At 37.4% G+C, this 72,089-nt stretch overlaps 5 protein-coding genes across 5 annotated transcripts; 3 read left to right on the forward strand and 2 right to left on the reverse strand.

The window, feature by feature from the left end:
- Positions 1–29,245: 29,245 nt before the first annotated feature.
- On the forward strand, positions 29,246–36,372 carry LOC113310810 (myosin-2 heavy chain-like). The gene is made up of 18 exons (XM_026559599.1): positions 29,246–29,499; positions 30,560–30,772; positions 30,943–31,038; positions 31,183–31,235; positions 31,403–31,499; positions 31,803–31,876; positions 32,048–32,162; positions 32,670–32,780; positions 33,322–33,398; positions 33,618–33,684; positions 34,239–34,304; positions 34,502–34,609; positions 34,700–34,830; positions 35,104–35,170; positions 35,286–35,353; positions 35,452–35,545; positions 35,630–35,700; positions 35,801–36,372. The coding sequence occupies exons 1-18, from the start codon at positions 29,350–29,352 to the stop codon at positions 36,186–36,188; spliced, it is 2,046 nt and encodes a 681-aa protein (XP_026415384.1). The 5' UTR covers positions 29,246–29,349; the 3' UTR covers positions 36,189–36,372.
- Positions 36,373–39,970: 3,598 nt separating this feature from the next.
- On the forward strand, positions 39,971–41,595 carry LOC113313547 (probable membrane-associated kinase regulator 4). Its single transcript, XM_026562336.1, has one exon. The coding sequence runs from the start codon at positions 40,127–40,129 to the stop codon at positions 41,309–41,311; it is 1,185 nt and encodes a 394-aa protein (XP_026418121.1). The 5' UTR covers positions 39,971–40,126; the 3' UTR covers positions 41,312–41,595.
- Positions 41,596–45,111: 3,516 nt separating this feature from the next.
- On the reverse strand, positions 45,112–47,311 carry LOC113313667 (cilia- and flagella-associated protein 298-B-like). Its single transcript, XM_026562461.1, has 6 exons — positions 46,969–47,311; positions 46,398–46,465; positions 46,156–46,288; positions 45,773–45,879; positions 45,646–45,693; positions 45,112–45,497 (listed from the first exon to the last, which is right to left on the reverse strand). Exons 1-6 carry the CDS (start codon positions 47,138–47,140, stop codon positions 45,465–45,467), a joined length of 561 nt encoding a protein of 186 aa, XP_026418246.1. The 5' UTR covers positions 47,141–47,311; the 3' UTR covers positions 45,112–45,464.
- A 14,799-nt stretch (positions 47,312–62,110) lies between these two features.
- LOC113313354 (glutamyl-tRNA reductase 2-like) lies at positions 62,111–64,885 on the forward strand. Its single transcript, XM_026562114.1, has one exon. The coding sequence runs from the start codon at positions 63,150–63,152 to the stop codon at positions 64,797–64,799; it is 1,650 nt and encodes a 549-aa protein (XP_026417899.1). The 5' UTR covers positions 62,111–63,149; the 3' UTR covers positions 64,800–64,885.
- Positions 64,886–66,367: 1,482 nt separating this feature from the next.
- Positions 66,368–68,382, reverse strand: LOC113311061 (UDP-glycosyltransferase 92A1-like). The gene has a single exon (XM_026559909.1). It carries the CDS (start codon positions 68,170–68,172, stop codon positions 66,622–66,624), a length of 1,551 nt encoding a protein of 516 aa, XP_026415694.1. The 5' UTR covers positions 68,173–68,382; the 3' UTR covers positions 66,368–66,621.
- Between the last annotated feature and the right edge of the window lie 3,707 nt (positions 68,383–72,089).

Raw genomic sequence — 72,089 nt, forward strand, 5'->3', positions numbered from 1 at the left:
AACCCTATTATCCAACCAAACGGACCCTTCTTCTCCATCGGGTTCTTCCTCTCTTCTTCCCAAATTCTCTGCAACTCCATCACCTCCACCAGCTACACCTTCTTCTCGAACCACACCACTACCACCTTCCCCCGACAAACTCAGACCACCCTTGTCTCTTCCTTTCTCGTCTGTAGCATCGAGTCCTGATGCTACAAACTCGACAGTGAGAGAAGGTAGGGTTCACACAGAGCTAGAGTTCAGTTACAGTGGAGAGAAGACCAAATTGGAGCGTTGTTCGAGTTGACAGGAGCAAGTGGAAGCATGGGTCAGCGCTCAATTGCAGAGGAGACAACGAATTCAGAGGGTACGGTGAGTTTTCCCCAATTTCCCAAGAACCCTAATTTTATCAAATTTGGGGAAAATGCTTGTAAACCCCAATTGAATGTTTTGGGTATAAATAGAGATGAAGGGTGAATGTTAGAATCATCTCTGGGCTAGCCAGTGAACAATATTTGCAACCAATTTTCATTATCCAAATTCCTTTTTAGCTACAGTTGATTGTGTTCAATTTGTGTGTATGTTGTATCTTAATTTAGCTTATTTGATGAATGCTGTTGTTGTACTCATGTCTAGCATGAGCTAATTCACTGCAACTAAGGCTCTGATGAAGCCTAGTGCACTGTTAGATGATGCATGGTTAGGATATATTTCTTGATGCCTGTTTTGCTTGAGCAATGGGAAGTACTCAGTGCTCTGGCATGCCTGTGATTGATTGTGCTGTCAAAAGACAGTCAATGCTAGGGGCATATCAGTGAGCAAGCTGATTTTCCTCCCATTCTAGATGTATGCATAGGATTTTCAACTCAACCTAGATTGCATTGCTTTATTAGGGCACAAGGTGGATTCAATTGCCTTAGTAACTTCACACAGTTCTGCATCTTTTTCCTTTTCTGTCACTGTTGCTCAATACCTTTGCCTTAGGCTGCTGCCTTTGTTTCACTACCACTGTTACCTTGCCTTGCTCACTGCCATAGTGTTTTGCACCCATTGATAGCTTAGGATAACTTCTTGTATGATCCCACTCCCTGTGGACAAACCCCTACTCATCCATATACTATAAAACTTGGCCTTGTATACTTGCAAGTTTTGTGTGCAACCCCATTTTCACACCAACAAGAACATCCTCAACAATACCCATTGGGTAAACATTAGAACGATCGGCTAAATGCAATACAATTTCAGCGTCCTTAAGAGGACCAAGATCAAGTGAATTATACATAGATGCAGGCATAACATTTACGGATGCACCTAAGTCCAACATAGCTTTGTTAAATGTGGTGTTACCAATTGTGACGGGAATGTCAAAGCTACCGGGATCCTTGCACTTAAGTGGGAGTTAGATTGTCGAAGCATTCTCCCCCACACTTAGCACTTCATTACCTTTGAGCCTTTGCTTGTTGGTACACAAGTCCTTCAACACCTTTGCATACTTTGGAACTTGCTTGATTGCATATATGAGTGATATGTTCACATGGATCTTCTTGAGAACGTCTAAAATTTCCTTTTCTAGTTCCGCCTTTTTAGAATTTGCAAATCTGCGAGTAAAAGGTATATGAGGAACATAAGTAGAAATCGTATTTTTAGAGTTAGAAATAGGTACCTCAGAAGTTTGGGGAGAATCCTTATTTTTCTCCTCCAAAACAGGTTCCTTTGGTGTTTCCACCTTGCCCGAATCAGTAACTTCGGGTTGCACAAGTTGTGTACCACTCCTCAACGTAATTGCATTGACACCCTCTTTTGGTTGATAGGTTGAGAAGGGAGTTTCCCACCATTTTGTGCCTTCAACTGATTCAAATCAATAGCCATAAAACCAACTTGAGTTTGCAACTTCTTAACCGTGCTCTTCGTTCTTTGCATAAAGGATTTCAGCAACTCTTCCATATTTGACCCCTGATTTTGAGGTTATTGTTGTGGGAATTGTTGTTGCTGAAATTGTTGTTGTTGTGGTTGAAATCCACTCGGACGGTTGAAAGTAGGTTGTTGAACCGCTCCTTGCCTGTTGCCATAGATAAAATTGGGGTAATCTCTCCATCCCGGATTGTAAGTGTTGGAGTAGGGATCATACCGTCTTTGTTGATTTGGAAAGACCGCATTAGCTTGTTCATTGGGATCTTCATACCCTTGAAGAGACTTTGGTATCACCACAGCTGCAACTTGTTGCATCATCGTTGTCATATTACCCATTTGTTGACGAAGTTCCTCGACCTCGTTCACTTCATTTACTCTCCTAAGAAGCACATCCGAACCACGACTCAAGAATTGTTGGGAGTTCGATGCCATGTTTTCAATCAACTCTCTAGCTTGTGCCACCGTTTTGTTCACTAGTGCACCACCACCCGCAGCGTCAAGAAGATTCCTATCACTTGTTTGGAGTCCTTCATAGAAGTATTGGATTATCATTGCATCACTAAATTGGTGGTGAGGACAACTTTCCACCAATCTCTTGTATCGTTCCCAACATTCATATAAATATTCGCCCACATTTTACTTCATCCCACAAATCTCCTTGCGAATTTGAGTAGCCTTTGATGCTGGAAAATATCTCTCTAAAAAGAGTTTCTTCAACCCATTCCATGTTGTGACACTTCCGGAGGGCAAGTAATACAACCAATCCTTAGCACTATCCGCCAAAGAGAATCGGAACACTTTCAACATTGCACCATCCGCATCAGTATTCGCTGGAAGCATGGCCGTGACAATGGTGTGGAAGTCCATAAGATGCTTGTTTGGGTCTTCCTTCACCATGCCATGGAACTTGGGTAATTCTCTAAGCAACCCCGACTTGATCTCGAAAGTAGAGTTTGTTTGAATACACCATTGTTGTGTATCCAACTTATGAGAAGCCAAGTCCTTGAGTGTACTATTTGCATCACCCATTGCTTCTTCTTCTTCTTCTTCAAAAGGTGGTTCTTTTACGAATGGAACCTCTTGTTCCTCTTCTAGTTGTAACTATTTTTCCACTTCTAACTCTTGTTCTTCCGTCGTGTCTTGATTTGGTTGGAGTATTGTGCTTCTTCGAGTAGCTATCCCGCACCTTGGATAGTTCTAATCCTTAGAAGTCAGGGAATAGGTACCTGAAAAACAATTCTCACAAACAAGTAAGAAAAACGAAACAAGAAACAAAAAGAAAATATGGAAGCAGAAATGATGATAACAAACTGAAAACTTAATAACTAACCGTATGCCTCCCCGGCAACGGCGCCAAAATTTGATCGTTGTCGTATGCATCAAAAATAATTTCACTTTCCTAAAGTATATGATAAGAAAGAGTTCGTTTCCACAGAGAGGCAATTGTAGTTATTATGTATTCAATTTCTTAAAGTAACCAATTGGGGAGAATTCTGATTTTTATGTAAGAAATAAAAGTAAATCAAAAGCAAGGTAAATAGTAGTATGTAATCAATGAGAGAAAGATATTGGTCAAGGAGTTCATATTCTATCTTAAACATGTGCTTGCATACATGATTAGAATTACAATTTAATCTCTTTTATTATCAAAAGCCTAGAGAATCAAGAGAGCAAGATAATCTATTAATTTCCTAAGTTCATCAACATACACATTAGATCTGCGTATGTGAATTCTACCTAAAGAATAACCTAACGCCTTGCGCTAATTAAGTTCAATTCCCAGGAGCATTAAGTTTTGGAAATAGACTAGTCAATGTAATTGTCATGCATTGTGCATGACAATTCGAACAATGGTCAAACTCTACATATGATTACAAGAGTGTATTACTACAAACCGTAATCATAACATGCTCTTGTATTCGGGGTTATCGCTTGATGAAAAACCCTAAAATAGCTATGGACAAGGATGCAAGTTCAATTAATTGGCCACTTAACTAATCAAACATCAAAGTCCTATCACAATACATCAATCATGTGATTATTAAAACAATAGAGATTTGAACGATAATCGAGAGAGAAAACTAATGCATTAATCAAGCACAAGTTGTAGATATAGGACTACATCCTTACCCAATAATATTAAATTTATCTACTCATAGCTATGGAGTTCATCATAATCAATAATCAAATAAAGAAGATGAAAAATAAATATGAAAGCAAACCCTAGTTGCATAAACAAAAGCGGCTTTCTCCTTAGCTCCAAGAATAATACGTGATCCTAAAAATTTTAGAAGTCTTCTCTTTTATAGCTCCTCTTGTTCCAAAATTAGGTCAAAGTCTTCAAAGTCCATTAGATAAAAATCCACGTGGCCCAAAAGTGAGAAAAACCCATGTAGAAACCCTGCCAAATCATCGTCGGAAATGGCCGGAAAAGTCGCCGGAATAGTGTCTCAGGTGACCGGTAAATTCCGCCCGGTTACCGGTCAAACGGGTCAACTCGGTCAAAGTCAGACGAGTCAACTCGGTCAAAGTCAGACCGAGTCAGTGGCTGAGTCAAACAACTCAGCTGAGTCAGAGTCTAACTGACCTGACTTGTCAGGCCATAGTCTTGCACAAGCCAGAACTGTGTGTTGCACAATGATGGTGCATCACACAGCTCAGGCCAGCCATATCTTCTGCTGCACAATCATTGTGCATAATAGCTCCTTAGCCAGCCATCTTGGCTCTTCCATTCTCTCCAATTCAACATCAGCTGCTTCTTTACTTCCATTACCTGCACTGCCTGTCACCCACACATATAACCACCTCAGAATTGTAGCTTCAGTACCACCATTTGAGCTTCACTTCAGCTGCAATATTGCTATTTCAGTGACCACTACAACAACACATCCTTCATACTTGCAAACCTGCACAACCCATTAGCATCATCAGCAGCAGACCATTCATAACCTTCTCAGCCATCTCCTCAATCATTTTTAGTTTCTGTTCAACTGCAGCTTCAAGTCCCTGCTAGAACCACCACTAACACAGTATCATTCTACCGAAACTGCACAACACCAACTACTGTCATTCTCCCATTGCAGCATCATCTCACATTCCCATGCTCAGTTCCATGATTCATACTGCCTTCACTACATCATAATGCTTACAATCCATTATCTGCAGCACATACCACTCAGACCACCAACACCTGAATCTTCACCTGCAATTTGTACCTGTTCTAACATACATCTATCCCTTCTTAGCTCAACAGCACCACCAAGTAAACCTCATAACAACAGCAACTATAACTCATATCAACCCAATCTCCACTCTTGAAGCATCACTTCTATTTCAGCTTCTCCCTGACTTGTTCATCTACTGGCAATTGCAGATGCAACACTCATTCTGCAATTCCACCAATGCCTTCAGTTCAAGAGAAAATGTGCCCTATTGCTCCATCTCTTTCTGTTACAGTTCATACCAACACCTGCAATTGCATCAAACCAAAATCACTGTATTCTGCAACTCTTGTCAGTTCAAGTTTCACTGACCCACAACTGCAAATTATATTCTAGAATCACCAATTTCAGCTCAAGCCAACAACATCAGTTCTTTGCATTTCATTCCTGTACTGCTTCAATTGAGAAACCCCCAAATCAAACCTAACACCGCAGATTAATAACATCTCAAAAAAAATCTCTTCAGTTTCAGATTCCACTGCACTTCCACTTGCATATGTATCTTCTCAAAACCATCTGCTCAGCTGCAACAAACCCTAATTCCAACAGCATCAACCACCAGATTCAATTTCTTCTCATCAAGCCTCAAACTGAGCTTCATCATCGTCAATAACAACATCAACAACCCATCCTCGGCAACACAGTGTATTCGATCTCGACATAAACCCATCTCAGATAACCCATCAAAAACCCACTCTGCTACTGCAATTTCTGGATCAAACCCTACACAGATGTTCATCTTTACAAATAACCCTAACTGATTCTTCTCAGACCTTCGATTACAGCAGCGATAACAGTTTCTTCTCAATTAATTCTTTAGCCAACATCGAACAACATCTCGACCTCTCTTCCACAGCTCTGAAATTCGGTGCAGCCATTTTCTCTCGATTTTCAGTAGAGTGGAAATAAAAAGAAGATAAACTCTTCTCTGATTTTTAGGGTAAGAGAAGCTGACATGATAAACCACTCGGATAAATTGGCTAAGGGGGTACCCAGATGACTCTAGGCACCCTAAGTGTTGATACATGCCACCAAAGAATGAAAACTTATTTTTCTCCATTGTGCCTCCAATAGCATCTGCACGTGAGAAACGCCGCTTTTGCTCTTCTTTGAATTCTCCCACCAGCGGCAGCCGCCTCTTACATCTCAAATCTACTTCTTCTCTTTAATTACTTTTCATCACTAAAGTAGTCGTGCTTTTCAGGCAGATATTTGCATTACTAAAGCCGACATGCTTTTCAGATAGATATTAAGAAATAGAAGCAAATATGAGAAATAGTTTCGCCTCCAACAACATTTGCGCCTTTTTGCCTTGTTCTTCTTCTTTTGTTCCAAATGACTCCAAAGTACCTAAGTACTCAAAAACACAACATAAGATACATAATTTACAAGAAACTTAGCAAAGAAAGCATCAATACTAGATATAAAATTAGGTTTTTTAGACACCTATCATTAAGCATTAATAGGAAAAATCTCATATGTAAGACGTTTTATCCCTGTTTTTGGCACCAGCATGGCGAGTCTCCTATTGATGGTGACGAAGGATGCTATATGGATGTGGGGAGTGGAACAACAGTTAACACTTGACAAAATCAAAGAATGTTTAACAGACCCTCACGTGTTGCGACCACCAATCCCTGGAGAACCATTGTATCTATATGTGGCAAACACAGACAAGGCCATCGGGGCAGTGTTAGTGCAAGACATGGGAAACGACAATCTGTCTCCAATCTATTATATTAGCAGGGCGCTGAGAGAAGCAGAACTCCGGTACTTCCCAGCAGAAAAAGCATGCCTCCCACTGATTCTAGCAGCACAAAAACTAAGACACTACATGCTCGCTTACCAAATGTACGTAGTCGCCTCGGCAAACCCGATCGCGTACTTTTCCACAAAAACCATCCCATCAGGACGAATGACCCGATGTTCCGTGCAACTGCTAGAGTTTTCACTACAGCGTCCAAGCCACGAGGAATTCGTGGACAAGCTATCGCGGACCTCCTAGCGGCTTTCCCATGTATCCACACTCCACATTGACATGCCAGGGGAAGTAAATTTAGCGGAAGAAACAAAACCGTGGTTTTTGTTTTTCGATGGCTCTAATGGCGGAGCAGGAATTGTCTTAGTCTCCCCGACATATGAATTGATATCCAAGGCATTCAAGTTGGATTTCCCATGTACAAACAACACAGCCCGAATACGAAAGTTAAGAATATGGAAGCCAAAGGCGACTCACGCCTCCTCATACAACAAACTCTAGGTGAATTTAGTGTCAAAGAACCTGCTCTTGCTGCTTACAGAGATAAAGCTCAGAAACTCATAAAAGACTTCGATTCAGTATCACTTGCACACACAAGGAGAACTTCAAACAAGCACGTTGACGCTCTGGCCACCTTGGCATCCAGTCTACAAATGTTGTACTCCAACGAAGAAACCATCACTGTAACCCAGAACTCGATGCCATCAACCTAGTTTGAAGATGTCATTTTCGAAGATGAGAATGACTGGAGGCGTCCGATTCTACAACACTTTAAACAACAACCCGAAGACCGCCAATTACCATGGAAGATCTTGAGCAAATACAATATTATTGATGGAAGCCTTTACTTTGTCACTACAACGGGCATCTTATGCAAGTGCATCGGAAACGAACAAGCAAAGAAAATATTATCTGAAATTCACGAACGAACTTGTGGTTTCGGACTCGAAATCCCTTTGAAACGAAGAATCTAGCGAGCATGATTCTATTGGCCGACATGATACACCAAGCCCAAAAGGTACAAGACAACTGCACAATCTGTCAAGGAGCTCCATTACACGAAGAGGCTTGCTGCGTAACAGAAAAAGAAGACTGGCGAACCCCCTATATCAACTACTTAACAACAGGGACATTGCCAGACGATAGAAAGTTGGAAAAGAAGTTGGAAAAACGAGCTAAACGCTTCTTCATCATCGATGGTCAGCTTTTCCGAAGATGCTTTACCAAAAAACTCTCAAATGCATCGACAAGGATAATGCCACCAGAGTTATGAAAATAAGTCATGATGGGGAACACCAAGGGAAAGCGAGACTTTTCGTCCAAATCCATGATGCAGGATACTATTGGCCCACAATGGAGAGCGACATTACGGAATACGTCCAGAAATGCGAACAATGTCAAATCCACGACAACTTAATCCATGCACCACACACCATGCTCCAAAGTGTCTGCACCCCTTGGACTTTTCACAGTTGGAGACTAGATATCATCGTACCAATCAATCCGAAGTCCTAGAAACAATACGAGTACATTGTTACAACAACCGAGTGCTTCACCAAATGGATGAAAGCCATACCATTAAAAGGTACGACTGGGGAAATAATCTCAGCTTTCATCAAGGAGCATATCATCTGTCGTTTCGGGATCCCAATGTACATCATATCCTATAACGGTACACCTTTCGTGAATAGTCAAGTAACGGACCTCCTAGAATCTTTCTGAATCAGACACAAGACTTCGACGCCTTACTACCCTCAAGAAAATGGCCAGGACGAATCTACAAACAAAACGTTACTCTGAATTCTGAGCAGGAGTCTCTACGACAACAAGCGCCTGTGGGACGAAGAACGTCCTTTGGTATTAATGTCATATAGAATTGCTAAACACACATCCATAGGAGCATCCCCATACAACTTAGTTTACGGCGAAGACGCCATCATACCAGCAGAAGTAGTCATAGCTTCGTCCAAGATCTTATCATCAAGTGGGGTTGATCTGGATAGACATCGCATCCGATCACTCGATATTATAGATGAACGTCGAGACGCAGTCGAAAAACGCTCCCAACAATAACGTGATCGATTAGCAAGATCTTATAACCAGCTTGTCAAAGAAAGACATTTTGAAAAGGGAGACCTGATACTTGCTATAGCGCCACATGTGCAAAGAGAATATAATGAAGGGAAATTTGCCCCAAATTGGAATGGACCTTTCCGAATTCGCAAAGTAGGGGGTCTGGATTGGTACGTATGATCTCTGTACCTTGGTAGCTATTACTATAAAGGCGGAATTCAGAATAATAATAGATGAAAAACTTAGAAAACATAACACAACTAGTAATTCGAAGAAAATATCTTCTCTAGATTATGAACAAGAAAACGATTATAATTCTCTCTTTGTCACGCTAATAATCTTCTCTAACAGTTAATTAACCTTAAACTGTTTGCTAATCTTGCACAAGTATTGTTCCAAGCTTTCTTTAGGTTTTCTGTGCCTAGTATTCTGTGTCCTTAGCTATTAGCCAAAGCCCTCTGTTTATATCCTTCATCGTACTCAGTCAACCAAGGACCTCTATTAGGAATTTATTTTCTAAACTAAGAGTATTGCCTAAAACAAAACTCTCCCCTAACTAGGAATTCTGCCTAGAATAGGATTCTTCCCTCAACTTAGCTTGAGGTTAACTAAGTTCCCTAAAGGAGTACAGATACACCTATATCATGGGTCCCCCTTTTAAGAACTTGAACTCCCGTGAGAGTTAAAAATGAAGGTTAGGGAACTCGAGAGTCCCTTTTTCCTTGTTAAACCACTTGGACTTGCTAGGAACTTGATATTTGCATCAAATTAGAAAAGCTTCTTTCTCTCCTTGTCGCGTTTTAGTCACTCTTCACTTTAATATGCAGTCTTCCTTGAGTGGTTCCTCTCTATCAAACCATAAGTCTTATACTCGTGGTAAGATCATAGTGTCGTCGCCGTCATCATCGAGTAATGGTGGTTCAAACAACTTCAAGTATTCAGCACTTATAACCGAGTACATTCCTAGGTGGTAAATCCAGACGAAAAGCATTGTCACCAATCGGATCGAGAATACGAAACGGTCCATATCTCAATGGCTTCAACTTCTTACCTTCTCCCTTCAGTAGTTCCTTACCTAATTTAAACATACTAAGTCACCAACACCGAAATTACAAGGCACAAGATGCTTGTCATGCTTTGTTTTGTATTTGGATTGTGACTTTTTTAACTGTGCTTCAACAGCCGCATGAATCTGAGATATCTTCTCCAAGAATTTTTGTGTCTTTTGTCGTTCACTTCCTTCCTTTTCCGTCATTGAGGTGTCACTAGCATATACTAGATCGAAAGGAATAGGTGGTAAGTAATCATAGCACGTTTCGAAAGGAGATTTTCCCCAAGAACTGTGAACTGCTTTATTGAAAGCAAACTGTAGATATGGTAAACTCTCATCCCAAGTTTTAGGATGCTCATAATTATATCCCCTTAACATGTGAACCATAGTCATGTTGACCACTTCTGTTTTCCCGACTGTTTGTGGATGAAAAGCTCTACTCTTCTTCAACTTAGTGTCCATCATATTCCATAAAGAATCCCAAAAATGACTAAGGAACCGACTATCCCTATCAGAAATAATCGAAGTAGGTAACCCAAAATGCTTCCACACATGCTCAAAGAAGAGCTTTGATGCACCGGCTCCCATTACCGTCTTTGTACATGGAATTAATGCAATCATCTTGCTGAATTGGTCAACCACAACGAACAAGTAATCATAACCAGACTTGGTCTTTGGTAACCCACCAAGAAAATCCATAGAGATACTCTCCCAAGGCCTTGATAGTACTGGTAATAGTAGATATATATAACCCTCGTTTTTGTTGGAAGGTTTAGATGTGCTACCCAACTTACACGCTCGAACCAACTTAACCACATCATCTTGCATCTTTGGCCAAAATACATAACGCCTGAGGTTAAGTAGAGTTTTATTCATTCCAAAATGTCCAGCAACTCGGGAAGTGTGTGCCTCTCTCAACCACTGTAAACGATCTCCATCTTCTGGTATGCAAAGTAACTGACCTTTGTATAATAATCCATCTCGGAGTTCATCCTCGCTTTTCAAACCACTTTTTACACCTTCTAACACATTCTTGAAGTGTTTACTGGATTTTATGACTCTGCATACTCTTGAGGAACAATTGGCTGAATTCTCATGGCCACCATTAATGCTCGAACTGGAGGTCGAGATAACATATCCGACAACTTGTTTGTTACCCCCTTCTTGAACCTAATGAGAATATTGAAAGTCATTAAGTAATACATCTACTTCATGTGCCGAGCTTGTTATAGTTTCGTCTGAGCGTGTAGATACTCCAATGGTTTGTGATCTGAATGTACCACTACTTCTTTACCTAAGAGGTACACTCTCCAATGCTTGATACTTTGATATAAAGCATAAAATTCTTTGTCAAAAGGTGCGTAGTTCTTAATAGCACCTGAGAACAATTCTGAATGGTACTTTACTGGTTTACCATCCTGTAACAACACTCCTCCCAATGCATAGTTAGAAGCGTCGGTCTCAACTTCAAAAGTACGTTGTAAGTTAGGCAATGCCAACACCGGTGCTTCTGAAATCTTCCTTTTTAGTAACTGAAAAGCGTCTTCATCGGTTTGCTGTCATTCAAAACTTTGCCTTAGCTCCTGTCAAACCATGTAATGGTCCTGCAATATTCAAAAAATGTCGGATAAACTTACGCAAGTAGGTGCAAGCCCATAAGAAACTCCTGATTTCAGTTACGGTACTAGGTCTAGGCCACTTAGTGATCACTTCAACCTTCCTTGGATCAATCTTTATTTTTCCACCACCAACAATGAATCCAAGGTACACCAACTCCTCCTTTCCAAACTCACACTTCTCTACGTTCAACTTCAGCTGACCTTCATGTAACACTTTAAACACCTTCTCAACGTGAACAAGATGCTCTTACCAAGTTCTGTTGTATATTGGGATATCATCCAAGTAAACAATCACAAAATCTTTTATAAAAGGTCGTAAAAAATCATTCATCAAACGCATAAACGTCACTGGAGCGTTACACAAACCAAAAGCCATCACCAACCATTCGAACGAGCCTTGTTTGGTTTTGAAAGCAATCTTCCAGGTATCATCTTCTCGAACTCTCATCTGGTGGTATCCGATTTTGAAATCTAACTTTGTAAAGACTCGAGCTTTTTCCAACTGATCCATCATGTCGTCTATCCTAGGTAGAGGGTAACGATTCTTGACAATGATATTGTTTAATGCTCTATAATCAATACACATACACCAGCCTCCATATATCTTTGGTACCAACAATACCGCTGATCCACAAGGTGAAGCACTTGGCACTATCATTCCTAATTCTAGGAGTTCCTGGACTTGTTTCTTGATCTCATCAGATTCCTCGACGGTCGTGCGATAAAGACCTACATTAGGTAAAGAACTCTCCCCGGTCAACATGATTTCATGCTCCACACTCCTATTTGGATGTAACCCTGTGACATTAGAAAATAAATCCTTGAATTTCAACTTCAACCTTTTTAGGTCGCCTTCTTGTTGAGCAGTCAAGGCAGCTAAACATACTCTACTCGTCTCCTCTTCAAGAGAACGGATCACTAAGAGAATGAACTTTGTGCTAGCATTCACCAACCACTTATCCTGAGTGGCTGTGATTAAGCTTGCTCCCTCAAGAGGAGAATCTATAACCCGAATCACAAAACTTTCCCATCTTTGGTAAAGGTATACTTTGGTTCCCTCCTGTGTAGAGTTGCATCTCTATCCCATAGGTGAGGACTACCTAGTACTACCTGGCAGACATCCAAAGGAACTACGTCGCATGTAACTTCGTCAATATATGACTCATCTAGAGCAAATTTGAACGTGCACTGCTGTGAAACTTGTAAGCCTCATTCCTTTTGAAGTCATCCTAAAGGGGTATGGTTTTGGATGTTTGATAGTCTTCAATCCTAACTTCTGCACCAAAGAATTTGAAAGTAAGTTCTTCTAACTTCCCCGGTCAATAACTGATGAGTGCCAAATAATGTATATATTTATCCCTTTTTGTTGGCCTTTAACACATCTTTTGCGCAGTAATTCTACATTTTATCCCATATTCTGTATTTTCATTGTTTTCAAGAATAAATATTTTTCTTACTTAATTTTGCATTTTTAGGTAATAAATAAAGTCTGGATAACTTGCGGAGCGGAAAAGAGCTGAAGAGTGGTGAAAAGCCGGAAGAAATTACGCAAGGAAGCCGCAAAGAATGGAGCGCACGTCCAAAAAGCGAGGAATGGGCTCAAGAAGGAAGAATTGTTCTTGAAGAAGATATGGGCTTGGCATACCCAAGGCCCAAAACCCTTACCCAAACCCATTTTCTATAACCAAAACCGCCTCCATCTTCAGCCGTCGGATTGGATCCATCTCATCATCCTACGGTCGCTCATTCATAGATCATCAAAATCTGAAGTCTCTGCCAAACACCACAGCGCCTAAATTCCAAGCCTTCATATTAGATTGTAGTTGAATCCAACGATCGCTTCTAGGCCTGTGCATCAAATCCCGATGATTCCGATCAACACTACAACACCTAACCTAATCTTGCACCGTTAACTTCGTTGTATTTTACATCCAACGGTCGCTACATGCTCTGTTCCATCTCACCGTTAGATCTACCTACCAGGTTCGCATCCAGCGGATTCATCTCGCTGGAAATCAAAAATTGATGAACTCGCCTCACACCAAAACAACCCTAGGATATATTAGCCAAAAATTGAAGAAACCCTAATCTTTTCTTCTATCCTCCTTCTCTTTCCTCCCTCACCCGTACCACCACCTTCCTGCCGCACCAGTTCCATCACCACCACCTTCTCCATCAACAACTCCACCTTCTCTACCACCAACTCCTCTGTCTCAATCATCATCATCCCCTACTCTCTAGCCATCTATTACATCAGCCCATCACGCCCCTTTTCTCGCTGGAACCCTAGGCGTGAAGAGTTGATGAAATAGATGAGGCTATAGATCACAATTGGAGGCGGAGAAGGACCGAGAGAGAAGAAAAGAAGCATGGGCTCGGATTGTCCAATCGAATTAGGTAAAATAGAAAACCTAATTTCACTGTTTTTTTGGATTTTTGGGAATTTTGGATGAACCCTAATTTAGGGTATAAATACTGGGGTTTGTAGAACGTGTGGGGGGTGTGCTTGGACTAGCCAAGTCTCCAATTAGGTTTAATTTCAGTTCTAGTTTCTTCAATTTCTATCTCAGTAAAATTAGGGTTTAGTTTAATTTTAATTCTCAATTGTTTTTTGTTATTTCTGTTTGCTTTAAGTTTCAATGAAGTTCTTTTAGAATCAATTTAATTTTCAGAAATGTTTAATTTTAATTTCATGTTATATGTTAGGTCAGTTTAATTTTAATTGTTTTGATTTTGTGCAAATGTTATGTTAGTATCCTGTTTAGGTTTAATTCCATGTTTGAATCACTGTTATGTTTAGTGTTTAGTGTTTAGTTATGTTGTAATTTCTTTTTGATGTTGTTTTAATTCACTGTTTAGGGTAATGAGTCATGTTTAGTGCATGTTTAGGCTTAGTTTTGTGTTTAATCATGTTTTGTTCACTGTTAGTGGTAGAAGTTTAGCTTTGAGGCATTGTATTGATTGAGCAGTGGGGAGAAACTAGTGCTCACTAGTGACTGTGAGCAAACTGGTTTTCTTCCCACTCTAATTGTATGCCTAGGATCTTGCCATGTCATTTTTCTGCCCTGTTCTTTCTTCACTCTTTGCCTTAGGCTAATTGCCTTTGTGTCACTTTCACTTTGTTCCATTTTGTTTTGTTTTTGTTCACTGTTTTGTTACTCATTATCTTGTTCACACTGTTTTGTTCACTGCCACTCCAATTCTCCTCCATTTCAACTACTTGCATTGTTGTGCTGCTGCTGTACACTTGCCCTTTGCACTGCTGCTATCAGCTGGTGCTCCTAGGCCTGCTACCTGGTGCTGCCAGTTCTCCCTTGCTGCTGCCTCCTGCATCTGAGTTTCTGCAGCTGTTGCTGCCACTCCACTTCTCTTGCCATGTGCTACAGCCACTGCTGCTGCTGCAACTAGGCTGCTTTTTCTTTTCTGTTTTCATTTCACTGTAAATAGCCTTGCATTGTAAATAGCATTGTCTTCTCTAGCTTCCTTTGCCTCATTAGAGCCATTGTCTTGGCTTGTTAGCTTACTGCCCTGCTTTGGCCATTGTCTCTTAATTGCATTTTGTTTTGCAAAGGACCAGCTCATTGTAAGGCCAAAGGCCCAAGCCACAGTTTAGGTTAAGGCAAAGACCCAAGTTCATTTTCAAGCCCAGTTCAATTCACATCAGAAACCAACTGAACCCAAGTTCAGCCCATCAAAACCACTGAAAGCCCAACTCATTCAAAGGGTATTCATAACCCATTAGCACTCAAAAGCCCATTGATTAGTCATAGCCCAATAGCAAAATTTAGAACCCAAAATAGCTAGAAACTACAAAACACACCCAGTCTCTGTGGATCGACCCGTACTTGCACGAGCTACAACCGATGACCGTGCACTTGCGGTATTACTGTAGGCCCGCGTTTTCACTTCGCTTTAATTTATACACATCTTCGCTTTAATTTAATTTTATACGCTTTCCCGGGGCCCACCAAGTTTTTGGCGCCGCTGCCGGGGATTGGTGCTGTGTTTTTTCGTGTGTTTTTCTTAGCTATTTTGCATTTCACTGCATAGCATTTGCATTTGCATCTGCTTCACTTCATTTGCTGTTGGACCTGCTGTTCTGAACCTGTTTTTCCTCTGCTGGGACGCCACCAAGGAAAAGAACCAAAGCCCAACTGGGTTTTTGCAACAATATCAGAGCAGCTGGGCTGTGCTTAAAAGGTAACCCATTTAAGAGAACCCGAATTGTGGGCTTCCAATTTTTTAATTGTGGGCTTGTAATATTAAAGCCAATTTTTGGGCTTCTCTTATTTTCTGTTGGGTTTGTAATAATTTATTTGTGGGCTTGTTTGTTTAATTTGTGGGTTTGTAATTAATTTTTGTGAGCTTGTTTAATTTGGACTTGTATTTTGTATTCTGGGTTTTTAAACCCAGCTGAGCTTGTAACCGATCACGCTAGGTTAACTCGTTAGTGGGCCGAGTACCCAAATTCTAGGCCGAGATTTTGGACTCAGTTTCACCAAATGTTTTCAAACCAGCTGAGCCAAAGCAAACACAAAACCAACAGTGGGCTTGCTCCCAATCAAAAAACCAAATTTTATTTTCTTTTAAAAAAAAAAAATAAAAAAATTAATTTACTTTACTAGCTCCCAATTTTAAAACCAAATTTCTACTTTGCTCCCATTTTTAAACCAAATTTTCTTTTTCAAATATATCCCATCAAAACCAAAATTTTCCCATAAAAAACCAAATTTTTGAAAACCCATTAAAACCAAATAGTGGGCTTTGTGTCTTTACAATATGGGCCAACCTCGTGCTCTCCATGAATACATGTATCCGTCAATAAAAATTCCATTATCATGTATTGTATTACCTCAAACCAATAACCCTTTTAAAATAAATGCAAGCATGATACAAATACTTCCTATATTTCGAGGGTTCGATTCTGAGAACCCCTATACTCATGTAAGAGAGTTTGAACAAATTTGTCGGACTATGCAACCTGATCATATGTCCGAAGACTCTCTGAAATTGCGTTTGTTTACATTTTCTCTAAAGGAAAGGGCCAAAACATGGTTTTACGGTTTGAGACCACAATCAATCAACACTTGGGACCAACTCACAGATCTATTTTTCAAAAAATTCTTTCCACATCATAGGACCATCGCTATTCATCAAAGTATCAATTGTTTTGTCCAATTGGATGAGGAAACTGTTTTTCACTATTTTGAACGTTTTAATGATTTGTTGAGCGAATGTCCGCACCATGGATTTGAGAAGTGGAGACTTGTCGTCATCCTCTATGAGGGACTAGACTTTAAATCTCGAACCATGGTTGAGTCTATGTGTAATGGTGAGTTTATTGATAAATCTGTGGATGATGCATGGAATTTTTTAGCCGAGATTGCAGAGAAAACCCATCAATGGGAATCCGTTAGGGAAACAGGAACAACACCACATGATATGAGTCACCCCCATGAATTAGAGTTTTATTCTTGTAATGGCTCCGACCTTAGGATTGAAAATTATCCTAGATTGCAAAATCCCTATCATGATGATGATGATGACTATGATGTTATGTTAGAAGAACATGTCTATACTGAAAATGTTATGGAACCTTTGGGTTCAAATACATTAGGCGTCTCTGCCCCGACCTTAATGCATGATGTGTCTTCTAGTATTCCATGTGATGTTTCCCCTGATGAGCCGATACACGAGGATAAATCTGTTAATGATGTTGATGACTCTGATTGTGATCTTGCTAATGTGATTGATGATTGTCAGCATGATGTGACATGTGTAGATGATTTAGGAGATTTTGATTTGATTGATAATGATGTGCCTATTCTTCTACCTAAGTCACAATCTGATGGCCTTCCACCCAACCTAGATTTGGTTTGTACCGATATTGTAAAACCAATTTTTCTGAAAATGCCTAATCTAGGTTTGGAACTGTGTGCTTCCCAAGTCCTCTTGGACTATTTTTCATCCAAATATAATACATTTGAGGAACCACAGTTGGAAATTGCATGTTTGCCCGTCCCTAGCACAGTTCACTTTGAGCTAGACCTTGTGCATGATGAACCCCCAAAACTGCGAGATTTTGTTTCCAAAATTTTACCCGTTGAAAAATCCAGGTTTGAGGGTAGCTCATTTGGTTTCACAGCTTCACGTGCTTTTCTTTCATGTGTGAAGTTGTTGAAACCGCTACACTTTGTCTTTTGGGTTGATCCTCAACTCTTTAGATTGTTGGTGTATGGTGAATTTTTTGTATATAATCCAGTAGATAAAATTTCTTAAAAACCCTTTTGTTCCTTTTGTATATATTTTGCTAATCCAATATGATCTCGGCTGAAATATGTTGGATTTTTTGCCTTGAATAACGGAGTTTTAATCGAGCTTTCGCCGTACAATCGGGTATTCTCTCTCCTTTTACTCTACTCAGCATGTTCCTCTTCATATATTGTTTTATAATTCTTTCCATATTTTGAAACATTGAGGACAATGTTTAGTTTAGGTTTGGGGGTATAGAGTAGATACCATGATAATTTGCCATAATTGAAAACGAACTCCTTCTTCTTTTTGAAAAAATTGAAAAATTCCAAAAAAAAAATTAAAAAATCAAAATAAAAAATTAAAAAATTAAAAAATTAAAAAAATCATAAAAATGGAGCTCATTTACCTTGAAATGTTGACTCTTGTGCAAATATGTAATTATTAGGAGTCTTAGTCTAGATATTTAGGCACCCTGATTCTAGCACAATTCACATTGTGATAAGAAATTTGCACGCGCACGATCTACCAATACATGTATGGCCTCGATCTTCAAGGTGTTTGATAGGAAGTTACGATTGCCAATCACTTTAGAATACTGAACGAAACTTGACTAGCTTGTTCTTTGGTTGGTTGGGATAGAAGGTGGAGGTTACATTAAGAAAGACAACCATCGAATTTAACTGGGTGCATCAAAAAGGGCTACCTCTTGCAAAGTGTCATGTAATTTTTTGTTTCTTTTTGTATATGTATCAAAAGTGTTTCCTTGTTAAAAAAAAAAAAAAAAAAATATCAGAAAAATACAAAAAAAAACGATGTATATATTCAGAAAAAAAAAAAAAAAATATCAGAAAAAACAAAAAAATCAAGTATTTATCAATTCCATCATCTCTTGTTCCAAAAATAAAAAGAATAGTCAATGTAAATAAGAGTCATGTAAATAGTCATTTTGTTGTTTCATTGTAATAAGCAAGGAGGGTGTATGCCATTGATGTACAACGCGAGTAATTGTGAAATACCTCCAACTCATTCACAATTCTCGTAAAGTCCGGACAGCTAGCTAGATTTCGACCTTGTTCTTAGCCTGAGAAACTATCTCTTGGTGATTAGTAGTCATAACTTCAGATCTTTCTTTACACATGTGTAGATACACTTTACACTCTTATCACATGTCTTTTTTGTTATCAGTGCTAGGATTGTGCCTTCGATAGCTAGATTGACATCTCCATTTTGCTGTGAGCTTAAACTGTTTTGCACATGTCACATTTGATGGAATCTGAGCTTATATTTTGACCTAGAACTTTGTAGGTACGTTCTAAGCAAACCTTCACGAGACTTCAACTCGTCCACTAGGGACACTTAGTGGTTTAAAAGGCTTAGTGCATACGCTAAATGCATTCGAGAGACCAGCGACAGTGGTATAGTTAGGATTTCCTTAGTTTTGTTTTACTTGAGGACAAGTAAAATTCAGGTTTGGGGGTATTTGATGAGTGCCAAATATGTATATATTTATCCCTTTTTGTTGGCATTTAACTCATCTTTTGTGCATTAATTCTACATTTTATCCCATATTCTGTATTTTCATTGTTTTCAAGAATAAATATTTTTCTTACTTAATTTTGCATTTTTAGGTAATAAATAAAGTCTGGATGACTTGCGGAGCGGAAAAGAGCTGAAGGTGAAAAGCCGGAAGAAATTACGCAAGGAAGCCGCAAAGAATGGAGCGCACGTCCAAAAGCTAGGAATGGGCTCAAGAAGGAAGAATTGTTCTTAAAGAAGATATGGGCTTGGCATACCCAAGGCCCAAAACCCTTACCCAAACCCATTTTCTATAACCAAAACCGCCTCCATCTTCAGCCGTCGGATTGGATCCATCTCATCATCCTACGGTCGCTCATTCATAGATCATCAAAATCTGAAGTCTCTGCCAAACACCACAGCGCCTAAATTCCAAGCCTTCATATTAGATTGTAGTTGAATCCAACGATCGCTTCTAGGCCTGTGCATCAAATCCCGATGATTCCGATCAACACTACAACACCTAACCTAATCTTGCACCGTTAACTTCGTTGTATTTTACATCCAACGGTCGCTACATGCTCTGTTCCATCTCACCGTTAGATCTACCTACCAGGTTCGCATCCAGCGGATTCATCTCGCTGGAAATCAAAATTGATGAACTCGCCTCACACCAAAACAACCCTAGGATATATTAGCCAAAAATTGAAGAACCCTAATCTTTTCTTCTATCCTCCTTCTCTTTCCTCCCTCACCCGTACCACCACCTTCCTGCCGCACCAGTTCCATCACCACCACCTTCTCCATCAACACTCCACCTTCTCTACCACCAACTCCTCTGTCTCAATCATCATCATCCCCTACTCTCTAGCCATCTATTACATCAGCCCATCACGCCCCTTTTCTCGCTGGAACCCTAGGCGTGAAGAGTTGATGAAATAGATGAGGCTATAGATCACAATTGGAGGCGGAGAAGGACCAGAGAGAAGAAAAGAAGCATGGGCTCGGATTGTCCAATCGAATTAGGTAAAATAGAAAACCTAATTTCACTGTTTTTTTGGATTTTTGGGAATTTTGGATGAACCCTAATTTAGGGTATAAATACTGGGGTTTGTAGAACGTGTGGGGGGTGTGCTTGGACTAGCCAAGTCTCCAATTAGGTTTAATTTCAGTTCTAGTTTCTTCTATTTCTATCTCAGTAAAATTAGGGTTTAGTTTAATTTAATTCTCAATTGTTTTTTGTTATTTCTGTTTGCTTTAAGTTTCAATGAAGTTCTTTCAGAATCAATTTAATTTTCAGAAATGTTTAATTTTAATTTCATGTTATATGTTAGGTCAGTTTAATTTTAATTGTTTTGATTTTGTGCAAATGTTATGTTAGTATCCTGTTTAGGTTTAATTCCATGTTTGAATCACTGTTATGTTTAGTGTTTAGTGTTTAGTTATGTTGTAATTTCTTTTGATGTTGTTTTAATTCACTGTTTAGGGTAAGAGTCATGTTTAGTGCATGTTTAGGCTTAGTTTTGTGTTTAATCATGTTTGTTCACTGTTAGTGGTAGAAGTTTAGCTTTGAGGCATTGTATTGATTGAGCAGTGGGGAGAAACTAGTGCTCACTAGTGACTGTGAGCAAACTGGTTTTCTTCCCACTCTAATTGTATGCCTAGGATCTTGCCATGTCATTTTGTGCCCTGTTCTTTCTTCACTCTTTGTCTTAGGCTAATTGCCTTGTGTCACTTTCACTTTGTTCCATTTTGTTTTGTTTTTGTTCACTGTTTTGTTACTCATTATCTTGTTCACACTGTTTTGTTCACTGCCACTCCAATTCTCCTCCATTTCAACTACTTGCATTGTTGTGCTGCTGCTGTACACTTGGCCTTTGCACTGCTGCTATCAGCTGGTGCTCCTAGGCCTGCTACCTGGTGCTGCCAGTTCTCCCTTGCTGCTGCCTCCTGCATCTGAGTTTCTGCAGCTGTTGCTGCCACTCCACTTCTCTTGCAATGTGCTACAGCCACTGCTGCTGCTGCAACTGGGCTGCTTTTTCTTTTCTGTTTTCATTTCACTGTAAATAGCATTGCATTGTAAATAGCATTGTCTTCTCTAGCTTCCTTTGCCTCATTAGAGCCATTGTCTTGGCTTGTTAGCTTACTGCCCTGCTTTGGCCATTGTCTCTTAATTGCATTCTGTTTTGCAAAGGACCAGCTCATTGTAAGGCCAAAGGCCCAAGCCACAGTTTAGATTAAGGCAAAGACCCAAGTTCATTTTCAAGCCCAGTTCAATTCACATCAGAAACCAACTGAACCCAATTTCAGCCCATCAAAACCACTGAAAGCCCAACTCATTCAAAGGGTATTCATAACCCATTAGCACTCAAAAGCCCATTGATTATTCATAGCCCAATAGCAAAATTTAGAACCCAAAATAGCTAGAAACTACAAAACACACCCAGTCTCTGTGGATCGACCCGTACTTGCACGAGCTACAACCGATGACCGTGCACTTGCGGTATTACTGTAGGCCCGCGTTTTCACTTCGCTTTAATTTATACACATCTTCGCTTTAATTTAATTTTATACGCTTTCCCGGGGCCCACCAAGTTTTTGGCGCCGCTGCCGGGGATTGGTGCTGTGTTTTTTCGTGTGTTTTTCTTAGCTATTTTGCATTTCACTGCATAGCATTTGCATTTGCATCTGCTTCACTTCATTTGCTGTTGGACCTGCTGTTCTGAACATGTTTTTCCTCTGTTGGGACGCCACCAAGGAAAAGAACCAAAGCCCAACTGGGTTTTTGCAACAATATCAGAGCAGCTGGGCTGTGCTTAAAAGGTAACCCATTTAAGAGAACCCGAATTGTGGGCTTCCAATTTTTTAATTGTGGGCTTGTAATATTAAAGCCAATTTTTGGGCTTCTCTTATTTTCTGTTGGGTTTGTAATAATTTATTTGTGGGCTTGTTTGTTTAATTTGTGGGTTTGTAATTAATTTTTGTGAGCTTGTTTAATTTGGACTTGTATTTTGTATTCTGGGTTTTTAAACCCAGCTGAGCTTGTAACCGATCACGCTAGGTTAACTCGTTAGTGGGCCGAGTACCCAAATTCTAGGCCGAGATTTTGGACTCAGTTTCACCAAACGTTTTCAAACCAGCTGAGCCAAAGCAAACACTAAACCAACAGTGGGCGTGCTCCCAATTCAAAAACCAAATTTTATTTTCTTTTTCAAAAAAAAAAAAAAAAAAAAAAAAAAAAAACCAAAATTTTTACTTTTCTCCCATTCAAAAACCAAATTTTACTTGCTCCCGTTTTAAACCAAATTTTTTTCTTCTTTATCCCATCTTAAACCAAAAGTTTTATTTTACTCTTATTTCAAAAACCAAAATTTTCCCAAAAATCCAAACCCATTAAAACCAAACATTTTTCCCAAAAATCCAAACCCATTAAAACCAAATAGTGGGCTTTGTGTGTTTTCAATATGGGCCAACCTCGTGCTCTCCATGAATACATGTATCCGTCAATAAAAATTCCATTATCATGTATTGTATTACCTCAAACCAATAACCCTTTTAAAATAAATGCAAGCATGATACAAATACTTCCTATATTTCGAGGGTTCGATTCTGAGAACCCCTATACTCATGTAAGAGAGTTTGAACAAATTTGTCGGACTATGCAACCTGATCATATGTCCGAAGACTCTCTGAAATTGCGTTTGTTTACATTTTCTTTAAAGGAAAGGGCCAAAACATGGTTTTACGGTTTGAGACCACAATCAATCAACACTTGGGACCAACTCACAGATCTATTTTTCAAAAAATTCTTTCCACATTATAGGACCATCGCTATTCATCAAAGTATCAATTGTTTTGTCCAATTGGATGAGGAAACTGTTTTTCACTATTTTGAACGTTTTAATGATTTGTTGAGCGAATGTCCGCACCATGGATTTGAGAAGTGGAGACTTGTCGTCATCCTCTATGAGGGACTAGACTTTAAATCTCGAACCATGGTTGAGTCTATGTGTAATGGTGAGTTTATTGATAAATCTGTGGATGATGCATGGAATTTTGTCTAGCATCTTCACTGTGAAGAGTCTCTCCCTAAGATCATCTTTCGAAAGTCTTTATTTTTCCCCTGTCATAAGAGAAAGATTTGAATTGGGTTCAGTTAGTCCATGGACTTCCCTTGGAGTTCGAGTGACTAGTGCTGCCTTCTTGGCTTCTTTCCTCTGCAACCCTTTAGGCTTTAGATGAGGGTTCTTAACCCAACACTTGTTGATAATGTGACCTATTTGTTTGCAGTGGGTGCAAGTCAAACCTTCCTTGTCACTAGAATCACTCTTCTTTGCTCCTTTCACCTCCTTTTATAGTGGTACCTCGAGATTTCACCTTAGTACTTCCCTTTGAATCAGATTTCTTAAGCCTGCCTTCAATGGCATTAGCTTTTATACTTGCTTCGGAGATAGTATCCACCGAAAACATCTTCAACTCCTTCCGTATATAATTCATATAGATAGCATGATCTTCCAAGTCTAAATCCAAAACCGTAGCTTGATTATGAAATTCCGAAGTATATTTTTGCACGGTTTGGTTGTAAGTATGCTTCAAGTTGTACCACTTGAACCATCTCTCTTCAAGGTATTCAACCGGATAAAAATGTTTCCTTACAACTTCCTTGAATCTTTTCCACGACAATACTCCTTTTCCTAGGTTTTGTCTTTGATAAGCTTTCCACCAAGTTAGAGCATGCTTTTGTAGCTTCAATGCCGCGAAAGCAATCTTTTCCTTTGAACATATTCAAAGAAAGAAAATACGTCATTAGACGTTCAATCCAGTCATCCAATTTTTCTACATCGACACTCCCATCATAAAGTGGAATATATCAACACGAAAATCAATTTTCAGACTCTTACCATGAGGTTTAGTTGATGTAGGACTTTTAAGAAAATAACGTTTCTTCTTCTCATCCTCATCTTCTTCTTATGAATTGTCTTTTTCCGACGCTACAGGTGAAGGTGTAATCTTTTTCTTCGTCTTCGGCTTGGGTGTATGAGAACGAATACATTCGCTCAGTTCCTTAAGGGTAACTTGAATTGACTTCATGTCTGTATGCAGCGTAGCCACCTTTTCTTCCATAGCTTGTGGTTCGCCTTCCTTTGGATCATCATCTGACTTTGTCATCCTTGATCCCCTTGTTTTCTTAACATCTTATAGCTTCTCAAGTACCTCACCAAGCTTTATGTAAAGAGATCTAGTGAAAACCATAAACCACAGGAATTTACCCTAAAAACTAACCTCGCTCGCGATGCCAACTTGGTACCTATGATCTTTGTACCTTGGTAGCTATTACTATAAAGGAGGAATTCAGAATAATAATAGACGAGAAACTTAGAAAACATAACACAAGTAGTAATTTCGAAGAAAATATCTTCTCTAGATTATGAACAAGAATACAATTGCAATTCTCTCTTTGTTATGCTCACAATCTTCTCTAACAGTGGATTAACCTTCAACTGTTTGCTAAGCTTGCACAAGTATTGTTCCAAGATTTCTCTAGGTTTTCTGTGCCTAGTATTCTGTGTCCTTAGCAATTAGCCAAAGCCTTTTATTTATAGCCTTCGTCGCACTCAGTCGACCAAGGACTTCTATTAGGAATATATTTCCTAAACTAAGAGTATTGCCTAAAACAAAATTCTTCCCTAACTAGGAATTCTACCTAGAATAGGATCCTTTCCTCAACTTAGCTTGAGGTTAACTAAGTTCCCTAAAGGAGTACAGATACACCTATATCATGGATACTACAAACTCGAACACGATGATGGCACTAAGATCAAGGGGAAGAAAATTTCAAAATCAATGGAATTTGGTTGAAAAAGTTCCATGCCTAGGCAAAAATAAAATGTGTCTACATTACTTTTCTACTCTAATATTTCTTGTTTTCTGAATAAAACAACGATACTTTTGATGACATGAGTCATTCCTTATCTCGGCTTACACCGACACAACCTTCATTCATTACAACACATGTTCGGAATCAGTTCCTCACAAAAGGCATTGGGATTTCTTCCCGAAGACGCCGGTTGAGAGCTCTTTCTAAAAATGAACATGACCCCATAAAAGGTATCCAAAGACCTAACGGATGGGAAGACTACAACTCACAGAATTCAAAATCGAAAAGATTGCTTTTCTCCTACAAGCCATGGCGTCTCCGGGTCTTTTACCCACTAAAAACATAATCTTTCAAAAAAAAAATATATCTTTATACATCTTGTTGATGAGCCTATCTACACACCACAAGGAAAAATGCCAAAGTGATACAATTCACATTATAAGAAATGTCCCTCACGCTTCGAGGCGTAACAGAACCTCCCACAACATAATCCCACTAAAGTGGAGTCCAAAACAAAGGAGGCGGATGACACTCTTTTGAAAAATCCTATAGTGACAAAATTAATGATATCCCTTTTTTAAAGAAAAAGAGGGAAAGAGAAATGAAAGAGAAAAGAGATATGTACCGTAACAACAGACAACATTAAGTCTAATTGCCATATCCAAAACATCCACTAATGCATACGACAAATATCAAACCCGAATTAATAAAGTTCAAAGAAGAACAACTACAGTCTTACATAAGGCAAACAAGATCCATTCATAACTTATAAAGAAAGGGGAAAAAACATCATGGAAACAACCGAAGCTCCTATCGAGCCCGAGCCAGATCAACCCTCACTGAGTCCTTCCCACGAAGTGCCGAAAGCACTTGGAAGAATGTTATCAACCGCTGCCTCTGGTAATTGCGGTAATAAACAAAGAACAAGGGAGGCAACAAGAGACCCTCATCACGACCCTCATCCATCAGACGTTTGGAATTCAACACGAGGGTATCCCAATTATCATGACAAGCACAAAAATGGTCGAAAACAATGGGGAGCACCCGATAAAAACGTTCAAGGAGAGCTATCTCCAATATTAGACGAGTACGCCACATCATGAAAAAGAAAAGAAGAAAATCACGCAAAATTAACACAGCTAAATCTTTCCTTTTATAAGGGAAGAATATCTGAGAGTAATTAATTACAGTCATTAATAGTCCTAATTATGGCTAGAAACACTGAAAACAAAGCAAAAAGAAAGAAAGGGGAGGGGAGCAGCCATCAACAGAACCCATCAACACTGTGCAACTAAGCTTCTCGACATCGGCAAGTAGCTTGATCCACCTCTTCCAAGAAGGCACGAGCCTAATCCAACAACCGACGAGCTGACACACATTCGACATCCATGTCTAGGAAAAGTTGATGAGTACGCTCCAACGCTTCCGTAGAAACTTTAGACTGAAGCGCCATCCCATATGTTTCTGATTTCTCCACCCACTTCGCAAAAAAACGAGTACGCACCTCCTGACGATGAGCTAACACACATTCCACATCTTCTCGGACCAATTAAAAACGTTGAATCTCTTTTGCAGAGCTGCCGCTAACTACCAATCTAGGAGACACCCCTACAAAAACTGAATGCCCTTCTCGATGGTACGACATCCCGAAATCAAGAAAGATAGCAAATAAGGGGGGGGGGGGGAGTGAGAAGGAGGGATATAGAAAAAGGAAAAGGCAACAAACTACAACTAACGCACGCCAGGAAGGAATTTATACCAAAACATCCGTCTTAGGAAAAGAACCTAAAGTAAGACCAACGTCAGCGATAAAAGGAGACACGTGGAAGGCAGGAGAACTTACCACAAAGATGGCTATAAAGGGGGCTTAGATAGAAGCTCTGAGGCCTGAAGCCATATCCAAAAGGGGGCTTCAAAAGGACGAGAAAGCACATCAAGTTGACAATCTCGGGAAAAACTACAACACAAGCTATGATTGATTTACCGCGTTGTACTCTTTTTCATTCAACAAGGTTTTGTCCCACTGGGTTTTCCTTGTCAAGGTTTAAATGAGGCAACATACGTGTGTCTAACTATGCTCCGATTCTTACGGAAAACCATACCAAAGCAATGCAGACAGCCGCCAAAGTCATGACTAAGAAGGGGCTTCAAGAAGACGAGAAGACGAAGGCAATAAGACACATTGGATTGATAATTCCGAGGATAAGCTCTTACACAAACTGTGACTGATTGCCAAGCCTGTAAGTCTTGACAAAACAGTCAGGGGGCTAATGTAAGCATATGGATTTGACCAAAGACGAAGACATGAGAATGGGGGCTTCGGGTAATACCAACCGAAGCCACCATTGGAAATGATACGACGAAACGAGATCACCAGCGACGATGACGTGTCAAGCCGAGGTCGCTAATAACGATGACATGGCACGGACGGGCTGCCCTCAAGATGAGATTAGCGGTTTCCTAAATAACCCCAACTGTAATAGTACATGTGTACGACTAATAACAAAAGACTTACAAGAAAAGGTATTATGGTACACATGTACGGTATTTCCATATCAGGTTCTTCCTATAAAAGCAGGACAATCCTCCAGACAGAGGTAGAGTTTTTCAGAGAATTGTACTGTGTATTGAGATTAGTCTCCTCTCAACCTTATAATAATATTAGGGTGTTTAAAGTTGGAATTTTATCTTACTCTACATGGAATCTTATTGTAAGACACGTATATGTATCATAATGTTACTCAGCACCAAAGCTCTTGTGCCAACAAGTCTGCAAGTCGCTTAAAAACCAAATTGACAAGACATACAACAGGTTCGGAAATTTGCAACATCTATCTTATAGGGTACAATCACCATGGGAAAATTGCTTAATTAACTTATATCACCTTCAATAACTTCTTGTTGGAACGCCAACCAACAAAAATGATAAGACAGGTATTATACTTCAGAAAGTTTGCTTAGCACTGGTAGGCCTTTATGAAATTTTACTTTTGCCGATAAAAAAAACGATTTTTACTTCAGAAATGAAACCCGTCTTATCCATTACAGATCCAAGGCAGGAATTCACGCATTCATGCCCATCCAAGGATGAACCCTATAATGACCCCTTATAGGCTTATACCTCACCGACTCAAAAGTGTCTTGCCAAGTTGCCAACCTCGACAAGTATAAAAAATCTGATATCAAAGACTTAATGAAAAACTCACAGAGTTAACTGAAATAAAACTCTCTCTTCCATTATATTCGGCTCAACAACCTATTTATATGAATAACAAACTTGACTCTCAAGTAATAAAGACTTCCAAAAATAACCAAACTCTAACAAAGAAACTTCTAGACAATTCTTACGTAAACCGACTCAATTACCAATAAAACTTGCAACTCAAGTTTACTTCACAGACACCATACCATTGGGTCAACAATACATGTTGATCCATTCACTTTGGATCAATTACAGCAGTTGATCCATACCCTTTTTCCTTATTGGACCAACAACACTTGTTGATCCACTCGTAACTTGTCAACTCTTACAGTTCATCCATAACAACTGTATCAACAACACTTGTTGATCCCTCTTATCTTCTTCACAATATCTTGGTTTACTCTTCAACAACAACGTTTTTGGTTGCACCAGCCTGCCAGACTGAAAGAATCAAACTCATTTCATATCGACAAGATTAGATATACACGTGTACTGTCAGATGTAATCAATCTCCAACCCATCCAAAACAAACGGCCAAGATTGTGAAAACGCTTATTAAATTTCGAGATTCAAAAACTAAAGATTATTAACCCACTCCCATCTAGCCCTCTCCAATACCCACAATATAATTAATCACATCTTTTTAACCGGTCAAAGCGCCAAACACAGTCAACGAATAAAACCATCAGTTCTGTTCACCCTTGTTAATGAAAGGTCAACAAAAATACAAACCCTGACTTTCTCCATCATAATTCATCTTCTTCTTTTGCCATAACCACATTTCAAAGTCATCACCTCACCAGGTCCAACATCTTCATCTTCTTCATTTCTCTCTTGAAATATTTTGCCCTAATTTCTGATTTTTCCCTAATTTGGGGATTGAATAATGTCATGGTTAAAGACAGCAGTGAACAAAGCAGTAGAAGTAGGTGCGAAGAATAATCTAACACGAACAGTACGTAACTATGCTGATACTGTTGTTCATCATGCTGGTCAAGCTGTTGCTGAAGGAGCTAAACTATTACAAGATCGCATTGTAATCCTCTCCTCCCACTCTTCTCACTGATTTCTTCATTTTTTTTTTTATTTTGATTTCTTTGATTCAATAGGTTTCGAGTTAGGGTTTAGTGGGATTGATTAGATTGGATTGGTTTTCTTGCATGTGGGATCTTGATTGATTACTACTAGGGTTTTGTGTGATAGTTGTTTTTAGTTAGGATTTTGGGTATGGGGCAATTGAGAAAATTCCTGGGGAATATTCAAGGGTTTTAAGAGCAAACACTAGTGACAATGGGGGAAATCCAATTTAGATGATACTTCCATTGCTCAAAGTACAATGTGGAAATGCCTTCTGTGTCGAATCTATTTTTTATTCTTCTTACAGTTTCTGATTGGATTTATTTTCTGATTGTTCTTGCATGTAGAAATTAGTTGAGATTTTTTGATCGATTAGTGTTTGGCTTTTGTACTGGGTACTAAAATATGACGATTTGGAAACAATCAGACATTGGGTTATTTTATTAGTTCAGGGTTTTTATTTGTCTTTATATTTTAGGAATGGGGCATAAGATAAAATCCTTAATATTGTAAAAGGGGAAAAAAGGATTTTAAGAGCAAAATGGGTTATGGGAGACAGTAGAAATGAGTGGGGGAAAATGCCTCCAAGTCCAATGTCATTCGCTGCCTCCAATACGACTCAAATCACACTGTAAATGCAGTTGGTGTTGATTTTACTTAACTAGTTTTGGCCTTCTTTTAGTAGGTAGTATGATCGCAGTTTGAGCTGTTTGTTCTTCGTTATGATATTAGCCTCCGGTTATAAACATCATAACTGTGACTTTCTTTTTGAGAATTTTTGTTATTTTTTTCTCTTTGATTTCCCAGAGTATGCTTATGTACTTTAATGAGTGTTTCCAGAATCAAGTGCGAAGTGTCTATACATAGATTTGAGAAAACTTTACGATATCATGTTTTAAGCCTTGAGACGGAATCTAGTGCAAGTGCCATACTCTATTTATTCTTCCCTGTTCTGGGTAACTAAAGTGAAATGTTGCGTTCTCAGTTCAAAATTGTACCCTTTGTAACTGATGTTTCAGGTAGCGAGGAATTTTAAGAGTTTTAAGCATACATTAAAGAGATTGGAAGAAGCTGCAGTTTCTTGCAAAGGACAAGAAAGAGTTCAACTGCTGCAGAGATGGTTGATAGCTCTGAAAGAATGTGATAAGCTTTCGGCAGGATCTGCAGAACATGCTACTGAACAACCTTCTCCTTCTGTTGAATCCAAGGATTCTCCAAAGAGCCCTTCTCTAGTATGTAAAACTTGTGAACCAATACTGATATTCTGTTACGTAGTCTAACATGGATACTGTGTTTGTTTGCTCTGTGAAAGTTATTTTGATATGTTAGATAAAACACTCTTTATCAGGCTTCTTGTCTTATTTTTAACTGCATTTGTTGTTTCTCTTTTTGTTTCCTACAGGTTCTATATTATGATCCTGAATTGGGTGGCGAACCATTGAACTTTCATGATGTATTTCTTCACAGTCAAGCTCTGGAAGGATTAACAATTTCCATGGTATGAGTTTCTTTTAATTTACAAAATAATTGGCATGTCTGTGGTCATTCAGTAGTCTGCAACTGTGAAGTATAATCTGTTATATCTTTCTTATTATTCTTGAGAAGGAAGAATATACTTTAATCTCAACACTTTCCTACTCAGATTCTCGAACCACCAACTGAAGAAGAAGTTTCTCTACTGCTGGTAATATTCAGGTAACATCTCCGTCCTGCTGGCATTGCTTATGGTTTGGACATAGCAGCAGAAACCAAGCTGTCCATGCCCTTTTGTTTATAATTGGCTAACTAGAAAATATCTGTGGAAGTACAACACGTTGGCCCAGTTAGAGTTTCATCTTAACTTCGAGTTGGTTGGACTGCAGACTCTGTCTTACTGGAGGAAAGGAAGTTCATAATGCAATTGTGAGCAGTATACAAGATTTGGCTAAAGCCTTCTCAAGCTACCAAGATGAAGTATTGGTAAACGCACATGACTCAGTGTTTATCTTCTTATTATTATATTGATATGTGGTCAGCAAATAATAAGAAGGGATATGTTTCAAAACAAATTTTAAAAAAATAAAAGGGAAAAGTAGGGTTAGATTCAATCAAGAACTTAGTGGTAGGGTTGAGTCCGTGAAGGATGATCTTCACAAAATTTTATGCAAATTCACCCCCAAAGCTGCTTACCAAGAGACTCTGCTTATTTTGTTTATCATGTCAACACCATGACACCAAATGTGCGACGCTTCAATTTCTTAGCATATGCGGTTGCTTTTTCAGGTAAAGAGAGAAGAATTGCTACAATTTGCACAGTGTGCAATATCTGGGTTGAAGAAAAATGCTGATCTTGCAAGGTGGGGTTGCTTCTTCTTGAATTTTCTAGTGCTTCTGGATTCTGTTCATTGTGTTTCTCCTTGTATGTTTTTGTTATATTTCTTTCCTCAGTTTACTTTCTGTAAGACTAAGATTGTCTCCATTATCTGTTTTTCTTCTCTTTGTGATTGTGATGTGCTTTGGTGTCACAGAATAGATGCTGAAGCCTCAGCTTTACTGGAAAAACTTGAAGAAAAGAAAGCGTCCAAGGTCCCATCAGGTGAAGGCGATAAAGACGCGTCAGAAACAACCACTTCCAAGATAGAGGTGACTCTAGTTTCAAGACTCGTCATGTCAACAGATTATTGGTGTATCAATATGACACTGTTTTATGAACTTGCATGAGTGGTTAATACAATTAACACTATGAAGAGCCAGGTACTGGCATGAGACAAGTCCGGCATGTTCTAGAGTTTTTATGTTCTCATTCATGAATATCAGTAATAGAAGAAGCATATGAGGTAGTCAATAGTAATATTTACATAACATTTTTCTTAACATGAAGGAAACTCCGGTTTTAAGGTTCATTAATAATAAGTAAAAAAATCAATAAGAGTGCAAACTTTTCTTTCTGACAACCTATAAATCAAAATATCTGTACTACCAATGACACTGTATTCTAGGTGATACTTCCTCGAAATCTCTTCCTTCAGTTAAGTACTTCCGATTGGACGGATAGTTTTTTTTATTGTTATTATATCTGTATCATTGGCATGACTTCTTATTTTAAATGAAATATGCAGTAAGCTTCCCTGTTATTTTTTTTTTTTACAGGCTCTAAAGGAAGAGCTTGCAGAAGTGCGCCTTTATTCCAAATTAGAAGCCCTTTTGCTACAGAAGAAGTTCTTAAACAATGGGGACTCACCGGAGGTTCATGCTCAAAAGGTATTTCTTTCGTCACTTCTATTAATATATTAGGAGAAGACACTCTTGTTTCTATTCAGTAAGGTATACTCCGATGAATTTATCCATTACTTATACACACAATAACGCAACATAGTAATACACAAGCATAGTGTTTCTCACGAAAGTTGCTGTAAGAAGCAATTGGAAAGAAAAAGTTTGAACAACAAGCTGTGCTTGCGATAACAGGGTCTAAATGCAATAAGTGCATCAAATGAAATGCTCTCTCTGCTTCCATAAGGCCCTTATGTATTCACTTTCTTTCATGGTTTACTTAATAATATATTAATATGGCTTCTGTGTATCAAATCTACTCTCTTGTCCAATGTATGTCATCTTTGGTTGGTTAACAGCTTAATTGTCGTGGGCGCTGTTGGCTCTCAATTTTTGTTACACGGAGTTCAGCGTAATTTTGTATACGTGTAGTGATAGAGGTTTGAAGCAGTATAATCCAATTGCCATTCTGCTGCTTCATATGATTTATATCATTTATCAAGTCTCTTTTTCGCTAACGACCCCGCAGGTCGACAAATTGAAGGTTTTGTCGGAATCTCTTGCTAGCTCTACATCAAAAGCAGAAAAGCGCATTTCAGAACACAGGTTTGAAAAGACATAAATTTTCTGTTTTTTTCCGTGATTCCATTTTACCTTATCAGTTCTGGTTGATGGATTGAATTGGACCTATATAGATGAAACAGAGTATCACAGACATAGTTAGATGATTAAGTTTTTATTTTTTAATAAAATGTCCAGTAAATGTTTGTGTTCCCTCTTTTCTTATCAAATAGTACTAATGCATTTCTTCCGAATTTTGAGTAGGAAACATAAGGAAGAGGCTCTTAATTTTCGTGTGACCAAAGCCAGTGAAGTTAACGAAGCTGAGAAGGTACGGTAATTTCAAATACATAAGTTTTCTATATACCTATATAAGGTTATTGTCCCGTTTAGCTAGGAATACGCAATTAAGAAGCTGAAGGCATGCTCATCCGGTGCTCTTTATTCCTTGTACAAGTTAGAATTTCTCGGTCTGTCTGGAAGTTTCCAATGGGTGATATTTTGAATTTGAAGATTATTTTCTGTGCGTAAAATTGATGATACGACTCAGTATAATCTGATCACTGAAGGAATAGAAAACAAAATCTTCTGACTTCATCATAGAGCCATTGGAGGCATCAACTGATCAGTATCATGGTACTCCATGATGCTTCACATGTCTAGTTCTGTCTACTATGTAAGATTTAAGAAAGTGCAATACCCAGTGAGATTGTTACATGCATCTATATGCATATAGCGGAAAATAGACACCTCATCCATCACTTTCAGTTTATATTTATTATAGAGTGACGGTGAGGTTTATGCGTCATTTTTGTGTTGAAATTCGAATTAAGTATTACTCAAAGGTAACTGTAGGTCACCCATTTATTTGTGTTCCTTTTGCAGGAATTGGGAGCTGAGATTTCTGCACTAGAGAAGCAGCGGGATGAACTGGAAGCTGAATTAAAAAAGGTAGTTCTGTCTGATCTTTTTTACATAGATTTGCAACACTTCCACATCTAATACTTTTTTTGTAAAGTGTTCATGCTACCATAGAGATTGTATATGAAGGGACACATTGACTAGTTAGACTTTTAGAGTTTGTTGGAGCATTGTTGTATTCAAAATTTCAAATAGAATTGTATTCATTAACAGGGCTTATTTTGCAGGTCAATACATCCTTGTCTGCTGCTCTTGGACGACTTCGAAACACCAAAGAAGAAAGGGATCAATTTGATGAAGCAAGCAATCAGATTGTTGCACACTTGAAAACAAAGGTTTTATGTTTGAAAGTTATCCTTTTATAACAAGAGTGGGCCACTTGTTATCTTACATGTATTTTGGTTTATTACTTGTGTAAAATATAGGAAGATGAGCTTTTGAAATCCATTGCTTCAAGTAAAGTTGAAGCAGACATAGTTCATACATGGATCAATTTCTTGGAGGATACTTGGGTTCTCCAATCTTCATACTCAGAACAAAAGGATAAGCAGGCCAAGTACGATCTTCTCTTCTTTCTGGTGGCGGATTGTTATTTTTTTGGTAGTTGTATATCTTATGTAAGAAAATGAAGACCCAGGGGTTGTTGTATATCATGAGGCCTTCATGAGAACCCAACTGTTTTTATTTAAGCTTATGAATTCTAGCCCGCCCTTATGGCCTTTTTTCACAAGGGAAACCATTGAACTTGAGCGGTACACTCTAGTTTTAACCAATGGTACATGGATTCGAAGTCATGATTGATGTTTTTCTTTCTCTTTTTTGGTTCAAGTGAGGAGCTGGAGAAGTATGGAGACTACTTTTCAAATCTGGTCATCCGCAGCCTCTCTGCTTACAAGGTGCTTACTCAATCATTGAAGCTAGGTTGCTTATGGCTTACTATTTTTCAAATATGCATGGCAGATTAAAGCATTTTATTCGCATTAGCTTACGTATCATTTATCTTTTGTGTAGAACGAGTTGGGGCCTTCTATCATCCGTATCAGACAATTTGTTGAGAATCTGAAGAATTTAAATGAAGGGTATTGTGGACCTAGAATGAATGAATGAACCACTGTTTCCTATGTAAAGGTTATTTTACTTAAATTGTTTGGCATTGTCTTTTCATCTGTTCTCACAGGTCAGACATTACATCCGGTTTAGATGCCGAAGGCTCAAAAGTAATGAACCCACGTAAAATTCTAGAGGAGGAATATCTAGAATTTGAAGCAAAGGTTCGATATGATTACCGATATTATCTTTTATGCGGTTCTTTCATAGTAGTGACCGGTTATTTATATACTTATTCCCTCTTTCAGATTTCGACTACCTTCAGTGTAGTGGACAACATGAAAGAGATGTTTTATGCCCCAAAAGGGAAAATTTCACGGTATGATTTTTGTGCCAAACTGCTACCTGTTTTTTCTTTTCATGAGCTACTGATATCCGTGCACCCAGTTTTTGAAAAATGCAAAACCTTGTTGATGCAGGAAAGATGATGAAAAAGTGAAAGAGCTGTTTGATTCTATTGAAGAAATAAGAACGGAGTTTGAATCCATCGAGAGACCAATTTTGGAGATTGAAGAAACTCCAGAAGCAGCAAAACAGACTCCATCTGGTGAAACTGCCGCAGTGAATCCTCCCAACCCTACGCAGATCATCGAGACGTTGATGTCCAAGAAAGAGGAACGTCCAGTGTCCCCCACTATTCAACCACAACAACATTCATTGGACACTGAAGCAGAACTAGCAAAGCTGGAATCAGAGTTTGGGCAGGTTGGCCAAGACTACTCAGCAGAAGAGGTTGGAGATTGGGAATTTGATGAACTCGAAAAGGAACTAAGATCTGGTGATTCAGCTGCAGAAGCAACCAAATAGAACCAACCCATGTTGCTCGTCCGAGCTTAGTCTTTGTAGAAGATACTGTCCCATACACCATTATATACGTACACAGGATGTAAGCTGTATGTAATTAACATACATGAACTCTAAAAACTGCTACATTTTATTCGGATTTGTTCTTTTATTATATGAAACTAGATCAGCTTCACTTTCATCTTGAGATCTAAAACTCTCAAAAACTTGATGAGTCATATAATCTGAACTTTTCTGCATTTTTTAACTTTTACATGGGACTTTATGTTTTGCTTCTTATACTTGACTGTTTGAAAGCCGTAACACTTTTTCCTTGCCCCAGCAGGACCACCAATTTGGGAGGACTATTCCTTTCCCATGAATACTGGGATGGAATTTGCTTGAAAGCTATATTGTGATTTTACCATCCAGTAATCTTTTCCACTTTTACAATGCTGCTTATTAATCTGATCACTGAAGGAAGCTATGGAGGCAGAAAATTTTCATACATGATCCAGAATGATGAAAGCTCTGGATGCTGAACATTCATCGGCGCATGATCTGAACTGAAGGCAGCTTACGTCATCCGGATCCGGCCACCTTGATGACTCAAATATTCCCCAGATTCCCCACTCTTTAACTAAGATGAAACTGAATGTTGGGGGTCCGGGTCATGACGGAGAAAAAAGAGTGATTTAGAACTTACAAAGGTTTTGAAATAGAGGAAGACAAAACAAAGCCTCGAGCTTTGAATCATTTGAATTCCACTCTCAATCAATTCATCTCCTTGTTCCTAGCCAAACCCACCATTTTCATTGGGTACTGAATTGAATCATTTCGTTTTCAATCTTGTTTTGTTTTCCTTTCTAGTTTCAAGGGAAGGGGTAAAAGAAATAATATTTTCCCTTTACAATGACATTCCAAAAAAGAGATTGATACCCACCACCATTCCCCAATACAAATCCTCAAACAAGTAACTACTTGATTTGAAATACATATCCCTCTTACCAAAGTTGTCAAATTGACCAAAAGTCTTGTCACCAAAACAAAACATTTTACGGAATCACAACCCTAGTTAGCAATTCGGGATTCGGCAAACGTACGGAACGGCAAACGTACGAGTATTATACGGTTTTGTAAAATCCAGATTCGGTCCAAAATTCGGTCAACGGGACCTGATTCGTCAGTAATTCGGAACGGCATACGTACGTGTATAATTCGATTTATAAATGTGAGTTCGACTCTGAAAATTCGGTATCTATATATAACAAATAATTTGTATTTATAAGGTCATAGACCAATTTTTATGCATATGTGTGAGTTATTTAAAGAAAAAATAAACTTAATATGATGATATCAATAATATATACAACATTAGTTATCCAAGAGGACGTCGTATGGTGATTTAGATGCTTGGTTAGTGAGTTTGAGATCTCTCTCACCTTCACCTTCAAATCTCTTCAGTCGTTTTTGTTTCATAAAAATTACAACACGTCTAATATTCGGTCGTGTATGCTCGGAAGGAAGTAAAGCCCAAAAAGTGGAGTCTTTGAAAAGTAAAAGCTAAAGAATTTATGGCGAATTAAGCGGACGTATCATTCGGAATACGTAAAATTCGTGAACGGTTCGCGAATAATCCGGGAATGCCACATAATACGCGACTTGGGTTCGGAGTTGCAAACGTACGCGAATAAGACGGTAAAATTCGTAATACGGAAAAATTCGTGAATGATTCGCGAATCATTCGCGAACTTACTAACTAGGATCACAACACAGAAACCATTCATTGCCCTGGAATCCAGATGCAAAAGTAGTAAAAAGCATATTAAGTGCTCTATTAGGTCCTCTAATTTCTTGAAGCATCATAATCTATGACTATATTTTCTACATTGTGGTCTCTGCTATGAAAGGTTGGTTATTTTTTTATTTTTTATTTTCTTTTTTCATGCTTGGATCAAGCATGTGGTGTCATGCCTCAGTGCATGGCCACATTCTCTCTGCATATTTGGAACTGGATGCAATGCAGTATTAAATTTACTTGTTGGGATTGCAAATATGCAAAAGTTTTGAGATATGAGAGAATTCAAAATTTGAATTTCTCCAAGTTTAACTAAAACTATGTTATGGTATAGAGTTTTTAAGTTCAACATTTTGATTGTGAATATGTTTTATTAAGAAGGATTAATTGGGGATATTTTACTGTTCATGTCGGCATGATTTTTCAATGCCTGAAATTAAAATCGACATGATTTTTTTATGCCGGCATGAACAGTAAAATATCCCCCAATTACTTTCCATATCCCCCAATTAATCCTTCTTTATTAAATGCAAGTCGAAATTAAACTATCAGTTAACTTGGTTGAAAGATTTAACTATAAAATTGTAGATTTTGGGTCACTGCGGATTTGGAACCAGAAGGCCACTCTTTATATATGTGTAGCAGATTTAAGGCCACTATGGCATGGATTTTTATAGTTTTGAATATCATTAGCTTCTTCTCCACCATGAGATCTTGGCGTCATGCCTCCAAGAAGTGCCCGCCCTCACTCTCTCCACCACCACATTCATCAATTCATGCAAACTAATTTTAAAATTGTGGGAAATGATGCAACAAATTAACAAGTCATTGAGATATGATGCAACAAATTAACAAGTCATTGAGATGTGGGAAATTCAAAATTTGAATTTCTACTATATTATTTTTTTTGTTACAACATCATCATGGAGATGAAGTTGTATAAAAATGAAAGAACATAACTCTATCCATTCTTTTTTGAGTATTCCCATATAGATGTGCGTTCTTCTGTTCCCATTCATATTCATTAATTCTTTCTTCTCCTTATCAAAATTCTTTATTTTTTCTCTTAATAGTTTGTCTAAAATCTGAAAAACAGTTTCTGAATTTGGGTCCACTCAAATGTTTTTTTTTTTTCTTCTGATCAAAAACCTTATGGTTTCATCATCAAGATTGTCATTGATATTTTTGGGCTATACTGATTAGATATAAATATTTTCAGTTATGGTTTGACAGTACAAAACGAGCCTAGCTGCTACACTAAAGCAAACCTGAAATTCTGTTGTTTTCACCTTTCCTTATCATCATCCAGTTATGCAAATTGCTGCAGTTAATTATCAAAGCCATCCATATTACTGTTTGATCCACTACCACCATTTTAACCACTCGAGGAAAAATAAATAAACAGGGACCGCTTTGTTGGCAAGGGCTGGACCTTAATTTAAGAGACTAGCACTGGATTCAGTCTTCAAGCAACTTACCTTTCTTGTGTACAGGAGACTCTTCACTTGACATAATCATGCATGATTAAAGAAATGGTAATTTAGCAAAATTAATTATCTAATTCAGGGGTGCCAATCGGCTCCCATAGCATGTTTGTGTAGATTTTCACAAAATATCTCCAAAATCTTTTATTGTTTTTCATTATTTACCCTCGTAATATATATGTTGTGGTTTTTCACATAGTTTCTTTCACCTTCAATCCTGGTTTGCCTCAAAGTGAATTACAATTCCATTATCTACGGATATTCCTTGCACATGTGTCAGAACCAGAACACCTGCATTTGCAATGCTATTTTACAGTTTTTTTTTTATTTTTTTACTTTACAAGCCCATTTTTCTGTGTCCTTAGTTACAACTAGGTGCCGGTCGCTGATTTCTGTCTGTAATACAAAAAAAGTAAAACACAATAGTAAAAATAACCATGAAAATTCCATAACCTCCTATTATTATTTTATTAAAACTAAGGTGGTTAATGTTGGCCAATTGAGAAAATTCTATCAATGTTTTCTTAAAGGGATTCAAGTTTCCAAAACAAAACTCTGACAAATTAAATTTTTTTATTGTCCACTCTTAGAAAATTAGGAACCATCCCCACTTAAAAGGATGCTCTCCTCCTCACTCACCATCTCAAACAACCTCTGCAACCCATACATACACTCTAGACATGAAAACAGGTTTTGCAGTGGAAGAAATGGCTAAAGATTTACCATCATCATCAAATAGTAACCTCCACAATGTATCATCAGATGAAGATGATTACATTGACATTGAAGTAAGTTCATCATCCTCAACACCAACACCATCATCATCAACTTTCTATTGCAGTTACTCAAACATCACTTCACCAAACCCAAGAGAATTTGAATTCCAAATGTTCTCATCATCAAAATCATTGGATAACAAAGCAAACACCACAACTACTTCACCAGCTGATGAGCTTTTTTATAAAGGAAAGCTTCTTCCTCTTCATCTCCCACCTCGATTACAAATGGTTGAAAAGCTTCTGAAAAATTCCAAGAGTTTTGATGAAGAACTCAGCTCCTCTCTCATTACTCCATTAACAACTACACAAAATACTCCATTCACTTCTTGCAATATTTCACCAACAGATTCATGTCAAGTGAGTAGAGAATTGAATCCAAATGAGTATTTCTTTGAAGATTTCAGCACTTTGTCTACAAATGAAGTTATAAAGATGAAGTCATGGATGAAGAAACTCAAAAAGTATTCTTCATTAGGATTGAAGTTTAAATCTTATTCAAGAGCTTATCTTAAGGCTTTGTTTACTTATAAGTCTGGTTGTTCAGATGAAGCATTATCCTGCAATGCCCAACCAACAACAAAGGTTACCGGAAATGAAACGGTTGCGAAAGCCAAAGAATGTTTGAACAAGTGTGTGAAAGCAGGAAAGAAGAGCAATCCATTTGGGTTGATTCAGAAACAGAGGATTGTTGTCAATGGCGATGGAATTGAGAAGGAGAAAATGATTGAAGATAATAGCAGTCACAGAAGATCATTCTCAGGAGCTATAAAGAGATGTACTAATCCTACTACTATTAGTAATACTACTTCATCATCATCATCATCTGGTTCTGGTTCATCAAATTCTTCATCGTTTTCATCCAATAATGGTTATTATGAAGTACAATTGTTGAAAAGAAGTAATAGTGCAAATTCAGAGATTGAATCATCAATTCAAGGAGCTATTGCTCATTGTAAACAGTCTCACCATCAACAACAGCAACAACTGTATAGGTCTGGTACTAGAAAGACTGTTAGTGAAGTTGGGTTAACTGTTTCGAGGATCGCTGATGATTATCAAGAAAGACCACAACTCTGTAGAGGATGATGATTGTTCATTGACAGTGGGCTGTGGGCTACCCCATTGCTGCTCATCACAGGAAATTAAGCCATTATGGAAGAGAGAAATAATAGGAAAAGGACATCAGTAGTACTATAAATCTTTGTCATTTGGTTTTCTGGGTATTTTTGTTTTGATTTTCTGTAATCTTTGGCTCAGTGCTATGTTCAGATTCTATGAATGGTTTTTACTGTACTCTGCTCTCATTATACTGTTGAAATGGTCTTTTTGTGAAAATTTACCTATGAAATGAAATTTACTATATGTAGCAACTTTGTAACTTATGTTTGTGAGGATTTTACTCCTTTTGCTTTCTACATGGTGGTGTGACATCCTAAACAAATTCAGAAGTCTGAGTTCTTTGATCTCGCAAAAATTTAATATCTACAACATTTGCAATAATTGTCACATCTAATGTATTAAAATGATGAGATTCTAAACACATGAATGATCGCTGGTCTGAGGGGCCTTCATCAGACATCTATCAGCAAACTTGTCCTAAATCCGATGCCGCAATGCCCTACAGGAAGCTACATCTAGGAATAGATGCCGTCCGGCAGGTTGACCTGCTAAACAGACTGATTTTTTGTCAATGCAAAGACTATAGCCCCTTTGATAGTAAATATTCTTGTTTTCTGTTTCAGTTGCTCACCATATGCAAATAATCTTTTGACAATGCAAACTTATAGTAAATTTTGAATGAAGAGAAGTCAAAAAGGATTTCTACTTGTTGAGCCAATCTTTTTACATGGAAGTCAAGTTACTATCCCCCATTACCTAACTGTAGATATAATGGTGGTACTGGAAGTTTTCCTTACAGAGTACTCTGGAAATAGTCCTTTTGTTTGGTTGTTTTCAGGCTTTACCCACCACTATGATAGATTCCTAACAACAAAAAAGACTCTTGAAAGTCTGACAATTTTTTTCTTTACAAAGCAAAGCCTCATCTTACTCCTCTTTTCACTTCTTTTACTTAAAAGATACAAAGATGTTCCACCAATTTACTTAGCTTTAGCATTAGCTAAACATCAAGTACAGTATTCAAAAGCAACCAAGTGACCAACTCTAAATTGCAATTATCATTTTTCTTATCTTAAAGATTAACTTTTTTTCTTTTTCTTTCTGCTCGTCTGCTTTGCGGAGACGACTGATTTAGTGGTGCTTATCTGCACGTACTGCTTAAATCGAGCACTTTCGAATGCGACGGGAGTGATATTGTGTGCATCGACAGTTTGATTAATGTAATCTGCACAACAGGTCCTTCCCAAAAAAAAAATGTCTAATATATATTTGTATCTTCTTGTTTGCATTATTAAGAAGTCACATTTAACATGTAATTTAGTTTAGGTAAAGAAAGTACATCATGATGTAATCTTCTAGGGTAATAGGGGGTGATGCAACAAAGAAGCTTAAGACCCACAAAAGACATATACTTTACTAACTAAAACAGTTCTATTAGGCAATTAGGCTCAAGTTAATAAAGAATTAATCCTTTTGAAACCAGCTTGATTAACCACTATAAGTCACTTCTTTTGCAGGAAACCTGGATGCATTAATCATCTTTAATCTAAAACCCACTTGAAAATTAATGATAATCTAATTCAAGGACAAAAACCAAATCTTCCAATTGTACATTAGACTAATTTTTCTTCTTTTTTCAACTTTTTTAGATTTTTGCAAAGTGGGGCACTAAAAACCTTAAACTATGAGAATTTGTTAGCCATAAGTTTGACAAAGTTTGAGCTTAAGAAGGAATTAAACAAAAACAAAACCCATTTTATGTTTTTGAGTAATTGGTTAAGGGGTTAGTGAGGGATTGCTAACTAAGAATTAGCATAATTCATTGCCTAATCTCCAATTCCTATCACAAGGCGATGAAAAATAGCTGTCTTTGATCAATCATTTCAAAGGGGCATATCCTTTTTACCTTCTTCTTTGTTTACCTTACAATCTACTTTGTCTTTTTGTATTCAGATGTATAAAAAAAAATGGCCCTGAAAAATTTGCATAAAAGATACAAGTACACCTTTTCTTATAGACATGCCCTACTTGACTTATGTCAGTCAGATTATCACCATACTGTTTTTGGCTGCAAAGAACGTGTATTTTGCATCTTTGCATGTAATCTCATAGTACTAGAACTCATCTACAGTTATTGCTTATATGAGAAGTTATGCAACTGAACTAAAGAAATAGATATTCAGGTGAATTAAGGGAGTTCTAAGGGATGATATCATAAATACATTCTGTTTTCAGGGATGGATGACGCACATTATATAGGAGCGAATACACTCCCATTATGAAATCCTTTGAGAGACGTGGTGTTAAATTGTGTGTGAAAACCATTCATGGTTAGATTGTGAAATCCTATGAAAGACGTGGTGTTAAGTTGTCTGTGAAAACCAATCATGGTTAGACTGGTTTTTTCGTCCTAACACTCATTTTTGTAAAGGCCTGAGGTGGCCCTTTTCATGACCAGACCTAATTCTATTCCCCATTTGATGAACATTGCAAAATAAATGAAAGAGAACGGAACATATCATGTAATAAGTTTGTGATATTGGAATGTGTCTCTCATGCCTAATCAGTTGTCTACGTGCCCTATCATCAGTCGCATTCTAAACCTTCTTGTTCCAAGTTTCACACTTTTTTTGTTCTTTGTCCATAGCGAATAAACATGTGGAGTTTGTTTATACCACAAGAGATGCATTTTTCGTGTATCTTGCAATTGTCCTCCCATGAAAAAAAAAAATTAAAACCATTTCGACAAGCACTGATTCACGGTTTCACAATGTTCACATAAGTGCCAAAAGCTATAAAATAAAAAACATTTGGGAGCACAAGAGAAAGTAAAAAATGATGTCCGAAGCAATCCACAAAGCTGAATCCTTATTACCTTCTGTGTGTAAATTTGACATCCACTGGATTAATTAGCCATTGGGGAAAACTAAATATATATATATTTCATTAATTTTGAATGGAGCAGATCTAATATAAGAAAAAAGCGTCTCCATTTAAAAATTACACATGTGGGAAGATAAACTCATTCACCTGGGAAGATAATCTTAATCATACTGTTGTCTGCAGCAGCAAAAAAAAAAAATAAAAAAAAAATCTATTGTTAAGGAAATTCAATTTGTTTCAAGGAGAAAGCTTACTTTGGTTGAGATCAGTTTAAGGTAAAGTTTATAATGAACTGAACAAAAATAGTTTTGAAATAAGACTAAACTTGAGAATATCTACATTATTTTTCCGACAGATCATATTACTTAAGATTTTTAGACTTGTAGTCTGAACAATTAATGAGGATATCTAGTTCATTTTGATTTCCATTTCTTACCAAACCTAACCAAGGCAAATTTTTACAGTCAGTCATACATGAAAAAACTCAAAAGTGATACATTCAGACTTACAAAAATATGTTAGTGGAACTGCCAGTGGCTAACGGCTAAGTGAAGCATGTGAGAAATGTCAGACGAGATGCTTACAAGTTTTTTAGAAGTATTTCCTCAGTACCAAAAATCTCTGAATACTTAATTCCAATACACATCCTCTAGTAGGTATCGAAATAGAGAAAACTCCCAAAGAAACAAAGAATTATATCACTTTCACTACCAATCAAAAAGAAAATCACATTCACCAGTTTCTCTGATTCTCTCCAAGAATATTTGAAGTTCAACTGCATCGAATTATATTTCTCATATTTAAGTGTTTTACTTCATGCTATGTAATGAGATTCGAAGCACATCGATCAATTGAGTTACCGCTTATACTGAAAGAAGCCATAGTTGCATATAAGCGCATGTAATTACGTAAGGAGATTGTACAATACATTTACATAAAAGTTTTTAGCAGGATTTATGTGAAAATATACCTAGTGTGCATAATATTGTGTGATTCAATTCTAATGCTCACTACTCTTAATTATATTGACATATTCCATTGAACAAATAAGAAGAAAACAAGAAGAAACTGCTAATTGGCTATGCAACAAAAAAAATGCATAAAAGATACTGTAAAGCAGAACACCAAAGCTGTGGTTACGAGTGCAGTCACCATGTGGCTATAGATTGTGTGACTTGTGAGAGTATGAGTCTGTGTTTCCTGAATGCCAACTTTGCTCTTTTTGACTGGTGAATCTTCAAGATGCCTTTTCATAACTGAAACCTTTGTCCTGTCGGTAAAAAAAGATAAATAAAAGAAAACAAGAAAAGTCATGAATTCAAGGATTCCAAATTTACTCGCATGAGCCTAAAAGCAATCAGTACTAAAATGAGAATTTTGACAAGAGCAGTTAAAATAAAAGAAACCACCATCCTTACAGATTGACGTGCACTACCCAAGCTCGGTTTCTCCAACTTGATAAGGATCTATCACGAATAGGCGTTTGAATAATGTCAGGTTTGTTCTTTGATAATCGATATTATAAATTGCATATAGCTCTTTTACCTTGGTTTTCTCATTTTTGCCAACATAATCACATAAGCGTTTACTCCTCAGAAATTCCTTCCCTGCCCACCAAAGCTTGGTAGTATCCTCTTGTAGAAGTTCCATATCTGGTAAATGCAATAGCATGAGTTCCGTCAACATGTACAATCATGAACTACTGGAGCCTTTGGGCACACTTGGTTATCCTCCGAAACTATAGGGCTTAAATATTTCATTGCTGAAATTTCACAGATGTGCACATCACAAAGCATTTTAGTCATGTGCAGTAAGTAATTGTCAGTATCACTATTTATGAATTGGGTCGTCTAGTCTTAGGATGTGAATTCAAATTTGCTCATATTTGTACTGGCTACAACACAATGACATTGAAGTTATGATTATACCCGAATATAGCTTCTGTAGTTGATTGGAATCAGAGAAGCCCATAAGTTGACTCTTCAAGACTTCTCCCTCTATAGTTTGAATATGATCTCTCAGTACATGAGGTGATAAAGGTCGCTTGTTGAGGGCAATATCCTGCAAGAACAGTCGGCACTTATTTAACAACAACCAACAAGAAAACCAAGATGTAACAAAGCCATTTAAAAGGCAATGACATATTCCTAAATGAGGGTTAGTGCAAAACCTTAGATGCATAAGCCTGAGCTTCTGATAAAGCCCTCGTTAGAGACCTCGCTACATCCTCATGACATCCTGCAGTGAAATTAAAAGGGGGTATCTAATAACTAGGAAGTTTGCTAACAATGACCAAAAAAAAAATGCCTTAAATCCTAGATGACAATTTTCAGATTTCGACCTCTTCCAGCTACAATCAATTTTCTTAATTCTTACACTTGTTTTTGCCCATTCTGCAAATTTTCCGGTCCAAAATAAAGTGAATTCCAATAAACCCTAAACCTCATTAAATTGCAGTTTATCAAAACTTTGCAAATCTTTTTTAGTAGTCTTTTCCAAATTTTGATTGACACAATTAAGATAATTATCTACTGGAATTATAATGATTATGACATAAAGCATTGTTCTTAATCTAGGGTACAACAATTTCTTTCAATCTTAGTACCATCAAGAGTTCAAATCACAAATCCAACACAAATTAGCAGATAAAATGACGCATTGAAACTAAGGTTTTCTTGAATAACGAAATGAAACAATGGGGATCAATCAATCAATCATAACATCAAAGATGAAAAGAGTACCTTGGAGTGGACATTGTTGTTGTTGGAAAGTGAAATCGAGATACTGAATCTTGGTAATTAGGTTGTAGATCTCAATGATATCTTTGGCTATTTCTTCTATTTGTTCGCTGCACTCACATTCGTACACAAATTGCTGCTTTTCCTCGGCATCCTTCACTTGTATTTCCACCATTTTATTTTTAATTTTCAGTCTGTTTTGCCTTTACCGTACGACTTATGCTGGATTTCTTTAGAGCAAATCCATTCCCACTCTACAGTGCAGAGGCGAAATGGTTAAACTGGGGTGGGAAGGTTTAGGTTTAAGCATTTGCCTATCCCATCTCAAGTAGAGTCGATAGGCTCAACTAGAGACGATTGTTAAATCTTATCTTAGCCGGTTGGCCAAATCTAGGCCGAGACTCGGTTCATGGGACGATGATCGACTCATTTGAGATGATCGGCTCATCTTTGAAATCACACCTTTTCTGCATTTTTTTATAATTATATTTTAGTTATTTATTTTTATTTCACTTTAATCACAAAAATGCTTATTAGAATTTGTGGTTTTAAGTTTACTCAACAAGAGAATTTAGCTATTTGTAGAGTTGTTTTTTCTTTTTTCTTTTTTTAAATGAACTATATATAGTGATCAAGCCTTGTCGCATTTGGGTTTTTGGCACAACATTTTTGCAATGTTTGCAAAAGAACATAGAAAACCCGATAATGCGTGATGCTCAAGGATTGACGAGTCACTTTAAAACAATTAATCATGAATTTACGCAATTCCTAGCTCAGGTAATGCACACTAACCATCTTAGATTGAACGGGGAAATTGTTGATGAAGTGGTACAAACAACTCTAACGACATGATATCTATCTAACGACAAACCTTTCGTTGGAAAAGCTTGTTTAAACATCCATAGAGAGCATCACGTTTTCAACCCCTTATGCTTCATACATGCTCCCCCAGACGGCCGCTAGAGGAAAAGGTTGATTAACGAGTTTTATAAATTAGTTTTGATTGAATGATAGATTAATTTTGATTTGATGTAGTTACTTTTATCCAATGTAATTTGCTTTAAAACAAGAAATGTTAAAATTAGTTGTGATAGTACACTAATTGTAAATCGGTACAACATAATATAACATAACATCAAACTACAACATAAAAAAAACGGTTAAATCGATTCATACACTTAACCAGACCAATCCAACATAAAACACACAGTTCAAACGGAATAATTAAGTTCTTGGACGTTGTAAATAAAATAAAATGACAGAGAACACGTTGTGTAATAAGTTCGCGACATTACAATTGATATCTGACTCTAGCACCCCTTGAATCTGAATTTCACGCTTTCCTTCTTTGATCATAACAAATACAATCTTGGAATTTTTTTATACCACAAAGTATTCTTCATGTATCTTGCGGTTAATCACCCATAAATTAGGTATGAACAACCATTTTGACATGCCCTACCATCCTTATAATCCAACGCTAAAATTAAAAAGCACATGAAATATGGGAAATTAAATAAAAAACCGTACAAACTCTTGGTGAGGAGGGAGCTTATGAGTTTTTTGAGCTATTAGAGGAAACTAAATACAACTATTACTAATCAGAATAACCTCGATGTACCCAAGTTTTGTTGCGGTACCAACACTACAACAACTTAGCTTTCCTTACTTATTTCAACTCTATTTAGCTTAGTTAGTTTCCTTATTTAGTTAGCTTGTTTAATTTGATATGAGTTAGCCATAAATACTTTGATCATGAATTGTAAACGACATTCAATCAATAAAACTTCAGTTATTTAATTATTTACAACACATAGGTGGCTAATCCCCATAAAAAGGATTTTATCTTAGAGTTCTTATATTCTGTTTCAGTGTTTTGGTTTAGAACCCTAACACCTGCTTTAGAGCAAGGTTGATTATATTCATAAAATTTCAGCAACTTTTTTTTATCATGACGATTGCAGAGAGTTAACTGATGAAGTTAAAGGTTTAAAGAATGAGATGAAAGAATTGATAAACGGTCTCACAAAACAACGTATAAAAGAAATTGTGAAATATGAGGTTAACGAGGGAATCACCTGAGCTAATCGTAAAGAAGATATGTCTTCCTTAACAACAACATTGACAACATCCTTGTCAACAACTTTGACAACTGCTATGAAAGACGCTATTACTGATGCTTTTGTTGTGGGAAAAAACGGCAATACTGGTCATCACCAATATACTAAAAAAGAAATACTGGAAATTCTTGTGCCGACGAGGTTTTTTTTGATATGCTTATTTCTGTATTTTCAGAAAATGGTTCAGAAGTGGTGATCTCCTCGTCTTCTTCGACATGTTGGAATCTATTTTAATTTTCAAAGCTAGGGGGATCAGACGGACCAGAAGATGAGGTGTTTGTCCCTTCCATAACCGGTTGAACAATCATTCCTATCTCAATACCTTCTTTAATCTCCCAACTGAAAGAGATTTTTTTCCTATATCTCTTTTTCTTTTTCTTCATAATCTCAACATGAGCACTAGTAGCCTCAAAGTCTTTAGTCATCTCAAAGCTTCCCTTATTTCCAGCAGACTCTTCACTACCCACTTGTGTTTTACAAATTCCACTTGTTTCCTTATCCCCATTCACAATTACAGCTTCGTTAGCTATCCCTTGAGTCTCGAACACCCTACCAACACCTTCGTTATCACCATTATTTTCTTTATGTAACCATCCCTTCTTAAGAACCTTGTTTACGGGATCCATATGACATTTAGAACTTAAATGCCCAAAAGTAGAGCAAGACAGGCATCTTGGGAGTTTCCATGGATAATCAACTAGGACTTCAAAATCTTTACCATCGAAGGAAACTGGAATGGAGTCCGAAAAATCAAAATTTGCTTCAATTTCCACACATACCCTAGCATAACTCATTCGTGTTCTAGCTAAAGTATGTTTATCAGTAAGCAAGGGAGTACCTACCCCACTAAAAATCATACTAAGTCCCTTAGCATTCCATAAATGAATAATAATGTTCCTCAATTTCAATCAAATATGTATTGCTTTCAATTTCAGAATATCATGTTCAATAAATAGTTGCCATGAGAGAATTAAGAATAATTTACTAGACACAAATACATACCCAAATTCTATTGCAGAGATCCTATCTTCATCGAAATCAAAATCAAATATGAACACGGATTCTTCATGTAGAGTCATATGAAAATCCCTTTGAGATTCCAAGTCTTTTCCATCGCAATTTTAACTACATTGAAGTCTACTCTACGACCAACAAAATACCCGACAAGAAATGTTTCGCAAACCCTAAGTTCATCTTTAATATCAGCAGAGGTGATAATTGATTTCTTCTTACCATTGATTGTTTGCGGCTTGTGGATTAGCAATTTGCAGGCTGAAAAATCCTCATTGCAACTCTTGTCTTTCAAGAAGAATGATCTCCATTTGTCAGACCTAAGATTTTCAGAACAAGCCCCATGAGAGGACCCAATACCTCCTGTTGCAGCATCAAACTTAAATTTCGTAGCAACCTCATCTGGAACTGACTTAGGGTTTTCCTTTTGACCACCATTAACACCAATTGAAGCGTTTAATGGAGGAAAATCAGCTAACTCCAAGATTGAATTAACTTCATCCATGGCTGATTTGAACAAACAAATCCCTAGATGAAACCAATTCACTCCAAACTCAACTACAAAACCAAAAATCTACCCCATACTTGTAGAAAGGAATAAGAGGAAGAAAAAACAAGAAGAATCAAGAGATTTGGTTGAAAAATGAGTGAGAAATCAATGAAATTATACTAGTCTAGGGCAAGAGTTGAAAAATGGTGCTCCAGTAACTGATCTTAAACCAAACAAATGAAACCTTACTAAGGAAGCAAGGACTTGTATTAGCTGAATTGGCTACTTCATTTATCTATGTTTCAAACTTTTATTTTTTGTTAGTCCATAGCTAGTAACTGAATACAAGAAGCAATTTTCACAAGATTGCTAATAGGGGTACCAAATTTCTCTCACTTCATTTTTCCTCTCTCGTATCTCTTTCTCAAATCCCAAACTCTCCCTAGTCCTTCCGATACTCAACTTGAAGGAAAAAAAAAAAACAACTCACCGGCACAACCATCTTCTATCACTCCCTCGATACCACCACGTCCGATTCTTCTCCATCCAACAAAGTCCGTCTACACCAATCGACCAAGTCCAATCCAAATCGCGAATAAAACTAACTCATACCATGGTGATTCCAGAGAAGGGAGAAAGATATTCATAAAGACATCAACACCCTCGATTCGATGCAATTCAATCCCAACTCCTTCAGTTGATCAACGATTTGATGTAAGTGGAAGAAGAGGGAAGAGTTCAGTAGATCAACGCCAATATCAAATCCTACATCTACAGATTATACACCACCTTCATTAGTTACCTAACGTTTCAAGTTTCTTAATCACTGGTAAGTTTTCTATAAATTTCGTCTGATCTTTATTTTCTTAGAAATTATGGTTTTGATTTCTATTTATTTCTACTAATTAGGGTTTTGATTTCTAAATTTTGTAGGGTTTTGATTTCTTATTAGGATGTCGAATTCTTATTTTTCCCTCAGGGTTAGGTTTTCAGAGTACATGACTTCATCATTGCAATTCGATGGTTGGTATTGTGCATTTGTTCATCTTTTCAATTTATTTGTTTTATCACTCTAGTTAGTTTTGGTTTGATTTGTATTCGTTTGATTTTATAGATATATTAAGCTTCACTTACGATTAACAGAAAGTCCATATCTAGGTTGTTAGAAAAAAAGCTATCAATAAGACGGAAGAAAACCATTTGACTTAAGAAATACCGGTGATATGATGAATTTGATTTCTCCGTCAAATTTCATCTTACATGCTCAACTAGGATATTATAAGGAGAGGGAAAAGGTATACAATCAGTAATGTAATAAGCTATCATCCACCTTTCATGTTTGAATTGTCCTCAATATTTGTATTGTTGGAACTCGATTTTTAGGTATTTTTGGAAATAAACATTTTTGGAAAAATTGGCTCGAAAAAGTGTTAAAGGCACCCTGGAAAATTACTAAAGGAACTCTCAGATTGGATGAGGGCACCCCCAGAGCACCCCATCTGCTAAAGGCGCCAGCGTTCTGGATAAGGGGCACCTTCTCCTTCCTCGTTTGAAACTGGAAAAAGGTGGGAAAATTTAGTTCTCAACTGGCAGAATTTTTGTTCGAGATTTGAGGGCGTGTTTGAGAGACTCAATGGCTGACGCTTTGTGAGATTGAAAAGCGGGGGTCTAACAACCACACCCAATATTTCGATTAGCAATCTGTGTGGACTAACTTCAATATACCTTCTAGAGAATCATCTAGACAGTCAGACTCAATCTAGAGAAAAGTATATCGAGGAGTTAATATCTCTCTCTTGATTTGATTTTACTCAAGCAAATAGAAATCTGCGAGTCTTTATCAAATACAAGGATAATAAACTTGGATGGTACCAAACACCAATATCCAAGGATCAATCAATCTCCAATCAACAACCAAAGGTTGGATTTCACAATTGATCGATACAAACACACAACCTGTGATATTTCAATTATTTAACAAAATATAATGCGGAATAGAAATAACACAGACACTAGAAATTTTGTTAACGAGGAAACCGCAAATGCAAAAAAACCCCGAGACCTAGTCCAGATTGAACACCACACTGTATTAAGCCACTACAGACACTAGCCTACTACAAACTAATTTCGGTCTGGGCTGTAGTTGAACCCTAATCAATATCACACTGATTCAAGGTACAGTTGCGCTCCTTACGTCTTTGATCCCAGCAGGATACTACGCACTTGATTCCCTTTGCTGATCTCACCCACAACCAACAGTTTCTACGACCCAAAGTCGAAGACTTTAATAAACAAATATGTATCACACAGAAAGTCTACGATGATAGATAAATCTGTCTCCCACAGATAAACCTATTAGTTATGTTCCGTCTTTTGATAAAATCAAGGTGAACATGAACCAATTGATAACCCAGACTTATATTCCCGAAGAAAAGCCTAGAATTATCAATCACCTCACAATAATCTAAATCGTATGGTAGCGAAACTAGATATTGCGGAATCACAAACGATGAGACGAAGATGTTTGTGATTTCTTTTTATCTTGCCATATCGGAGATATAATCTCAAGCCAATCTTACAATTGAACTAGTACGATAGAAAATGGCAAGATCAGATCGCTCAACTACAAGAGAAGTAGTTTCGCATGGCTTCACAATCCCAATGAAGTCTTTAAGTCGTTAACTGACAGGGTCTCGAGAAGAAACCTACGGTTAAAGGAGAATCGACTTTAGCAAAACAAACTAATATCACACATGAGGTGTGGGGATTAGTTTTTCCAGTTGCTAGACGTCTCCCTTATATAGTTTTCAAATCAGGGTTTGGAATCCAAGTTACCTTGGTAACAAAGCATTCAATATTCACCGTTAGATGAAAAACCTGATTTATCCAAGATAATATCTTTCAACCGTTAGATCGAAACTTAGCTTGTCATACACACAAATGAAATGTACTCATTTAGGTTTGAGTAACGTATGAGCACTTTCATATTAACCGTAATCATTTTTCTCATAACTAGTTCAAATGACTCATAAGAACTAGTTCAAGAGTTGTTTAATTTCCTTCGCATATGATTGCGAAATTATACATAAACAATTGTGAAGTTGAGGCACAAAATAAGAAAAATCTGCAAAATCTCTCATTTGGATACAAATAACAGAGGCAAGTATGGGAATGAATGAAATTAGAAAATGTTATTTTTCTCCACATGATAGATTTACGCAAAAATTCAAAAATTAATGATTGTGTTGATTAACCGTATTGCAAGGAAGAATTTTTTTAATGAATGCAGGTCGAAATGAAAGAAACTCATATATTAAGGAATATGGGGAATCAAAAGAATTCGCGAATATACAAAAATAAAGAATAAATGTACAAGTATTACAGAAGATCAAAGAAAGAAACAAAGACTACCTCTTAGTTGATCCTTCATCATCCCCATCAGACTTGTTCTCTTCTTCGCCTGCATCAGAACCTTTATCTCCATCAGAACCTTCATCACCATCAGATTCTTCATCATCAGCTTCGCTATCAGAGATTTTCAGACTAGGAATGTTCTTTGGGATCTCCTCTAAGAGACAAGGATAATCAGAGTGAGGAATACTATGGTCATCACAAACCATTTGAATAGTTTGATTGCGAAAATGCAGAGCGTCGTTCTTAAAGTTCGCAACAGTGATCTTGATTTGATTCTTTAATCTAGAATATTTGTCGTTGCGAGAAGAAAGATTCTTTGCGAGTTCCTCTTTTTCAGCTTCAAGTTCCTCAAATCTTTGGCGATATCTACTTTCAGATTCTGCCAAGCATATACCAATTAATCAGTAACTTGATAAAAACTCGTGAAAAACCAAAGATTAATAAAGGAAAACAGTTAATGACTTTCTCTCTCAAAAATCATATCTCTAATCAAGGCTATATGCTCAACTTGGAGACTAACATTTACACCTAAATCTTTTCTGGCGTTATCCAAGATTGTCGCAGCCCAAGCGAACTCATCATCACTATTTATGAGAAGACGAGAACGAACTTGGTTTTCTCTCTCGCTAAGTACAACATTTTTACGATTGGCTTCATCTCGTTCAAGTTGAACCTCAAGAAGAGTCTCTTGGAATTTCTCCAAAGCCTTAACACCTTGATCAGAGATACGATCTTTATCATCTATAAGTTTGATAATCTTGGTTCTTAATTCATTGATCTTCTCTTTAGAATTGAGATAAAAACGTTTAAATTGGTTGGCTAAACCTAAACTAGATCTATGATCAATCTCTAAGAGGCGAAATTTGGATTTAAGTCCATTCAAAGGCAGAGATGAAATTGTATCATTAGAGAAACTATTCAAAGATTTATTAACATGTTCGCGAAGAAGTGTCGGTTTACAGTTGTTTGTTCTTCTCGCGAAGACCTTTGACTTCAGCTTCTAATTGTTCTTTCTTCTCACGAAAACCCTTAGCTTCAATTTCCAGTTCCTCATTATTTATACGAAATTGAAGATTCTTCTTTTCAAGAATTTCGCGTCTCCTCTCCAAATCTGAGGCAACAACGAAAGAAGCTTTTCCAGCCTGCGAGAAAATGTAAAACTTATTAAAATATAAAGAGATTTTGAGTTACAATAATGAAGAAGTAAAAATACGAAAGCATACCAGACTATTAAGAGAATGCAGGAAGTTGGGAGTCACCAATCTAGAAACTCCACGAAGAGAACTATCACCATCCAATAAAGGAACATCACAAATCATGGCGAGAGCTTTGCAGGTACTAGCGAGTTGACTATCTCCTGTTCCTTGCCAAGAATCAGAAAAGATGCCAGAGAGCTTAGCCATAGAAGACTCAGATGGAGAATCTTCATTTGCAGCAGAGTCATCATTATCCTCATCACTCTCGGAGTTTTCATGAGAAGGAGTATTTGAAGGAGAGGAAGAGCGGATTTTTCTCTTTTTTGAAGGAGGAGCAGTTGGTTTTTCCATGCGAAGAGCACCTTTGCCTTTATCACCAATCTTCACAACATTGGCAGGCTCTTCTATTTCAGCAATAACCTTCACACACAGATATAAATAAGAAATAGAGACAACAATATATTGTTTAAAATCATAAGAGAATATTTCTTACCTCATCTTTGTATGAGCGAAGAGCTAAAAAGGTATTAGCCTTCCTAGTCCTGCGATAACTATCTTTCAATTTCTGGATCTGTAGAATGTCGCAAGAATCAGCGAACAAAAAATAAAGAAAAGTAAAAAAATGCAAAGTGGGCGAAACTGGAAGAAACATACCTCTTTCTTCCTCTCGGGCCAAGAGAATACCCAAGGTTGATAAGTAGCGAGATTCTCAGGAAGAACATTTGACCCAGCAATGTAAGGTCCTTTCAGCATCAAGGAAAAAACGCACCATTTATCATATTTGGATTGGCGAGGGGTTGTGTTCTTACCAGAGTGCCAATCAATGTCATGCATGGGCATTTTATCTTCAGCAATAACATCCTTCCTTTTCAAGCGAATACCCCAGCGAGTATTTTCTTTCTTCATGGATATTAATTCATAATTTTCGAAGAAATTCGCTATTGTATACTTCTCACCACGGTTAGCGAACTCCAGCATCAGACGGATGCAATCCCCACTCAGTTGGAAGATAGATCGCGAAAATCCCGAGTGAGCGATAATTTCATAGAACAGAGGAATATCTGGGTCATAAAGAGGAATGGGGAGACCTGCGAGAATTCGACCCAACGAAACTATGATTGATTGATCATCAGAATGTTGATCAGAGAAAAGTTTGATAGAAAGAATTGACTTGGCACTTTCACCAGGAATGGTAGAAAGTGTGAAACCTTTCTCAGCAAGATCTTTTTGAACATCCTTTAAAGTTTTCCCATGCTTTTGACCGCTTGGAGGCATATCTGAATATAAAGTATGGGAATGGATGAAAAGTAAGAAGATTGAAGAGGGAAGAATTATAGTAGCAGAACTTATGGAAGAACAATAAAGTTGCAGAGATGAGAGAGTAAAAAGAGACGAGAAAGTAAAAAGAAAATGGAAAGAAGAGTAAGAAGAATATATAGAGAAGATTTTTTTACTCGAAGAAATAAACACCATTAATGCGAAAAGACGTGTCAAGAAATAGATGGAAGAAAGGATACATGTGATAAATGCAGAATATGAAGAGATGGACAGCTGCGGCATTTCTCACATCGTTCTCTACTTCGCAGAGAAGATATGAGAAGAGGCAAGATGTAGGATCAGAATCTCGCAGCAATAATGCCTCAGCGAAATTATTAACAACACAACACAACAGTGTCGCAGAACAACTTCAGAAATGACATAATAAACGACGTCGGCTAAATCATGAGAAAAATGTGATGGTCCTGCGAAAATAAGGAAATTAGCGAGATTAGTATTTGTAAGGTTGCGAGAATGTCGCAAACCATATCCGAAAATAAAGGACAAATTAGCTGTCATCCACTATGTAATTTCCTATAAATAGCCATTCGGTTGTAAAGGAAAGGAGAGAGATCTTTTTGAGTGAGAAGCATGTAAATAGGAGAGAGAAAATTTAGAGCAGAGGTTATTCTTGATTTCTTTATCTTTTCTTGTAAGATTGTTCAAAGATTCATCAATAAAATTAAGATTGTTAATTCAAAAATGAGTTGAATGTTAATGAAATCTTGTGAAGGGTGTAGTGTAGGATTTCCTGCAACTACAATAAGCCTAGTGTGGCCTCAAACACCGAAGATGTGTCTTGATGAGTGGAAAAGGAAATTAGACAACGAGAGAAATAGAGGAGTGTTCCACAACAAGGCACAAGATGAAAATAATACAATGATAGCAGTAAAAGCCTTGCTTTATCAATGGGGATTACCTAGTAATGAGTTTAGGGGTCTGTTCTTCGACGGCTTGTTGTTCTGCTGGAAAGAAAAGGTTTACTCTCAAGCTAGCCTTACTCAGTGGTGCTTTTTAATTTTATTTAAGAGTCCCCAGCATTTGCAGCTTGAAAACTGTTTTGTCTACCACCAATTTTTTGTAATGCAACTGTTTCCTTTGTGCCTCCTCAGCACGTTAACGACCTATTTTAACCTTTAAAAAAGAAAAAAAAAAGGTTAATTTTGTCAAAAATATCCCATATTAATTCTAAAAATAATATTCACATCTCCTACTTTTTGGTTCCTTGTGTCTGGTGTCTGATTTTAGTGTAATGGCAAATCAGGAAAAACTTACGGAAAATATGAAACTCTTTAAACTCTAAACCTTTACTAAATTGGGCCGGAGGGAGTATATAAACTAAGACGGGAGTCTCTTTGAGTTAGGTTTTCACAAAATAGCGCCGTTTTAATGGAGAAGGGTGTCAAGGGTAAAAAGCATAATAAGCAGAAGCTCGTTTCAAAGAAAAGTAAGGAGAAGCAGAAATCTTCTCTGATTCCCGGTGATATCATAATATATGATATAGTAACAAGAGTTCCACCGGAGAGCTTGCTCCGATTCAGGTGTGTATGCAAAACATGGTCCAACTCATTCTCCAACAACCCGTTATTCATCAAATTACACGGTCAAAGGTATCATAAATCACATTCATCAGGTTTTATCACTATTGAAGATAAACATAGTCTCGTGTTTATTAATCACAATGACGCGAAAAGGAGGATTATACCATTCAAATCTAATGATGCATCTGTGAATGTCAGTATTCTGCACTCTTTAGACGGTGTGTTGCTTTTACGTGATGACGCTAGTGTTTCTTTCCAGCTATATGTTTATAACCCGATCACTTGTTGTTCAACCATGATACCACCGATCAATGATGTTCCACCCGGAGAAAGACGTTCATATCACTCTTGTTTGTGCTATGACCCGTTAATTGAAAAACATAAGGTGGTGGTTTGTGGACCTTACCAGATCAACGGTCATAATCCATACCTCTTACAAAAGATCAAAATTCTCACTGTTTATTAGGAAATAATATTGGAGACTACATTGATAATAATCTTGGTGTCTTTCTCATTAATTCTCTAGCTATTTATACAATCACAAGACTTGGCTCTCAAGATAATTCCTAATATAACTCAAACTAACCTAAATTATATCTCCTAATTATAGTCTCCTATATTATTTCCTAATAGGATGGGTTAGGGGACGATGATAATCAATGGAGAGATGTCGTTGTTCCAAATGCTTTTCGGCTATACCATATTGTCGACATGTTCAATTTAAGTGTTTGTCCAAACGGTTATTTATGTCGGATTGTTAAATCATCATGTGATTTAGATGAATGTTACATTCTCCGTCTTGACGTTACTAAAGAACTTTGTGGTAAAATCAAGCTCCCCAACGAGGTTTTAACTTTCAACCTCAAATGCACTGTCAATGAGATAGAAGGAATATTATGTTTATCGCATTATACTTCTGAGACACATGAGTTAAGGGTATGGACTCTGCAGAAGAAAGGCTGTGATTTTGTTGAGGATGAGAATGAATGGGCAGAGATCAGGTTCAACATTAATACGGAGGAGAGCATGGATTGGGTTTCCGCGTCATCAAGTATACTTACTACTCTTATGACATCGAGTTAAACCGGTTAGAGATCATCCATGGCCCAACACCCGACCCTGTTCATTGGCATGTCAATAGCTTTGCAAATTGTTAGAGTTGGGGAGATTGAGGTAAAACACCGTTTTTTTATAGAAAGAAATGGACTATTTCGTTATGAACATGTCTCTTTAGATAGGTTAATTTTGGGGCGGGTACTATTTGCAAAGAGAAGTTGGTTGGTACTCTAGGTTCTGGTGAGGGTATAACTTATGATGAAATGTCATATTTCATGCATAGTTGCAAGAAGAAACTCATATAGATTCAATAGTTTTAAAGTTTTTTGGGGTCATTTTTGACCTTTTTTCTAACCCTTGTAATTACCTTTTGCTAATAGAAAAATATTTGGACTTGGCAAAAAAAAAAGAAAAAAATCCTTCATTTTTCGTTTCTGCTCGTCTTTAGCGAGACTGATCTAGTCGTGCTTATCTACACGTACTGCTCTAATCGAACACTCCCAAGTTCCAACTCGATGGGATCACTGACAGGCCTACAATTGGGCTAACCCAGGCTTTAGTCCAGGTAGCCATCACAGTCCTACAGTCTAAAAAGTGAAATGCTATGGCCGACCAAAACCATTAGCCCGGACTAGAAAATGAATTAAGGCTTCTTGGTACCGTCCCTGAATGGGATGGGAGTGATAGTACATCGACAGTTCGATTTTTTTTTTTTTTTTTTGCCTCTTGTTTGCACTTCTAGGAAGTCAAATTTACACATGTAATTTAGTTTAAGTACAGAAAGTACATCATGATGTAATCTTCTAGGCTCAACTTAATAAAGATTTCTTTCCAACCCGTCTAGATTTTTCTTTATTTCCTTTTGTAAAACAAAAAAAAATACTTATATTACTGGGTCAGCCGTGAATACGTGACTTCAGACTCTTCAGAGATGATCTCATGTTGAGTTGCTCTTCCAATGACTAATTTGTTGGATTAACATCTGTTGGAATTCTGAGGTGTAATTCCTTAATCAGGTTGAATAGAAATTAGGTGAAGGGACTTAGAAGGGTTGGCAACAGTTTAACATTTGGTTTCAAATACAAACTGCCAAACAGTTCCTAACTACAAGTGCCTGTTTGGAAGGGTTTTGAGTCTCTTCAAGGACCAGATGGGGTGCCTCTAGGGAAGAGATTCTTCTCCTTTGATAACAGTCACCATTCTTTTATAAACCCCCTCTGATTTCCCAGTTCAAAACAAGGTTTTAACTCCGATTTTATTGAGCTTTCAAGTGTCTACAGAGATTACATACAAATCACAATTTAGTTTGATGTTCTTAATTGATTGAAGTGCTGCCTCATCAAGAAGATTGTTGTATCCTGGGAAACGAACGCTAATTAACCTTGCGGCATTATTGTGGGGGCATAATCGTTTTAAGGACATAGAGAAATTCTCTAGCCTCAATCCACTGTTTGAATTTTCTACCTCTTTTTCTCTGTGTCTTTTCTATTTATAATTGGTACATGTGAATGAATGTGAAGTTACTATATAATTGTAGTTGTTATTTTCATGAAGGTGTTTGAACTGTTGGGTATTCATGAAATACACCAACTTTGCAGGTGTAGTAAACATAGAGGATGAATTGAACTGACATTAATATACAATTCTAGGGCTCATAAAGTGTTTGTGAAAATGCCACTGTGAAATAGTTGCAAGTCTAAATTTCTTGTACTTGTAATCTTGGTGTTTCTTACAATAACATGTCTCTTTTAATTGCTACTTAGTATATTTTTCCAACAACATCGACAGAAGAAACTACAAAGACATTGTTATTGAAAGTACATATATCATAAGTTTTGATCATGTCAAAAGCTATTGCAGGAAATAAAAAACTAGGAGCCTGATCATTCCAAGAAACTATGCTGCTTGAGCTTCTCCTCTTTTTGGCCAACAAGTCTGCCACCTTGTTTGCTCTTCTATCTACGTGCTGAAATCCTAAAAATGAAACTAGTTGATCTCCTAATACTCTAACTTCTTCTAATATTGCTACGCATTTCCATTGAACATTCACTTTCTTTCCTTGAAGATACCATATTGTCACCGGATTACCCCTTCTATGACCAGGTTTTGCATATTGTTTCTGATGATCGTTATGTTGTCTTTAGCAGAGCTACAGCTTCTGCCTCTTCAGCTGAGAAGGTCCTACAACATCCAATTTATGCTGCTTGAAAGGTGCCTGTCCAGTTACGACTGATAAGACCAAAACCAGCATTAGTAATCTCAGACAGCCAAGAAGCATTAGTAATCTCAAACATCTCTCCCCAAGATAAAGGACCTCATCTTTCGTATCCACTATTCCCCTGAAATATATTCTCTTTCGACTAACCTCTCTTGCTAAATCTACTTCCAGTTAACATTACAAAGCCTAAAGGAGTCAATCCTATTTCAAAGTCCGGGAAACGGAAAGTCTTGGTTGTGTGCCACCATCTAGCTACTAGAGCATTTGTGAGTTGCACATCTGAATTCTTAAAATTAAACGAAAATATCTTGGAAAAATTACAATTATCTAATACCTGACGTGCGCGTGGATCATTCCATACAATGATATCATAATAATCCTTAAGGACGTCCTCATTTTCATCTTCGTTGCATCTACACCGGATATATGGCCATCTCTACCTTTTACGGACAACTTTTGGTCCGTCGGGTACTCCATATCATTATCTAGATGCACCAAACAAACAAATATAAAAGTATGAAAATCACCAACCAAATGTAAACCTCTTGGACGAAAAACTTAATTTCGTACTCAAAACCATATCTTACTAACAACTTTGGATTCCCACATTTCTATGAATTGTGTATTATCCAAATTACAAAACATGCAACATAATTAGGATACATAATTAGGCTTATTTAAAATCAATTGTCACTACAATTCAACCATGTTCATCAATAACTAACCAATCAACCATGTTCATCAATAAGTATCAAAAATTTGTCATGTTAAATAAATTTTAAACAAACACAAAGCAGTAACTAGTAGTTGTGGCATTCAATTAGTGTTAATAACCTATCAATCTTGCACAGTTAATCTTAATTGAAAAGAAAATTGAAAACTAGGGTTTTAGGTTAAATTAGTTTACCTTTAAGGATTGAGTGGTTAAAACGCCTTCAAATTAATTCCAACTTCGAATTCACCCTTTGTTCCACGAGCCCAAACGAAAAAATGGAAGAAAACGATGGTTTATGATTTTTAACGGAGGGGATGAAGATGAACTGTGTCTGAAAGAAAAAAACTAGAAGAACCAAAGTTCTCTTCGAGTTCTCTAGATGATTTAGGGTAAATAGTGGAACGGTTAATGGTTAGCCGGTTCTATCGATTTCGACCGGTCAAGATAAGGAGAACGGTTAACCATTAACCGTTTCGTTCAAAAAAGACGATTAGTGACCGTTATATGAAAAACGGCTGATCAATGACCGTTTTTTAGAGTTAGAACGGCTAACGGTTAGTCGTCCCAGGAAATCTCCGGGAAAAACCGTAAGATCCAGGCCATTCTCGGACTGATGTGTAAATGGGTTTGGGAAGTGCCTGGGAAGCTTCAGTAGACCCAGTCTAAACATTGTAGATATTATCTGTCACATATGTAGGAAAGAGAATTTGGTTGGTGGATTTTATCATTTACTACGTATAAGTTTCCTTTTTTCCCGTAGCCTAAACTCACCCTCTCTTGTGGTTCTAGACATGTCCCGGATCTCTACCGGTTTATGAACTATGTTAAGAAGATTTACCAATATTTCCTTGGACACGGAGATGATAGCAAGTTCCATTTTTTTTCGACGACGGAATTAAGATTAGGGTATAGGATTCGAGTTCCACCGTAATGAATGTTTGATTAATCCGGTCGACCTATTCTCCCTTCACAACCAAACCAAATACTCAACAATTCCACTTTTCAATTTTCATCAGCTTCTTCTGTTTTTTCTCGAAAATCAAAAAACCCATTTCTATTATCGATCAAATAGATTTGGTGGTTAGGGTTTTGGTTTTGTTAATAAAATGGCAGCTGCAATTGGATTTTCCACCTCTGTTGCAGGTACAAAAACAGCAATGGAGTCTTTGATTTTTAAATCTGGGTCTTCCTCGACAAATTCTCTTTCTCAATTCCGGGTTTTTCATAGACCAATTGCAGTGGGAAACAGAAGAATTGTTAAAAGAGGTATTTCTTTGAACCCTAGAGGTAATTTTGTTCCCGATAAAAGTTTGAATCTTGAGAATAAGAATGATGGTAGGGTTTCCAGTCTTTCTACTCTAGAACAGCTTCAAAATTCCGGTATTGACAGGTACTCAAAGGAAAAGAGTAGTATTGTGGTTGTTGGGCTTAGTTTTCACACTGCACCAGTAGAAATGCGTGAGAAACTTGTCATTCCGGAAGCTGAGTTGCCTCGAGCTGTCGAAGAACTTGCTGGCTTGCATCATATTGAAGAAGCTGCAGTTCTTAGTACTTGCAACAGGATGGAGATATATGTTGTGGCTCTCTCTTGGCATCGTGGAATTACAGAAGTTACTGAATGGATGGCAAAGACAAGTGGAATTCCTGCTGCAGAGCTTCGTCGGCATCTATTCATATTACGCGACAAGGATGCTATACAACACTTATTTGAAGTATCAGCAGGGCTGGATTCTCTTGTTCTAGGAGAAGGACAAATCCTGTCTCAGGTAAAACAAGTTAGCAGAGTCTGTGGAGGAGTTTCAGGGTTCGGGAGAAAAATCAGTGGCTTGTTCAGACATGCCAATACGGCTGGTAAGCGAGTTCGTACGGACACGGACATTGCGTCCGGGGCAGTTTCTGTTAGCTCAGCTGCGGTAGAGCTTGCCTTGAGGAAACTTCCAGCATCATCGTTTCCCACATCCAGAATGCTGGTAATTGGTGCTGGCAAAATGGGAAAGCTTGTGATCAAACACTTGGTATCTAAAGGGTGCACTCAAATGGTTGTTGTTAACAGATCTGAGGAAAGAGTTGCCTTGATGCGTAAGGAATTCGATAGCAGTGTAGATATTATCTACAAACCTCTCACTGAGATGTTCACTTGTGCTTCCGAAGCTGATGTGATCTTCACCAGTACTGCATCTGAAACTCCACTATTCATGAAGGAGCATGTCGAGGGACTTCCTCCCGTGGTTGGTGGATTAAGGCTCTTCATTGATATATCTGTTCCTAGGAATGTTGGATCCTGCGTCTCGGAACTAGACAATGCAAAAGTCTTCAATGTTGATGATCTTGAGGAGGTTGTGGCTGCTAACAAGGAAGATCGACGCCGAAAAGCTATGGAAGCTCAGGTAATTATATCTGAGGAATGCAAAAAATTTGAAAACTGGACGGATACATTAGAAACGGTTCCCACCATCAAGAAGCTGAGGGCTCATGTAGAAGGAATTATAGAGTCAGAGTTCAAAAAATTCCTTGCGAAGATGGGGGTTGATTTTCCTGAGACGATAAGGAACGCAGTGCAATTTCTTACCCGTGGTATAATGAATAAAATCCTTGCTGGTCCAACGAAGCATTTAAGATGTGATGGAAGTGATAGTAGAACTGTTGATGAAATTCTGGAGAATATGCGTGTAATTAACAGGATATTCAACTTGGGAATTGACGTATCTATATTAGAACAGAAAATTCGATCCAAGACAAAACAATCTCAAAAGTAAGTCCTTTGTCATCATATTTGCATGTTCTTGATCTCCAATACGAGGGGAAAAAAAACTCATATATATTCACATTTTTCGATGTTGTATTCTTCGTTTCTGTTCGAGGTATTTGTCTGCTAGATGCACATTAAAAACTAAAAATTCTATCGCCAAAAGAAAAACATTTGTAAAGGGTGAACACCCATGGAGCCAAGATGATACCATCTGTAGGCGGAGGGCAGTTATCTCATGATCTATGCCAGGTATGCTACTGCGAAAGAACACCCCATTAACTAGTATCGGAAAATCCTTCTCCGACTTCTCAGTTCTTAACATGAACATGTTCTTTTTCTTCACCTATAGTTCCATGTGAGTTATTTTACTTCATTTGCTCCAAAACCAAAGGAAACATTACTTACATTAATGATCTTCTTAGATAGAGGACCATTATGGTGGAGCCTATTTCGTATGGCAATGTTATGACCAAATCTTTTTGGGGTTTTTGAGTTTTCCCCCCAAAACGAATTAGTGATTGAGCTTTGTCCCCTAAATTATTCATGTTAGCGGCTTTCCCCCCTAAAGTGGTTTTTCTGTCGAAAATACCCTTGCTATAAATGTGTAACCCCCTCGTCTACCTTTCAGCAGCAGCAACAATACCTCTTCCCAACTCCACCGTTTACAATAAAAACCAACCAAAAATGATTATTTTTTAATCTGATTACAAAGAAATGATATAAGATATTGGATTTAACGGAAGTCGAGTGATTGAATGTGAGTCCAAGTATGTTTAAAGACTTAAAGTAATAAGACACAATGAGCGACTGTTAAAGCTTACATATCTATGTGTTTGATAGATACATTTACATTCAGTAATCAACCCAAATAGAAGCAAGCCGATAAGAAGGAAAAACATGAACCTGATGAATATTAATCAATTGATTATATCTCCTATAATCACTATTGCCTTTTTAATTCGCATCCAATATTCCAAATCATCACTAACTATGGCTAGGATGTGTTTTCACTTGTTAGCAGGCTGCAGACATATACACCCTTGATTAAGATAATATAGAACTGTCTAAATTTTATGGATACATACACCTGAAAGTTTGAACAATTGTTGCAAAATGAAAAACAATGTTTTCTCACTCGGTAATAATCCGTTGATGAGGGCCCTCTCGCAGCTTATATCCCTCAATAATCCGGACTTAGTCCTGTTTGTTGGAGAAGAACTGGTTGGGATTCTTGGGAATGATGCTATAGATCAACTATTAAAGTTTAAACAGAAATTGGTAGATCTATCAAACTCACCTAGTTCTAGGGTGATTGATGAGATTGTGCTCTCAAAGTTCGACTGTATTGACAATAAGGTTGGAGCTGCACTTTCAATGGTGAGCACCAGAGATATTCGTTGGATGCGGACAGTCCTACACAAACTTGACGAAGCTAAATGTCAAAACCATTGTCAAGACTCTCCTCAAGTAGAAGAATTTTGGAATTTAGAGAATAGAGTGTTACATGTGCTCAACTTCTGCTGACATACTGCTGCAGAGCCTATATTCCTTCGCAAGGCATTCACAAATTATTGCTGGAACTAAAGACAACTTTATTTCATTAAAAAAGATAATGATCTAGCTACCAGAATTGCATTACAAACAAGACCATAAAGATAGCACATTCCTATATCAAGCAATTGAGTAAACCTTATTAACATAAACATGTACTCAGACCAGTAAGGAACCGAATACAACAAGCACACGATGCGTTACCAAAATGTAAACATGCCCATAGCGCGATTGCTAGTATTTTATATCAACAGATACTTCATAAGAAAAGCATTCGATTAAAGAACCGACTCATATGACAACTTTTTAGAAGTCACGTTTGCAAGAAAATCATCAATTGATTTAATAGTAGAGCCTTTCTGATGACTACCAGCTTCATCAATATCTTCACTCATGGCAGCTCTAATTTTCTCAGCAATCCCAGTCGCCTTATTCCTCATTTCTTCTCCTTGACTACTATCCATTACATACTTAACTACATTTTTCACATCCTCACTATATAATTCACCTTCATTTCCTATAGCCAGTTGCACAGACACCCCCATCTCTTCTTGTAACATCTTTGAATTATAAGGTTGCTCTGCGTATAATGGCCATCCAATTATGGGTACCCCTTGACTCAAACTCTCTAACACTGAATTCCACCCACAGTGACTAAGAAATGCCCCTGTTGATCTATGACACAGTATCTCCAGCTGAGGTGCCCATGTTTTGATTAACAACCCTTTTTTAGTTTGACTCATCCTTTCAACAAATCCTTCCGGTAACCATTCCGATTTGAATTCAGTTGTATTCTCGAATCCACTTGGTGGTCTTAACACCCATATGAAACACTTTCCACTCTTCTCCAAACCCAGAGCTAATTCCATCATTTTTGGAGCACTAATTGTATTTTGAGAACCAAATGAAATGAATAGAACTGAAGATGGTTTTTGATGATTCAACCACTCAATACAACTCTCTGGAGAAATTCCAAATTCTTTCCCTGTCCTTGACTGTGAAGCAACACATCCATTGTTCTTATTCTGATTACCCTGCAGCAAAAATGAAGGAAGTAATGGACCAATCGGCCAAACTGGTTTTGGCTCCATAAGATTTCTAAGAGCTTCCAAACCAACAACTTCTATTTCTTCAACAGAATTACACAACATCCCATCCGATTTCTGTGAAAAAGAAATATGCATCCGGTAAAATTCAGCATATGTAGTGAATTCTTGATTTGAATCTCTTAGACGGGAAGGAAGTTGAGATATATGTAGTCGACACGCATCAGGGAATTTAGGTACGTGAAATTCTTCAATAAGTTCCTTAGAATCGTCTCCGTTTTTACGATGCGGGGAATGTAACCACATTGAGAACATCATAGCCGTTCCATACCCACCAGGAGTGAATACAAAACTAGGCGTGCCGACACGATTAGCAGTCTCTGTAGCCCAACCAAAGAAAAAATCAAAGATAATACAACTAGGGACACGTTTTTCAGCTCTTATGATCTCGTCTATAAGATTGTCGAAAGAAGGTTTTAGAGCTTTCGATGCGTACAATAGCGTTGCGATCAGATGAGGTGGTAAAGAATCACAGTTTTCAGTATTTGGTGGTAACCCATGATCAGCACTTGAGAATGGAAGCTCAGCTAAACAAATATTGTTGGTTTGGAGAGTTGGTTGAAGGCGTCTGAAGTTGAGAGGAGTAGTAACAAAAGTGATTTTAGTGTTTGGTTTTCTTTGAGAGATGAACTTTGCTAACGCTATAAATCGTGTGAGGTGACCTTGCGCCATGAATGGAAACATAATTATATGACCATCATCTTGCTGTTGTTGGGTCGACATGGTTGATTGATTCCTTTTACGATCAGTTTTCAGAGAAAAAAGAAGAAGATGATAATGTTTTTCAGAGAAAGTGAGAAACAGAGATGAGAGCCTTGAAACTTGATAGTATATGCTTCAGTGCTGGTTTTTGGTTGTTGGAATATTTTAGGTTTGAAAATGAATGATATTTGACCTTCTGCTCCAAAGGAACAGTCATCGAACAGTGTGATGCATGATTCACTGAAATTTATGAACCCAATTAACTTGCTTGAGTGCATCTTTTTGTCTGTAGGCCCTCTGCTCGAGTACCACGTTTGCTGCAAAACGTTAAATGATGGTCACATGGTATAGACACGGGAATGCGTATCTATCATCTAGCGGAATTATTGCACAAAACCCGGCATTGTGCGGTCCACTTAACTTATATATCCGTATATATATGTTAAGGTGTAGTAAATTAACAGTTTTTGCATTGAAATAAAATTTGTTTGTTTTATTACAATGAAAGCAACAATTTTTTACATTAAGAATATGATTTGTTGTTTTTAGTATAAGAATTACCAATTTTTAGGACAACAAGACAAAAAAAACACAAATTCCAATACCATTAAACAATTATTTATTAAATCTTAACGTGTATAAAAGTTAATAAAACCCATAATTTTATTGGGAATCAATCGTATTGATTGACAAGCAAACCAACGTTGAATTTCGAAACATTTGGGAATCAATCGTATCCAGTGGCGTCAGAAATAATATCCGATTGCAAAATTTGGGTTTGGCCTGTTTGTAGTGGGCCCACATTGATTTGGTCTACCGATAATAATGTGTGTTGAGTTAGGTGAAAGAATCAAATTGATCAAAATGTCCTTAACCGTTATCGTTTCCCTTCTGATAGATAAATAGTGGCTAAATCTGTCTTTAAAACAACTCATGTGTACAATATGTCTACGTTCATTCTCCCTAAGCAAATAACCAAGAAAGCAACAGGCTTGATTAGGGACTTTTCGTGGGGAAAATTGGGAAACTCTAAAGAGTTTTATATTAGGAAGTGGACTAAACTACGCATTAGTAAGGAAAAAGGGGCGATGGCCTTAAGGATCTTAATAAGATGAATCTAGCTCTGATAGCTAGAAATGGCCGGAGACTATTCCATCATCCAAATTCTTTTTTTTTTTTCTGAGACCATGAAAGGGAAGTACTTCCCTTTGTCTAACCATTTTCATGCTATTTGTAACGATGGCTCTTCGTGGGCGTGGAAAGATACACTACAAAACAGAGGGCTTTTTGGGACGGTCAAAAAACGTCCCAAGAGGACAAAAAACCGTCCCAAGAGGTATTAAGGACGGTTTATGTACCGTCCCCTGTTCCACCGTCACTAATACTATTTGGCCATGTTTTCTTTTTGGGACGGACATATTTTAGCCTTGATTTAAATATTTTATGACTATTAGGGACGGTCAGACCATCACCGTCCCAAATATCCTTCTTTAGGGATGGTTTTTTCAAAACAGCCGTCCCTAAAAGCTACTTGTTTTGTAGTGGTATTCACACATACCTAATGATAACATATGGGAAACAGCAGGCACAGAGCTTTTAAGGATCTAATGGAGATAGGGTTTTGTGAATTTAACTAAATAAATTTAGTAGTCAGCTAATTTTAGTACACATGGGAAAAAAATCAAGGGGGAATAACAGAAAATTGCTTCCGTATCTTGGATACTAGCAAATGGTTAATTGGCGGTAGCTTTTCTCGGTAGGAAAGAAAGAAGAGAATTAATGATTAAAAAGCTCCAAATACTAGCAAATTCCAGCATGAGTACTAATTCAGAATAAGAAAAAAAAAGAGGGAACCCTTTGATAGCATGTTTGTTATACTCTGTGTTCATGGAGTTCTGCAAAGTCATATATATACAGTTCAAAAACTGTCGGTATATAAGTCATATTAGAATTTAACGAATGTTTCAACGTGTTCACAACCTAGAATGTAGCTAAAGAAAGGTGAAAAACTGTCGGTATATAAATTTGTCTCCCTAACCAAAAGTTCTAGCTCCGTCTCTGGAAACAGGTAAAGATAATAGTGTGTATATTATTAAGGATAATTGGATCCAAAATTTTGACGATCATCCAATAATACTAAACCATGATTTTCATGATAATAGATATAAAAGAGCACGCGATTTGGGATACTTATATTAATTGGGGATATAGGAAAAAGACAAAAACGGGATTTAAATATTAAGTCAAGGTCATCCCATATCCATGTACTTTCACTAATTCCTAATATATCCCTCATTAATCAGGTTTAGTGGTTAATAATAATTACTTATGTTAATTGATTAGTTTGAAAATGATTTATAGAAATCTTTATCATTTTAGAGAGATTAAAAGTATGAATGTTGGGTTCAAAATTTTTGGTTGAGATGAGTGACCATAATGACCAAAGAGATGTCTTCGAGTCTTCACGTTAGCAACAAATATGTCTTTTATGTTGAATCTTCTCCAGATGTAACTTTGGATTCACCATGGATGCACGTGCAAAACATCCTTCCGGCATTGATAAAACTATGAATACCATGTCGGAACAACCTAAACCGACATGGTATTCATAGGTATATCAATATCGGCGCACCATATTTTCACGTACCAGGGAATATTCAACCAACACAGTGCGCCGACGTTGTTGTCGGTCGACCATCCATGCCATCATTTATTGGAAATTTTCATAAATGTTGAAATTCAAAACCTATTCCGTTTTGAAATTTTTCTAGTTTTAATCAGTCCACTGCCGGCACAGTCAGTTAATTCTCGAGCATGACGGTACTGCTAATGGCATAATATGTTTCTTAAATTTCTTTGCCGGCACATGATGTAAAGTATCCAGAAAATTGAACTTTTTTTCACTTGACTATCGGCATTGATAGATTTCTATCGAGCATGCTGGCATTTAGTTACAACATTGAATGTTAGTTACCAAGCATGACGGCACCATTTTTCGGCATGGTCTTCATCAATTCCGACATGGTCTTCATCACTTCCGGTGCTGTAAATGTTTTTTATTTCCGACATAGTCTTCATCACTTCCGGCATGGTCTTCATCACTTCCGGCAAAATCTTCATCACTACCGGATGGAATATACATGTTCTTCAGAAAATGTTTGAATGAAGTACAGTCGAAATTATTTTAACCATTAAACCTAATAAGAATGGGGATGATACTCTATAGTGGATTGATAACCATCAAGGAAACTTCTCTAATAAATTTTTGTATAACCTTTTGGATAAAAAACATGATCAAGTCACTGAAAATTTAGTTGGAAAAATTTGGGGGCTCTATGTTATTTATAAAATAAAAAAATTTACCCGGAAAATGAAGAATAATATATTGTATTTTAATGGGATTTTGTTTATGGATATTCATCATGTTAACCTTATATGTGTGATGTGCATGAGTACTACAGGGACATGAGAGCACTCTCTAATGCACTGCTCTTTTGCTAGAGCGGTCTGGGCTTCTTCCTCTTTAAATCTAGACAATTATGCCAATCATTGATTTACTACCTTAACCGACTGGTTTTCCAGCTGGTTTATTTTTAACCACCCTCGGACTCCTTTTGACCCTTGGGAAAACGGATTTGCTACTATTTGCTGGCATATATGGAAGTCCAGGTGTGAAGTATCTTTCCAGAAGAATAAGCCCTATCGAAGAAGGACTGCAGAGTTAATCATGAACCATCTCTCCTTGAACATGAATGTGCTAGCTAGGAATCCTAGTAAATCCCCCATTGTTATACCTGAGACTATTATAGCGCAACTAGTATTAGATACATCTTAGCTTTTTTGATAAAACCACTGAACTAACAGGCATTGGGGTTACTATAACTGGTACAAATGGAGAAAAAATTACTGGTACAAATGGAGAAAAAATTGGAAGAAGG

This window comes from Papaver somniferum, chromosome 9, assembly GCF_003573695.1.
Source record: "Papaver somniferum cultivar HN1 chromosome 9, ASM357369v1, whole genome shotgun sequence".
NCBI classification, from domain to species: Eukaryota; Viridiplantae; Streptophyta; class Magnoliopsida; order Ranunculales; family Papaveraceae; genus Papaver; species Papaver somniferum.

Excerpts from the sequence above, each read along its gene's own strand:
- LOC113310810 (XM_026559599.1), top strand. The coding sequence starts at position 29,350 with ATGTCATGGTTAAAGACAGCAGTGAACAAAGCAGTAGAAGTAGGTGCG. Across the intron at positions 31,236-31,402 it reads CTACTGCTGGTAATATTCAG|ACTCTGTCTTACTGGAGGAA; the intron begins GTAACATCTCCG and ends GTTGGACTGCAG. Across the intron at positions 33,399-33,617 it reads AAGCGCATTTCAGAACACAG|GAAACATAAGGAAGAGGCTC; the intron begins GTTTGAAAAGAC and ends AATTTTGAGTAG.
- LOC113313547 (XM_026562336.1), top strand. The coding sequence starts at position 40,127 with ATGAAAACAGGTTTTGCAGTGGAAGAAATGGCTAAAGATTTACCATCA.
- LOC113313667 (XM_026562461.1), bottom strand. The coding sequence starts at position 47,140 with ATGGTGGAAATACAAGTGAAGGATGCCGAGGAAAAGCAGCAATTTGTG. Across the intron at positions 45,694-45,772 it reads GCAAAAATGAGAAAACCAAG|ATCCTTATCAAGTTGGAGAA; the intron begins GTAAAAGAGCTA and ends TATTCGTGATAG. Across the intron at positions 45,498-45,645 it reads TGGGTAGTGCACGTCAATCT|GACAAAGGTTTCAGTTATGA; the intron begins GTAAGGATGGTG and ends TTTTACCGACAG.
- LOC113313354 (XM_026562114.1), top strand. The coding sequence starts at position 63,150 with ATGGCAGCTGCAATTGGATTTTCCACCTCTGTTGCAGGTACAAAAACA.
- LOC113311061 (XM_026559909.1), bottom strand. The coding sequence starts at position 68,172 with ATGTCGACCCAACAACAGCAAGATGATGGTCATATAATTATGTTTCCA.